At 42.9% G+C, this 60,948-nt stretch overlaps 1 protein-coding gene across 2 annotated transcripts; it reads left to right on the forward strand.

Annotated features, from left to right (window-relative positions):
* Positions 1–20,620: 20,620 nt before the first annotated feature.
* On the forward strand, positions 20,621–60,362 carry LOC133363635 (all-trans-retinol dehydrogenase [NAD(+)] ADH4-like). 2 transcript variants are annotated; one of them, XM_061582908.1, is made up of 9 exons: positions 20,629–20,868; positions 40,680–40,781; positions 41,799–41,940; positions 46,622–46,709; positions 47,501–47,732; positions 50,212–50,472; positions 52,379–52,514; positions 58,530–58,668; positions 59,952–60,362. In XM_061582908.1, exons 1-9 carry the CDS (start codon positions 20,851–20,853, stop codon positions 59,974–59,976), a joined length of 1,143 nt encoding a protein of 380 aa, XP_061438892.1. In that variant the 5' UTR covers positions 20,629–20,850; the 3' UTR covers positions 59,977–60,362. The 2 variants fall into 2 exon arrangements, with proteins under 2 accessions (XP_061438893.1, XP_061438892.1); XM_061582909.1 differs by lacking the exons at positions 58,530–58,668; positions 59,952–60,362 and adding an exon at positions 50,817–50,881 and having other exon boundaries at positions 20,621–20,868; positions 52,379–52,508.
* The last annotated feature ends 586 nt before the right edge of the window (positions 60,363–60,948 follow it).

Consider the following 60,948-nt stretch of genomic DNA (forward strand, 5'->3'; position numbering starts at 1 on the left):
ATCTTTCAAAAAAAAAAAAGCTACATCTTTTTTTTGCTAGTAAAGAAAAATCCTTGAGTCAACAACAGAAAATAAATCATCTCTATACTGGGGTAGCCAATATGGTACCCTGCAGGGAGAAATCTGATGAGGGAGAAATTTGTGTTTGTTTGCATTTTAATGAGAAACTGCCTAATTTGCACTTTTTGAACCAATACATGAATCAAAACACAAGTATCCTTGGAAGTTCACGCTTCTCTGAATTTTGCGATGTAGTTCTCCGACAAACCAATGTGTAAAAATAATGTATTTTCAAGATGGAGAAGGAACTGGTGGATTTCATAGCCCCTGAATAACCCAGGATAAAAATGAACGAACCATTAAAAGTAAAATTTATGTAGGAAAATAAGAACATAGGTAACAACACAGGAATAGGGAACCTCAGGCCCAGGGGCCAAATGCAGCCCTCCAGCCCTCTCTAACTGGCCCTCAGGACTCTCCCCAAACCACAGCCCTCCGAGCCAGGCCAGTAGCAAGCAGCATGGTGGGGAAGCAGTGCTCACCTGACCTCCCAACAGCTAAGTCACTGCTCCTTACCAGGAAGGAGTGGGGGAGAGGGCAAGACAACGAGGGAGAACAGTGTGGTGCAAACACACTGGCAGGAGCACTGGATTGGCTCTACCAGTGAGTTTGCACCACATCGATCTTCTGCTGCCTCAACTCCCCCCCTCTTTCTTGGTAAGCTGCAGTGACTCAGCTGCTGGGAGGTCAGGGGGAGTACCTCCCCACCACCACACTGCCCACTACAGACATGGGGAACAGGTATGCCAATTCATTCATAATATAAGCACAGATTTACAGAGAAGAGGGGGCATAGCTCAGTGGTAGAGGCAAGGACATGCTTCACATACAGAAGGTTCCAGGTTCCATGTGGGTTTGTGGAAGTATCCTCTGTGGTCTCAGAAAAGTTGGTAGAACCACAGGGCAAATAAAGGAGGACAATGATTGGAAGATGGCATCATGTGTATGCCTCATAGAAGAGTGAGTGAATGAAGCATGGCAATCCCACACTAAACACCTAGTGTGGAAGCCCCCTGGGTTTGCTAGGTTGATGGGACAATCATGCTTGAATTTTTGATACATATATGCAGAAATAACTGGTCTGTTAAGACTGGTAGTTGAAAGTATAAAGAAGGTTTATTACTGCAAACAGGTAAAGCCATACATGCTGAAGCTGCAAAGAGGTAAAGCCATACATGCTGAAGCAGCCATGTGGCTTCCATTCAGGGAGCCGTTACTAACTGAGAACAAAGACAGGAAGAGAAGGAAGGAAAGGAGCAAAGCCTGCAAAAACAACATGCACTTGGGAGGAGGAATCAGCAGAGGGAATAATAGATTGCCTTTCTATCTATCACACACATGGTTTAGGTCACTTGTAAAATGTGTTGGTGCTTTATTCCCAACACACATCAGAGTACCAACTGTATAGAGTTTTTGTTTTTTCCCTCCACAATGGTTTTATGGTATGCAATACAGTTGAGGAAGATGGCCAGTCGAACTTCAGGAAAAACAGAATCACTGGCACTGGTGAAGATTCCAGAGGAATAGTCAAAAGGATGTCCTAGCCATTGTACATGAACAATACCTCATAGGTAATACATTTGATTCTTGGTGCACTCTTACCCTTCCTGTCATTTCCGAAACAATAGATGTCAAGTTTCTCCTAAACCCAGAAACCATATCTGCTCTCATTCGGTTCTCTGAGAAAGATCATATCATGCCATGTACTCTATGCACTTTTCTGCTGCTTCAGCTAAATCGGAAAGTTATTACTTCCCAATGCTGTACTTTGTGTACCTTTAAACATTGAATAACTTTAATGGTGACAGGCCAGACTGAAAATGAACTCATTCTTATAGCAATGAGCAATCTTATTATACTGTAATAAGTATAATATGTGCTGTAAGAGGAAGCTGACAAAAAACACATAAGCACACATATGTTCTCAAGGCAAGGATGGTAAGATCTGTCAATTTTGGTTGCTTTCTCATTTTTCCAGTCTGAAATTCAGTTCTCCATATTTCTGTAGCAATTTGAGGATTTTTTAAAATGAACGAACTATGGGAGATATATAATTGCAACAAATAAATAAATGTGTGTGTTCTCTTGTTTAAATATTTTTTTATCAGTAGCTTTACATGGAGGCTTAATATCAGGATCTTTAAAATGAGCATTAAAGTAATAGCATAAAATAATAAGAAACAATTTATCATCTAGGTTCGCTGCCCAAATGACCACTTCTATTTTTAATCTGGTGTCTGTGCACAGTGGTTGTTGGGAAGGAGTGTTCTCTGGCTGGGCAATACTTGGGTGAGAAGGATCCATATGACTGGTCCTGCCAACACGACTACTGTATTCAGATGTTGACCTCAGGAACACGGGCTTTCACCAGGGGGGAATAGTTTCCATGCCACTAGTGGCAAGGATGGTTAAGCTGTAAGGGTAGGGAGGAGACCGGATTTTGTCACAAGGGCCATGGGAGAAAGGGCCTTAGTTCAGTGACAGTGCATCAGCTTTGCATGCAGAAGGTCCCTAATTCAATCCCTGGCATCTCCAGATAGGGCTGGGGGGGGAACCAATCTGAAACCCTGGAGAGCAGCTGTCAGTCACTGTAGGCAATATTGAGCTAGATGAACCAGTCACCTGACTCGGTACAAGGAACTTCCTATGTGCCTCATTGGCGCAGAGGAGACAGACAGTCAAACAGACTGGGAGGCGGCCAAATAGACTGCCATGAGACTTCCTTTGTTACACATGCAGTATATGCCATTCAAACATGGAGGAAAGAAAGATCTTTATTTAAAGAGCGAACAAAATATTTGCAAAATGTTCCTACGGGGTTTCAGTACAAGCGAAAACCAACCCAGAACTGTTTGTTTCTGCAGGCCAAATTGCACATTTGGCAACAACAGTATTTCCAACCTCGTGTTTGCCATTGACGTGCAAAGAGGAAGTGGCAGTAGAGTTGCATTTGCAGGAGAGAAACAGCAGACCAGAGCAGGAGTGCTTAATCCTTCACCTATTACATTTCCTCTGCAAACTCAAGTGAAAGAAAATGATTGGTGGGATGGATTACACAGGAAAAGCAGCAGGAGAAGGTTTAATCACACACACACTCTTTCTCCCCGGCAAGTCTCTCATTCTTTGCTTCCACTCTCATTCTGATTTGGCTTCATAATTGAAATTTGGTTGTATGATGATTGCAGAAGCCAAATCATAGTGAGGGTCGTGCTTCCTACCCTTACTTTTAATTAATAACATTTTTTTAAAAAAATCTCTGATGTATTTTATAATGTTATATTAGAGGTTTTTTAAAATTATAAGTCCCTTTGAGACAAACTTTTTTGTAGTGACAGATATAATTAATAACAATACATTTTCATATTTTATTACATTATATTCTTACATTTATATCCTGCCTTTCTTTCATCATGGAAGCTAAGGAGGAGTACATGTGTTTCCCAGGCAGTCTACCATCCAGGCACTGACCAAATCCAGATCTTCACTTCGGCAAGGTAGTAGTGCTCCATGTGCCTTCAGAGCATATCCTTTGGTCTACCTTGTGAGCAAAAGGGGAAAAAAGAATGTGCCCGATAGGATTAGGGAGCGCAGTCACTGCTAACAGAAAATGGGGAAAACTCATAACTCCTGCTTGCGGGGGGGGGGGCTGAGAAATTATCAAAAGGGAGAGCCCAGTTTGCAACCTGTGACAGGGTGGTGTACTCACAGGGTGGCATTTTGTCTGAGTCTTTTTATATCTATACACACCTCCTACTTTTGGTGAGCAGAACCAGTACTGTTCCTCATTTTCTCTTGCTGATGGGAGGGTATGTTTCTCCATTCATCTAAATATATCAGGATCTTTGGGTGCCTCTTTTGCAGCAACAGCTGTAGGGTCAAGGCAGCTACCATATAACATAGTAAGTAGGGATATAAAGCTAAAGTAAAGCCCCAGTTATGCACACAGAGAGCCAAAGGTGGTTGCAGTTCCTTTCTAGTTCTATGAGGGGGGCAATACTTTGTCCATATCAAACAAGTGTTTATTCCACATAAGTGGAAACATCCAAAAGTGAAATTGGACTGAAAGGATGCAGGATATTGCTAATATCCTCCAGGATAGAGGTTTTATCTTACTTACTACGTGGAACATATATGGTAGTCACATTTAAGCCATCTACCATGCTGCTTTATGCTGCGTTAGCCAGGGCCATTTCAGCACCCACAATTCCTCTGCAAATCTTTGTTTCATTACAGAAAAAAGAGGGAAAGCAAAATACACTCCACAGTTTGCACATAAAGCTATTGCAAAAGCAATGGGATCATTGTATATTTTAATGTTAATAGCAATCTAAACTGGCTTAATCCTCAACAAAGAGCCAATTCAAAGCTGACTTTGCCATGCAGGAACTGCTTCTGTGTGGTCTAACTCACTCTGGCAACTTATCTTTCTATGACCATATGGGCAGGTGGGCTGATGATACTTTTTACACCATCGCTGCCCTTCCCTACGGGCCAAACTAGATGGTATGCAGTGGTGGTTGGTGTCCACTGGAACTGGTAGGGCAGAAGGCAGGGAACCAACAGTATGTGCAGCCATCACCAATGACAGGCAGAGCTATCCCTTGACTGGCTGTAAGTAAGAAGGCAGGCAGGTGGAGGCTGAATGAGGGTAGACTGAGGTTGGTGGGGCAGTGCTCCATTCACCCTAATGCACCAGCCTCCAACTGATGGTACGTTAGCTCTGAATTTATGCTCTTAAGTATAGTCTTTTAAGAAGGCAATGTGGGTGATCCAATCCAGACTGGGACCCTGGAGTGTACAGGGGCCTTAACCCTTTGCTGTGGTTTTGATCCAGATCATCCCTCACACCAGCAATTTGCTAGGGGAAGAAACTCTCACTGGAGCAACTACAAATTGCCAGTGTGGGAACCCTGGTGCAAATCTGGACCAAAACAGGGGCAAAGAGTTAAAGGCCCTCTAGCTTCCATGTTAGGGTCCCAATCCAGAGCGTGGCCCCTGCTCAGGCATTTACAGAGCTAACATATTGTTTAGTTAGGAACATAGAAAACTGCCTTAAACCAAGACAAGGCCATTAGTCCATCTAGCTCGGTACTATCTACACTGACTGTTAGGAGCTCTCCAGGGTTTCAGACAGGATATTTCCAACCCCACCTGGACATGCCAGTGACTGAACCTAAGACCTTCTGGCATGCAAAGCAGTTGCTCGGCCATTGAGCCTTGCCCAAGTTTGACTCTTAAGCAGCACATCTTTCCACCCAAGGTTCTTGTTTATACATATTACCAGAGCCACATAGGACCAGACTGGATAAAATCAGTTCCCATCCCACAAAGATACAATCATTATTGAGCATTAGTCACAGGGGCTACAGTCAGAAGGAAGAGCCCTGTTGTTGTCTTGTCTGATGTTTTGCCCAAATCAGACCAGGGTGTTTCACAGAAGGGCATCTTCACCCCTGGGATTTCTCAGATGGGCATAGGAAAGCCATGTATGATGCCATTTTCATGTAGTGTTGCTGGTTTAGGCTCAGACACAGAAAAACACATGCAGACATCCTTTTTATTGTGCATTCATGATGATCTGTGGTTATACACAATCCCACTTTCAATCCTGTTTGCAACTGCAAACATTATGGGGTGGACATACTGTTTCATTGCCAGTCGGTACATGTCCCATAGCTTCCTGCTAAAATCTGTAATTTTTCATAGCACAAATGTTCCAAGGGAGGGGTGTCCTGCTTTGTTGTGGTATCGTGCAAGAGCGCCCCTGCAGATGACAATGATGCATTAACACCGGAGAAGCATTGCAGAACAACTAATACAGTGAAATGACATGTGGTTGGCCCAGTATAAATCCACCACTAATGGACTATTACTGCATCAATGACATGTTACAGAACACACCAATCACACCATCCCCTCAGTCTGGAGGGGCCCACAGAAAAATAGATTGCTTCCCATAGCAGAGAAGTTGTGGGGGTAGGAGCAAGAATGATTACCTCCACAGAAGCCCCATGCAGGTGTCATACCTCATGTGATTGCAAATGCACAAAGGGGAAAGTGGGGCCACACTCACTGGCCTCATATCTGCCAAAGTGTACCCTGCTGGCCACACCCTCTGTTGGCCACATGTTGTGGAAAAGTGCTGAAGAGGGGAGTCTGCTTGATGTGCGTAGGTTCCCCACACAATTTAGGAAACTGATAGCAGAATGTTAATGTTTATATTGTTAAAAAGCTTTGGAATGTTTTATGGGAAGTGGTTAATTAATGAAACAAATAAATAAAACAAAGACTTTTTATTACCATTAGATTCCTTGGTAGCTTCACCCAATCTACCAAATGTGGATGAGGTCTAGTCAGACTACAAAATACATTCAGTTCTCTGTCCTGCTTTGTGTCCACTCACATAGTCTAATTCAGGCATTCCCAAACTTTCCCCCCACATAAACCACCAGTGGGCCACGAGCATCATCAGATGGTCCACAGAATGTACATATTAAATATTCATATTGATTTTCAATTGTCTCCTTTACTTCTTATATTGTACTTTATTGTATCACAATTTGCATTACAATTTGCAATTTTCAAGCTGTCCATAGGGGGAAAAGTTTGGAACCATTGCTCTGACCCACAAATTTCTCCCAAAAAAGTCTGGTGTTTCATTGTATTATGGTTACCGGCCAACCATGCCTTTTATGCAGAAACTGCTCATTAACAGCCCAGAATGAACAGCTGATAGGAAACAGTTACTTGGAGGCATGAGATTGTATTATCCAGCTAAGTTCTACTCGTGAGTTGACCCACTGAAATAAATGAACCATGAGTAGGACTGACAGTGAATACAATGCATAAGCCTAAATAACGTTTGAGGACTTAAACTGTGGAGAGGGAGAAGACACACTCAATTCAACCCTGCTCTGGCCTTCCCCCATTGAACCAAACATGCTTGCAAGCTCCCAGCAGACCTTCTGAGAAGGTAACAGATGGAGCAGGTCCACTTGGCATGGTGGATGTGGAGATGCTGCAGCTGGAATTTGCATGTCCACACCCCCTCCCCAGTTTAAGCCCTCTCCAAATAAACTCCCATCAGCTGACAATTCTGAGCTATTAAGGAGCAATCTCACTGCAAAAAGAATGGTTGGTCAGCAGCCATAACAATACAATTAAAGAAGAACCGGGTTCTAAATTGCGCAGGGAGCCTACACAAGCAGAAAAGGGTCTCTGCTGCAAAAGTTCAGTCTCAACATATGGAGGACTGTGGAAGCAGCAATGGTGATGGCCTGACTCGCTCCTCACCACACTATGGGGATCACCTGAGGGGAAAAGGCTGAAGAGGGGCTTACCTGGAGATCTCTCTTGAGTGTTTTGAGTGAGATACCCACTGATTTGGAAAAGACGACATACCACCAACACTCCTCATTCAGAGGACAGGGAAGAAAGAGAGTGTGTGTACTATAGAGCAGCAGTTTCTCATTTAGAAAAGACATAGAGGGCTCATCCACACAGCGATTTAGTGTGTGTGTGGTGCTACTTACATCCCTTTGTAATTTGCATGGTTCACATGACATTGCAGGCAAGCAGAAGCTAGAACGCAGTTTTCCCCTTTAAATCCGTATCAACCCACTCCAATTATAACGCAAAAAGGAAAGGAAACTCTGTCTCAGCTTTGCTGTGCTCCTCCGTGTAGGTGCTTTGCTTCAATTTTTTAGTGGGCGGGCTTTCTTATTATTTATTTATTCATTCATTCATTCATTCATTTATATAGGGGGTGGTACTAAAGGGACTACAAATGTAAAATTTAATGTAGAAGGCATAAAATCAGTGTCAGGCTCTACCTTCAGTCCCTCCCAAAGGCTCTCCGTAACAAGATTGTTTTCAGAAGTCTCCGGAAAATCAATAGGGAGGGAGCAGGGCGAACTTCTTGGGGTAGGGTATTCCAAAGCTTGGGGGCCACAGCTGAAAAAACTCTCTCCTGCGTGCCTGTCAGTCTAACATATTATACAGCCATGAGAGTAGCTGTATACTATAGTCAGTAGGGATTTTTAGCGTTCTACCATGTTAAATGAAAACACACACACCTTTCTGGTGCTTTGTATAGTCCCACTTCAAAACAAAAACTTACAAGTCTTATACTGTTGGATTTAGAATCGCTTGCTCTACAACTCTGATAGTTTTCTTGGTGATACACAACCCCCCACGGAGAATCCACAGGTTAAAGTGAAAAACGGGAAAGAAAAAAACAAGAAGCCGTTTGGACTTTTTTCTTGAGAAGTTCTCATAATCTGTTGTCGTTCTTTATTAAAACTCAGAGATGACTGTAAGGTATCTCTAATCAAATCCCTGAGCTTGGCCCAAACATAGACCTTCATCTTCAGTGGGTTTAAAGTAAAAAAACGGCATGGTTTGTTTTTAATTAATAGATTAAAAATGCATTACCATGGGTGATGTCACGCAGGCGCAGTAGAAACCAGGGGTTCTTTCGTTTCACTCCCCCTCCCCCCTCCCCTTCCAGTTACTTGGAGGAAGCAGGGGAAGTCTTCTGCTCCTGTGATTGGTGGGCAACAGACATGTGACTCACACTGGCCTTCTGGTCAGCGTTGCTCTTCCCTCGTGCTCTGTGTAAGGAAGCACAAGGGAGGAAATGGACACCCAGACAGTTAGGAGAGAGAGAGGGGGAAAAATGGACGGTGGAGGGAGAAAGCCACAGGGCAAGGATGATGGAGAAGGCAGCAGCAGAATGGAGGTGAGTGACGGTGATGTGTGTGCGTGTGTTCCCACCCCCGCTGTCTCCCGCAGCCTGCTCTTTCCGCTGGCTCAATCACCCTGCCACCCTCCACCCCATCCTTAAATGGGTTTATAAATGACACAAGCTCAAATACTTTTTGTTTGCCGTGTGTGTGGCTGTTTGACCTGTGCTCATAACATTGTTGCAGTTATTCTGAGATTGTATGAGACTCTTTGTTTGTAACACTTTAATCCTGAATTTAGCTCTTGGTTCTTAAATCTCTCTCTCTCTCACTCACTCACTCACTCACACACACAATCATTAGTATATGCATAGTGCAGCAGTGGGGAGGGGTAGATATAGTGCTGGAGAATGCATATGTTACAGCAGCCCTGCAAAGTAGCCTAGTGTGGCTGTACAGATATTGGGGGAGGCTGAGAGGGAGTTGTGTATGACAACCCTGAGATGTAGTCCAGTGTTGTTCAGTCTCTTGGTTTTGTGTTTTTTCTTTTTCTTTTTTGAAAAGAACTTTTAAATTGACTGTAGCAGCAGCATTTATTTCTTTAATTTATTAAATTTATATCCACCATTCCTCCCAGAAGCAGTCCAGGGCGGCAATGGGTGGAGGGATCATTGCTTTCCCACTCATGGGAGAAAAATAGAGGCTTCTTGTGTTTGGGTTGATGCTGTTTCATCAGGCTCAAAGTTTGAGTAAACCAAGGTGTATTATGGTGGTGGGAGAGGGCACTTTGGAGCAATAGTGTCCACTGCCCAGGTCACCTCCGTATTCCAGAGATTGACCAGGGCTTTGGCAGTATCGCCAGCCATGCTGGGAATATCCCCCAGAGCATTCAGGAAACTATCTGGATCCATGAGTCTCCAGGGGGCAGACCACCTCAATTGGCCCTTCATCCTTGCGAAGGTTACCAGGGGCACAAAGTCTAAACCTTGTCAGGTGGTGATCTGTCCATGACAATGGAGTCACTAAGAACCCCTCCACCCTCAGATCACCTTCTTCCTGTCCCGAACAGAACACAATATCAAGTGTGTGTCCTGCCACATGCATTGGTCCAGATGATATTAGAGACAGCCCCATGGTTGTCATGGTAGCCATGAAGTCCTGAGCTGGACCTGTGAGTCAAACCTCAGCATGTATGTTGAAGTCACACAGGACCATCAATCTGGGGAACTGCAACACCAATGCCAAGACCAGTTCCACCAGCTCAGGGATTCCCTGCAGACAACTGAGACCCCCACCTCCCCGTCCACTGGGTCTAGGCTGCTGGAGTGCCAAAAAACCTGGTGGGCAGAACTGGGAGAGACCTACTCCGCCTTGGTCATTTAGCCAGGTTTCGGTAATACAAGCAAGGTCAGCACATTCATGCAGGATTAAGTCCTGAATTAAAGTGGTTTTATTAGTCACTAAGACAGTAAGATCCAGGGAGTTCCCAGCATAACTACCGGTGTCCCGAGGGCTGAAAGGGGGACTAGAAGGGATGCAAGCAGGAAGATGTCTTATATCTCTTCCCCTGTAACGGCCAGTCTGCCTCCCACCGCTATTACATCTCCTGCCCAATATTACCTCAATGGCAGGCCCCCAACTAGTCCTACCCCGGCACATGTTAAAAGAAGCCTGACACTGGGGGGGAGCCTTGGCTAGGGTTGACTCTTATGAAGGGGAGCTCTCTTCCCCACCCTCTGACAGTTGTCTTCTCCCTTGTTAGCCCCAACTGGCTTCAGTTGGCACCCAAGGCCTTGCAGGGGGTAGCAGTTGACCCCTGAGGAAGCCTGCAGATGGAGTTTTGCAGGAGGCCACAGCAGGAAGGTGTAGGTTCTGCTGGGTTTCTCTCAACTTCCTCTTATGCCCTATCGCCGGCTCCCTCTCTCTCAAAAGCTGCAGCAGCCGCTGCCTACTTTGCCTTTCACTCACTTCCCCCTGTAATCAGTTTCATATGGTTTCATGTCAATTGCACCCCAATGCTCTCCCAGCTTCAGCTTCAGCTGGTAGAGGCATGCAACTGACAAGAAACAATGAAACTGACTACAGAAAAACCTCCTCTTCTCCATTAGCAATATTGATACTCTGGAGGGAGTAAACATGTAATATTGGGGGTGGAGCCACAAGGAAACAGTGATACTAAACCTTTCCAGAGGAATGCCTACTTGTGTGAAAGGAAAACAGCAGATTGGAAGCTACCATTAGGCAAGAAGTGTGGACCTTGAAAAGCTATTGCAATGGTAAAAGTAGCTTCTTTAGTACAAAGTTAGGCTCCCATGTGGATAAGCCCAGAGACATATAGAGCAAGCTTTGAGCTAACTGAAAGCACCTTATGACATCTGAAGCCTTATATGAATGCCTGATGTCTGCCTACCCTTATGTGCTGTTTGCAAATAAAGCAAGCATTACAACAACAACAACAACAGACATTACCAGTGGTCTTGCATTCAAGGAAAATGTGAACCTGGAATGGGGGATAAATCTGCTGCTATTAGCTTTTTAATGTGAACCTACCTAATTCATACTTCCCAAAACAATGCGCAAACTGAAACACAGCTGTTCTTTGAAATTCAAATCCCCCTGAATTTTGCAATGTAGTTCTCTGACCAAAAAAAGGGGGGAAGTGTACAAAAATGCATGTATTGGGAGAAAGTATGCGTTAAAATGGATATATTAATGAAAATAATGATAAAAACGCATTACATTTGGGAGTGTGCATATAAAATACACTGTTCTTGGGTATTTTGTGTATAAAATGCACTATAAAACACATATACTAGTCATGAAAATAGTATGCAAAATGCATTATATTAGGGGAAATTGCAAAAATGTGTGCATTAGGCAAAATTGCTACAAAAATGTATATATTAAGAGAAATGTGCACTAAAATACTGATAAATTTTCATGAGGAGTTTTTTTTAAAAAAACCAAACCAATACAGAAACATAGCAGACTAAACTTGGGGAAATGAGAAACAGCAAGAAACCAACAATCAGTAGATTGCTCCATCCCTAATGCTAACCCATGTAGTATTCTCCTTGGTTGATTATTATTATTACTATTATTACTATTATTATTATTATTTTGCTGCTTGGGGAAGTGAGGAATATGCCACAGTACTATTGTTTAGGTACGGGGTTGGTATATAGTAACTGTAAAGGGATGAAAAATATTTTTCTCCTGATTTTCTTCATTGCCTGTTTTATGAACTTAGCATAGCACAAATGCTGCTGATGAAACAGATGTCAGGCAATTAGCAGGACAATCAGCAGAGACAGAACATGGTAACAACCATGACACTGTTGCTTTTTGCAAATAATTCCATTTGCCACACACATTTAGTGTGAACATGTTTCCCCTCAAAGTGGCCATTAAAGCATATATAAAGCTGTCATAAATAGGGGACATTCCTGCGGGAAATCATCAACAAGCCATTTTTGGCTTTATGACAGACAATAAATGCCAAAATGCTTGTTTTGCAGCTCTCGCTTGTGTCTGCTGGAACCAGTCAGACTGTTGCTGGGTTGCAGATACCTCTTGCAATTAAAGGTTTGGCCACCCCAGATTAGAGAAGAAACTATAGAATCAATACAGTGGCATGGAAACATAAACAATTATTAGCGACAGACAGTTGTTCAGATGTGATTTAGGCCTCCTTCTGAAAAACAAAAAGCTAAGTGAATAGTGAGTCTACAGATAAAAGTGAGTATGTTTTGCGACCTCTGTGATGATATCCCACAATGGTCATCTAGATAACTCCAAGAAGTCCACAAGCAAGTCATGAGCAAGACAGATTAAAAGGACATGTTCACTGAGGAACACACCATGGAAACCAATTGAAGCCAATAATTATATCCCACATAATTGCTTTGATCCCAAAGTCACATATGAAACATAACATATTATAATGGAACAAGAAAAACAAGGTTAGTTTAAACAGATGATAAGCTGGGCAATAAGAGGCTTATCAGGGATAGTACACAGGGAAGAACAAAAAGAATATGCTTCAGTGGTTAGATTTTAAAGGAAATGAATTAGTGGTATTCACAGCAAAGCAAAAGAGTTATGAGCGGAGAGATAACAATATCAAATTGAAGTCTGATTATCGCAACAAGGTGCTACATTGCACTGAATCTCAGCCAAAGTGACAACATATGTGAATGCTGAGTAGTCATGGAAAATTCCTACAAAATTAAGCACATTTTCGGATCTGCTAGAAGCCTGCTTCAATCTCCTTTCTCCAACAATGAGGCCAAACTAGAACCCTTAGTTTGCAGAACATGATGATTAAAATTAACATGTTGTGGTATATATTCTGATGAATCCCCACAAAAATTAAAATGTAGGAAAATCAACATGAGCTCTATCTGTTTGAGCAGATGGCTTATTCAAAAAGTCATGTTGACAAATGATAAGCTAGCCTTTGCAACAAATATTTAATATGCTCAGCAAAGCAGAATATTATTATTTTTGTCCTAGTGTTTAATCCCAGCCTTGCAATATTATTTGCACTTATGTGCACATGTGACTGGACACTTCCAGAAGGCCAGGCCCAGATAGAGAAGCCTTATTGTTCAATTTGCCTTAGTGATATATTTGCAAATGCTGCAGATGTTAGACCTGAGATGTTTAAATTATATCTTAGGCCAGACAGGCTACAAAAGAACCACATCCACAAAAGGTATTAGGAGCAGGTCTATAATTTCACTGTCTACGCTGCTAGTCAGGCCTCGTGAAGCTATTATATTTATTCCCACTAGTTTGGAAAGCTTTAGAGCACTTTAAGAAGGGATTTCAGCCCACTGAATAAAGTGAACACCCCAAGGTGACCAAAAGTTGTCACCACTGTGTTAAAAAAGAGAGTGGAACAAACACTGGTTCTGTTTGGGTCCATGGGTTGATATTTCATACAGAGTGCTAGTACAGCCAAGGTTTAAGCACTTCTTGTTGATAATCAGGCTCTTTCACTTGTGTTTTTTCATCTGGCTGTTGCTGGATCTCAGCTGGGATCTGCTTTTGGTGCTTGGGTGTCGACACAAAGCAAAGTCCGATCAGGGTCTAAGCAGCCAGAGGTGGGGCATATCCCAAACAGGCACAGTCAAGTTTCAGAAGAGGTGAAGCACCAGCCCTCAGTTGTCTTTATTGTCTTCTGTTGCTACTCATAGCAGCAAGTTGGGCAGCAGGTCAGTCAGTAGCTCAGTGCTTTGCATCCAGAAGGTCCCAAGTTGAATCCCTTGGTCCCCCAAGCAGAGCTGGGACAGACTCCTGTCTGAAATCCCAGAGAACCACTGCTGGTCAGTGTAGGCAATAATGAGCTAGAAGGACCACTGCTTCTTCTAAGGAAGCTTCCTGTGGTCGTATGTTTTTCCCAAGAGTCCTGATCTTCAGAAGCCAGGGCTCTAAAGCCCTAGCTTTAATGGTTTACACCCCTTGTCCAAGAGCATCCAGAATTCCTCAGGAATTATGCACCTCTCTACTTCACATTATAGAAAGGGAGGGGGCATAGCTCAGTGGTAGAACACATGTCGTATGGATAGACAACAGCAAGCCTGGATCCCAAATGATGACTGGTTCTCTCAAACAGTCTTAAGGCTCATAATCCCAATCTCAGATCACACACACTAATATTTGTTGGCTGTGTGTATTTATGTTGCTTAATTTCATTTAAAGCAGCACCACAGCAAGCAGAGAGTAACAGCAGATGTTGAAATGAGAATGTGCCAGCATGTGCGCGTGTTTACCTAAGAAAGCAGGCTTTTACCCTGCATCAGGATCACTGAGACTTGAGACTTAGTAAAATAAGAAAAGCTACTTTAGTTATAGAAATACATAGTAGATAGAAAGGCATACCTAGTTCTAACTAACTAGCTAAGTTGGAGGCATAACACCCAGGTGCGGGAGTTAGCCTCATGGCTTGGAGAGAGCAGAGACAAAGAGATGTCTCCTCTCTCCTGGACAGTCGGAGAAGGAAAGAAGTGGAAAGGGCGGAAGGAGGAAGGGCAGGTAAGCTTCCCCAAAGATGCAACAGTCCAGCGACAGAAGGAAGTCAGCCAGAGCACCACAGGTAAAGGCAAACAAGCCCATCCATCTGGAGGACCCCAGCTCTATCTCCCTTCTGGAGCACAAACAAAAGAACAAAACAGGTGTTGCTCTTGCCCCACTTCCAACAATATTAAGATATCCAGACAGTGACTGCAGATAGTTATTTGGAACAGATGCAGCTAAAAGATGCTCACATGCACATCTACCGAATCTTGACATTGGCCTGGTTCACACATAATGCTAAACCATGTTTTTTCACCTAACTATGGCTTGTTAGAAAACAAACCCAGCCCAGCAGACAAACCATGGTTTGTTTTCTGCCAACAAACCATAGCTTATTTCAACTGGTTTGGTGCTATGTCTGAACTCAACAACCTTGCTTAAAACATGGTTTGGTCACCCCATCCCAAATGTTCTCTAAGCTACAAAGGCACAAAGCAAGAACAGCTGACAAACAAACCAAGCTGTGGACATGCAAGCCATAGATTATAGTCTTTGAGACAACTCATGGTTTGTTGAAGAAGCGGTGATTAAAACAAACTATGGCTTAGCATAATGTGCGAACACAAGCATTCTGTGAGCATGATAATCACAAATGACAATGAATTATGAATGAGAAGGTAAGAATATCAAACTATGGCTTGATTACTACAACTAGATGTTGTGTTATCTTGAATCACAGCCAAAGCAATAACACATGAAATTGAGTTATCAATATAATGGCAATAATAATGAATGCTAGACTTTAAAAAAGAGTGCTTTGTCCAAGTTCTTGATTTTCAAACTTTTCTTCCACATTGCCCAGCAATCCTAAGGGAGTTTCCACATTGAACTAGTTGTGTGCATTAGACATTTAAATAATAAATTAGCCCATAATGATAATCATAGCAGCAACAAATTTGAGTCATCCTTATTTCTTTAACGAAGGGATGGGGAACCTGTGGCCCTCCAGATGTTGTTGGACTCCAGCTCCCAACATTCCCAGCAGCACACATGGCCAATGGTAAGGGAGAAAGGAGCTATAGTCCAACAACATCTGGAATACCACAAGTTCCTCATCCCTATTTTAAAATGTGTATTTTGTTACCTAAGTTACAGCACATTCACTTTGAAGTAAGGTCCATTGAATTCAATGGGACTTACTCCTGTGTAAGCATGTATATGATTTTATCTGAACTCATTTGCCTTAAAATGAACTCCACAAGACTAATCATATCATTCTAGCACTTACAAACTTTGTAGACAAGGATTTGGTGCAGTCATTCTTTATCGGCTGCTATTTTGGAAGAAGAAAAAATATTTATTCAAAACAGATGTGTAAGGAGGAATTTCCAGAATAAAAGTTTTACTTTTTTCTGTTTAAAAATAAAATATGGTCCTGCTATTCTTTCTTTTTAAAAAAAAACTACTTCTTTCTTAGTATCCCTGTGCTTCATGATCTCATTAAATTCTAGGCTCTCAAAATTGGGATAGTACTCCTTGAGAGTAAGTATGAGATGGCTGCAGGATGGTCACAAATGATAGGACACTGAGAACAGAGCAAACAGTAGCTAACGGAAGGGGCTGTTCAGATCCAGTCCTTTGAGTCACCGCATAAGTAGTATGACAGTATTGCTAGGCAAGAGAGCAGGGAACATTGGCCAGAGGGGAAATGTTCTGCTAAATTGTTGTTTAATTTTTCTTTATTCAAATTCACATAACCCAGGGCTGGGGAACCTCAGGCCTTGGGGCCAAATGTGACGCTCCAGGTCTCCCTGTCTGGCCCCTGGCATTCTCTCCAGATCACACATCTTCACCAGCCACACCCCGCACTGGCCTTGCTTAATACCTACCTTGAGTGTTTTTCTTGGCTGAACCGTCCTTGAACTCTGATCATGACTCTTGCTTGCCTGAATGGAGGATAGAGATCTATCTAGAAATTAGTCCACAGAATAAAAATAAAATTTGTATTAATTGCTATACCCGCTTTGCCTATAGCCCACCCATCAGTGGCATGTGGCCCCTGGAATAGGGTTGCCATATTCCAGTTCCACAAATCCGGGCAGGTTAATTTGCATATTATGCAAATTATTTGCATATTAATATTTGGATTGTCCAGTTGTTTTGTTTTTGTGCCTAGGAATTACCACCAAAAACTGGGGAAAGATGTGAGAAAACTTTTTTTTAAAAGCAACATTTTTAGCCTTAAATGCCTAGACTCTAGTTTCCAACACTATGGAGTATTTATTGATTGATTAAGAGAATGTATATTCTGTATAATTTGCTGTTAAAAACAGAGCTCAGGACAGCTTACAAATATAATAAAAACAATAAAAATACACAATCAATATAAAAACATAATAAAAACACAAAATAGCAACAAACATAAAGTAAGTCAGGGCAGCAGTACAGTTAACCATATACGATATATTTCAAAGATGTGGTGGGTGGAGAAAAACAAGAAGCCAAAATGTTAGGAAAAGGAGTCTTTCACACAACATGCTCAGTTGTAAATACTGTTGCAGCAAGCTTTACAAGTTCCTCCAGTATTCCACTGGTGCAGGCACTCAGACATTCAAAGTATCTGTATGTTTCTTAGGTTTTATAAAAGCAGAGCTTTGCTTAACTCAAAATTTCTTCTCCCTTTGATCAACCACATCTACACAGGTTCCACCTCCATACTCAAAATGAAACTGGGCCTGGAAGTGTGCAACAACCCCACACATACCTTGCTAATTAGATTACCAATGCCAGGATGTCTGTCTTATCGACTACTCTCCTGCTCCCCCCCCCCGGGGATCATAAAAGACCCAGTCCTGGGCTCAGAAAGAAAATAAATATCTGGTCCTCTTCAAAGTATTGATAAGCCTCTTGTTTTAATTGAAATAATAATTATAAATTCTTGTTCTTATCACTAATGGGAGTTAATTATCTTGCATATGCTGCTGTTGCTTCTATGGCTGTAACGGAGTGAGGTTAAAGATAAGTGAAATGCAAATAGGAAAAAAAAAACACAAAAGGCAGTAACACTTTCCTAAATGTAATACCATACCAACCACAACAAGATTCCTATGAGTAAGGCAGAAAACTAAGCATCTCACAACCAGTCAGGATTCCTAACCAAAAACCAAAAATATGATAAATGAAGAAATATTTATATAAAAGCATAACTATCAAATATATTTATTATTTACACAAACTGTAAAGATATTTATAGCGCAATCCTAGGTTTATTTATTCAGAAGCAAGTCCCAGTGTATTCAGTGGGGCTTACTCAAACAGGGACAGTAAGCAACTTCATTCACACAACCCAAAATTCCAAATCATGCCACTTTACGCTGTTTTGCAACTGTTTATACTTGTTTTTATGGTTATTGGAGTTTAAATGGCTTTATTTCTTGTTGTGAGCTGCCTTGGTTTCCAACCCTACCTCACAGGGGTGTTGGAAAGACTCCATACACGCACACGCACACACTGCAGATGTATAAATACATACAGCCCATATAATAGTTTATTGTCAAACCAGTTGGTCATTGCAGAAAAATCAGTATTCGTTTTAAAAAAATCAGTATTACTTTCCTACAGAATAAAAACTGTAATACCTAAGTAAGCCCTGCCTACTTGCTTTAAAATAGGACTGGAGGGCACAAACACAATTCTTTTTTACATTCACTCCAAAGTCCCATTGATTTTCAGCACATTCATAACCATGTCTACTCAAAAGTAAGTCCTGTTGAATTCAATGGGATTTACTCTGGGCATATGGGATTAGCATTGCTTTTACAAAAAGCAAGTATTGGGAAGGTTTTCAAAACACTGCCCAAGATCTGACTCCTGCACACAAGAGGAAAAAAAACTGAAATGTATATACTTACCCAATTTATGAGATTTTCAGATAAACAGGGGGTGAAACCACCATTTTGTTTTCTAGACACTGCCTAAGGTCAATGAAACTGAAACATAATCCCTGATTGGCTGCAATCCTGAACGGGCGGGGTTAAAGCTACGAAGTGCTATACAGTACTGTTTAAAGAAAGATTTAACAGTCGGGGGGGCGGCTGACGTTTTTATGTATATCTCGAGAACCGGACCACCTAGAAACTTAATTTTTTTTAAAATTAAAGCTGAGAACCCGGGCCACCTAAAGGGCTAGCCGGGCGCTAGGTGGCATGCATAGAATCCGGGTAAAACCCGGCTAACCAGGCAATATGGCAACCCTACCCTGGAAGGTTGCCTAGAAGGGAATGAGGCCCTTGGGTTGAAAAAGGCACACTACAGCATGCAGTGTAAAGATCTCCATTCTGAGACAGTTGGGTCCTAGGAGCTAGGGTTGCCAGGTTCAGGGTCTGAGACTGATCCTGTATCTTTAGGAGAAGAGAAAGTCAGCCAAGTGCAGGTGTTCTTGCAACCATGTAATGGGAAAAACCACAAGGTGGAATTCTCCCTTCCTTCTGCACAACTTTTAAAGATACGGAAGACCACTTGGAATCCCAGAAGACAGAATAAGCTTAGAATCAGGCCAAAGTTCAAAAAGCTCAAGAAACTTAGTCTTAACAGATTTATTTTTAATGCTTTTTAAGATGTTTTGCTTTTGAATATGTTTTTAAAGTTTTTAAACATGTTTTTAAGATGTTTTGTTGTAATATGTTTTTAAATATATATTGTTTTAATATGTTTTTAAATCTTTTCTTTTTAAGATGCTTTGGAGTGCTTTTTGTTTGCATCCCTGGGCACCTTCTGGGAGGAAGGGTGGGATATAAATTTAAGAAATGAATAGTTTCTTTTACTAGATGTGACTGCAGTGACACAAGATGATGTCCATTACACCTAGGGTTGCCAGGGTCAGAGCCAGAGACTGATCCTGTATCTTTAGGAGAAGAGAAAGTCAGCCAAGTGCAGGTGTTCTTGCAACCATGTAATGGGAAAAACCACACGGTGGAATTCTCCCTTCCCCCTGCACAACTTTTAAAGATACAGAAGACCTCTTGGTTGCCAGGCCCAGCCTCCAAGAGGTCTTCTGTATCTTTAAAAGTTGTGCAGGGGGAAGGGAGAATTCTACCTTGTGGTTTTTCCCATTACAAAGTTGCAAGCACACCTGCACTTGGCTGACTTTCTCTTCTCCTAAAGATACAGGATCAGTCTCAGGCCCTGAGCCTGGCAACCCTAATTACACCAACAGCATTATGTCCTCATAACATCTAGTTAGGCCCTTAAAAAATAATCTGCAGAAAGAAGAATGTAGTTTGTTTATTTTTTGAAATTCTGATGCTTAATGAATGTCAACAGATTTGTGAAAGTGGCTATCACATAAAAATGAGAAATTCAGTTCTGAATCCATCTGTTTTTTCCTCACAAGTTCCAAAGGTGGTATTAGATTACATGGCAGGGAAATTCAACCTGGATGTACTGGTGTACTAAATAAATAAATAATAAAACAGGAAGATCAATATGCAATGATCACCTCTTCTGTTATGCACAGAACTACTGGGATGTCATTGATAAATACGTTATCCAAGTCATTCTCAATAAGCTTGCTATTCAGGTGAGTAGTTTTGAGTGAATTACTACTAGAAATAAGTAGTGCTGAGGATCATGCTACAGTAACCTTATTTTTAGCACAGTTCTCCTCCGCTGAACCTCATGCCCCTGCCACTGCTCATTTTACTAAACCCTCTCCTGTTACAAGAGTTGTTCGCACATTATATATATATAAATATATCCCTCTCCTGTTATGAGAGTTGTTATATATATATATATAATCTAGATATAAGGAAGGAAGAAAACTGATTGTATAAATATAAAAAAAATAGATAGAAATGATTGTGGATAGTGTTTTTTGAAAGAAAACTGCAGAGATAGGAGGGAAGAGGGAAGGAGATGGCAAGGGTAGAGAGAGGGAGTGGCAGAAGAGGAATTCTAGTTGATATTTAGGCCAGGGATATTTACTCCTAGGACACAGATACTAGCAGACCAGCTTCCTTTGCAGAGCCATTGACCCCCAGGGATCTCAGCTGAATTCTTCCTGATCTCCCCAGGAAAGAGAAGCAGTATGAGCATTGTGGGCAAAGTAAGATGTGGGTGTGTGCACTTGCTGTTGTGTTGATTTCTCCACTGTCTTCTTTTTCCTTTGATGCTGGGCAAGGTGATTATGGGCTCCTCCTGATAACCTGTGTATTGAGCATTCATCCTGATTTGCTTGAACAAAGCTTACACAGAGGTTAGATTATATCTGGTCTTTATTGAGCATTTGTTCTTATTTGTTTGCAGGGCAGTTATACGTCCATGGATATTCATCTTGCATTCATCCTGGTTTGCTTGTGAGGTGCTTATACATTTATTCATTCATTCTGTGCTTTTCAATGCATTTCCCCATCCCTTTCCAAACTGCAAAAAGTCTGATTCTTTTTTAAAGTGGATTTGTTGCACTGGAGTGACAGAGCCCTTTAATCCACTTTAACTGCGCAAAGCTAAAGTTCTGGTATGAGGTTGAATCCCTCCCATAAAATAGTGACAGTGTGGAGAGAGAGTATGTTATTCTAATGGTGGGTAAAAAGGTAAAGGTTTCCCCGCACTTATAGTGCGAGTCGTTTCCGACTCTTAGGGTGACATCTTGCGACATTTACTAGGCAGACCGTATATATAGGCTGATGCTATTCTAAAGATGGACAGGGTTCTGTATAGGGAACTGCTGCTGAATGGTGCTGAATGGGAATGGGTCACAAAAAAGATGCTACGCAAGAAACCTGTGTTTCCCTTCCTTGTAGGGCAGACTTATTCCAAAAAAGCTTCTACCTGTTTAACAATTTTGAGAAAGCTAGAGGAGCTTTTTGATCACAATAACACAGTCAGATGAGATGTGCTCTGTTTTGACGGCTTAATTTTTATAAACTGTACAGCTGGTGAACCTTGATTATTGAATTGAGGTCCTGTTGGTAAATTATCTGGTTTATTAAAAGGGTAAATTAAGTGTAATTAAAATTCAGCTTCCTAGCAAAGCTCTTAATGCAGGCCTGCAACAGGACTGCTTGTAGGCCAAGGGAAAAGAAAAAAAGGGAGACTGGGTAGTGCTTTAAGTGACAGTCAAATACAACGCATTAATCAAATGAAGAATAACAAAGCTAGTGGACCTGATGGGATTCTTGAAGTCTTTAAAGAAGGTGGGCCTGAACTTACACAACAATTTCATAAGCTCATCGAAAAAATCTGGCTGAAGGAAGAGATCCTGGAAGACTTTAGGGATGCCATTAATTATCACCCTTTTTAAGTAGGGCGATAGAACAGATTGTGGGAATTATCGATGCATCTCTCTTCTTGCTACCGCAGGTAAAATCCTTGCAAGGATCCTTGCAAATTGCCTCCTACTTATCTCAGAAGATGTCCTTCCCAAATCCCAGAATGGGTTCCACCCTTCCAGGGGGACAGTGCACATGGTCTTCACTGCATGACAGCTTCAAGAAAAATGCCAGGAGCAGAATTGGCCTTTATATATGGCATTTATTGATCTGACTAAGGCCTTTGATACTGTGAATTGACCCGCTCTCTGGACCATCCTTCTGAAAACTGGATGCCCTGATAAATTTGTGAATATTTTGCAACTCCCTCATGACAACATGACAGCGACAATTTTGGAAACAACGGCTTGCAGAGCGATCCATTCAGAGTTGGATCAGGCATAAAACAGGGATGCGTCATTGCTCCAACCTTATTTGCTATCTTCATTGCTATAATTCTACACCTTGTTGAGGGGAAATTTCCTACTAGTGTGGAAATCGTATATCGAACAGATGGAAAGCTTTTTAATCTCAGTAGGCTGAAAGCAAAAAGTAAGGTAATGTCAACCTCTGTTGTAGAACTTCAATATGCTGATGATAATGTAGTCGCTGCACATTCAGAGAAAGATCTTCAAATTATCCTAAATGTCTTTGCAGAAGCATATGGAAAGCTTGGGCTTTCACTTAATATCAAAATACCAAAGTGCTTCATCAACAGGTGCGAACTAGTCCCTCTGTAGCACCATCAATCCAGCTTAGTGGTGCGACACTGGAGAATGTTGATCACTTTTCCTATCTTGGCAGCCATCTCTCTGACATCGATGCTGAAATTCAACATCGTCTGAGTTCTGCGAGTGCCACATTCTTCTGAATGAAGCGTAGAGTGTTCAAGGATCAGGATATTCGCAGGGAGATCAAAATGCTTATTTACAAAGCCATTGTACTACCAATCTTACTGTATGCCTGTGAAATATGAACCATTAATAAACACTACTCCCAACTTCTTGAAAGTTGTTGATCACTTTTCCTATCTTGGCAGCCATCTCTCTGACATCAATGCTGAAATTCAACATCGTCTGAGTTCTGCGAGTGCCACATTCTTCTGAATGAAGCGTAGAGTGTTCAAGGATCAGGATATTCGCAGGGAGATCAAAATGCTTATTTACAAAGCCATTGTACTACCAATCTTACTGTATGCCTGTGAAATATGAACCATTAATAAACACTACTCCCAACTTCTTGAAAGATTCCACCAACGCTGCCTCTGGAAAATTCTGCAAATTACTTGGGAAGACAGGCTAACTAATGTTAGCGTTTTGGAAGAAGCAAAGAATACCAGTGTTGAAACAATGATCCTTCAACATCAACTTTGCTGGACTGGCCATGTTGTTTGAATGCCTGATCACCATCTTCCAAAGCAGCTACTTTACTCCCAACATAAGGATGGAAAACGGAATATCGGTGGACAGCAAAAGAGGTTTAAAGATGTTCTTAAAACAAATCTTAAAAAATGTAACATGGGCATCGAGAACTGGGAAGCTTTGTCCCATGAGCGTTCCAATTGGAGGTCGGCTATTATCAAAGGTGTTATGGACTTTGAAGAAGCACGAATACAGGGTGAAAGGGACAAATGAGTTAAGTGGAAGGCATGTCAAGGAAATCCTCATCGCAACTGTCTTCCATCTGGAAACCTATGTCCTCACTGTGGGAGGCTGTGTGGATCTAGAATTGGCCTCCACAGTCACTTACGGACCCACTGTTAAAGACCTTATCTTGGAAGACAATCTTGGCCACGAGTGATTGCCAAGGAATGAATGAATGAATGAAGGGATAGTCAAATACAACACATAAAGGATAACTGTTTCACTTATACTTGTTGTACTTCCCCTGCCCCCCCAAACTAAAAAGCTCCAAATTCTTAAAGCTTAAAAAAACCCCACAAATTCTCAAGGCTCCAGAAAACAAATCCTTAAGGCTTCTTTCCATTGAGAAGATACTCCAGTCCAATGACCATTTCTTATGCCATAGGACAAAGGTTCTGAAACTATGGTCCACAGACCACCAGTGGTGCACAACCTTCATTCAGGTGGTCTGTGGCATGCCTGTTGATTTGTGGCTGAAGACAGGAGATGACAGATCCATTGCATTAAATATACCTGTTAATTATATTTATATTGCTTCTTTTATTTTTTATATTGTGTTTCATTGTATCACAGTTTGAATTCTATGGAATTAAAAATATTAAGACTATGTAGCACAGTGCATTACAATTGTTACAACAGGCAAAAAAATCATTAAGTGGTCCACCAAGACCATCAGTAATTTTCAGGAGGTCCATGGACAAAAAAATTTGGGAAACACTGCCCTAGGACACATATACAGATTACATACAAAGTAAGGCATCTTTCTCTTCACTTCCAATTTTAAACTTGATTATGAACATCTCTCAATGATTTTCAGATAGCAACCATTTCTTATGCAAGCTCCCATGATTGTCCTTACTATAGAGAAGTGAATTAGCCAGCATAGAGATGCTTTTATGGCTACTATTCTACACAGAATAGCATTCTACACAGAGGGGGGGGGGAGGTTACTTTCACATGGCAAAATTGGTTATCAGATGTTTATCCTTTACAAAGGCCTTTACAGAGAACAGTCCTCTATCTGAAGGTCTGTTAGATTACAGTCTCTCTTTAAATGTCCTCTGTTTGAAGGGCTATCCAGTTCAAGTTCATTTTAAAAATAAGGAACCTTTAGAAAAGAGAGCAGGGACCTTGAAGTTGCCTATCAAAAATTAACACCTGGAGAGCAGACTGAACAGGCACACAGGTCACCCTGTTACAGTCTATCACTATGATGAAATGCATTGTAATTCTTTTTAAATTATAGTCATTATTTCTAGATTAGTTTATATAAATTAGCATATGCAAATCCTTTACTTTTAAAGCCTTTTTTTGATTGTGCATTTCCTCTTTCTGGGTGATGTGTAGGTGTCTACCCTGATCACATCTGGAGACTGCTGTGTATTTTGTAATATAGTTAAGAGTGGATTGACATGGCTTTGGCAATTCACACATAGTAGAAATCAGTCCATGTCCATCTGGTCCCTGGGATGTGTCTGACATAATAATAATTGGGAACATGAGCCAGCCAACAAAATTTTAGCAAGTGTAGAAAAGTAGTGTTGCCCCCAGCGCATTCTTCTGAAGTCCAAACTACCTATGTAAGACCTTTCACATGACTTACTAACTTACTTAAACATATGATCATTCCACCCTCAAATGAGACTCGGGGCCAACCTAGGCATGTACTTAAATACAGAGCAGACAGCTACATAATATCTTATTTTTCCATTGCTAAATACTAAGATGGGAGAGTGTGAAGGCAATACATGGAAGGGGATGCTTATCTCTTCAGTTTCCCACCAAGATCAGAACAGAGAGCTGTGATGTTCATGTATTAGTGTATATATGGTAAGTGCTGTTTGTATAGGAGATACATGGTAAGTGGAATGAAAGAGGAGGGGGGAGTGAATGGGCAGTAGAATGCTGGATGATTGGCTGTGTTTAGAATGGCTGAGGGTATAAATGGAAGGATGACAGTTAAATCTGGGTGGACGGTGAACGTGAGTGGGTTGTTTTGGTGGGTTTTTGAGAGGAGATTGGGTGGAGAGTTGGTGGATGTGAGGAGAGTGTGGAGTTCGGATTAATACTAAGACCAGTACCTCAGGAATAGATGAAACTATATGCTTAAGTGCCTTTATAAAGTAATCTTGTTATCTCTGTTATTTAATAAATATATTTGGTTTACCAAAGGCCTGATCCTTGGCTGGGGTTCCACAGACCAGAAGGGAGGGTAAGGTAAATACCAAGGCTGAAGGGTAACAAATGGTGGCAGCGGTGAAGAGAATAACACCACAAGTATTCAGAGCAAACCAGGATTATCTGCATTGATACAAAGGGATTGGGACAGCTTAAGCACGCAGTCACAGAGGTAACCTGATAGAGAGATTCAGGCAGAGTCTCTGGGAATACGGGTTATAGGACGTGACTGGTGGTGCTGCCTAGCAGGGGGATCTGGTGAGGTCTATGCTAGAGCGGAGAGAGAAACCATAAAAAGGACAGTCCAGACTGGTGGAGTCCCTGGTGGTGCCTAGTGACAGGCAGTAACCATGAGCAGGTAGGAATCTGACAGGGAGAGCCAGGGAAGGGCGTCACATGTGGTGGTAGTGGTGGGATCCGAACAAAGGAGACTACGTCACAGGTGTTGGCTGTAGCGGTGGTACGAATACTAGAGAATCCCTAACAGTGGTGTGGCAAACAGAAATAACAAAACAAGATTACTTGTGAGAGTGACTGGCAAAGAGTGTGTGGCAAAGAGTGAGTGAACTCAAACACCATGGCTGAATATATAAAAATGAAAAGAGAGGAGCTGGTGGAGAAGTGCATAACATTCAATTTACCTCACGAGGGTAAAGGGGTAGATGAATTGAGGGTAGCACTTATAGGATTTGCAACTGCCCAGCAAAAACAACCTGTCAGGGAAGAGACCCCAGAAGGATACTTAAGCAATCCCGCTTATATAGAGTATTTGAGAGAGAAGTTAAGATGGGAGGCTGAGGAAAAAGACAAGCAGAGGGAGTTGGAAACTGAGAAGTTGAGGATGGAAACTGAGAGATTGAGGATGGAAGCTGATGGGAAAGATAAACAGCGAGAGTTAGAAACTGAGAAGTTGAGGATGAAAACTGAGAGACTGAGGATGAAAACTGAGAGACTGAGGATGGAAACTGAGAGAATGAGAGTGGATGCTGAGATACAAGGGGAAAGATTAAAATTGGATAGAGAGAAATTTCACTCTGAGGAGACAAGGAAAGACAGAGATGGAGCAAAAATAAAAATTACTCCAAAGGACTTCGCTGTGTATGAGCCTGGTCAAGATCCTCAAATTTATCTCACAACCTTTGAAAAGGCAGCTCAGTTGTGGGGGCTACCTGAAGATAAATACATGCAGTATGTATCAAACCTGATCCAAGGGGAATTGGCAGAGGTATACCAATATTTCCCCTCAGACAGGCCCGTCACCTATGCTGAGTTTAAAGAGGCAGTCTACAAAAGATTCAGAGTGGGACCTGACTATTTTAGAAAGTTATTCCGAAACTGTCAGATCCAAGCAGGGAGGTCTTTTGTTGAACTGGGAGCAAAGCTGATGGATATATTTGGAAAGTGGATGAGTAGTGCCAAAGCTCAGTCAGTGGAAGAGGTGAAAAGCCTCATGATACTGGATCAATTATACCATCAGTTACCACCAGAAATAAGGCTCCTGGTCAAAGACCATTCCCCTACATCGGTGCAGGAGGCCGCAGAGATGGCGGATCACTTTGCCTCCAATAGAACTGGCTGGGTGGGGAAAACATCAAGAGATTTTAAACCCAGACCATATAGTGGCGGCAGAAAGGATGTGGTACCACAGCGAGTGAGTCCTCCAGTAAAATCTGAAGGGCACAGGACACCCCAGAGTGGATCTGTGTACCCTAAAACAGAGGAGAAATTATGCTATAAATGTGGTAGACCGGGGCACCTACATTTTCAATGTGAGGTTGCCAACCCCATTAGTAATCCTGCTCAGGCAAGGGCAGTAAAAATAGAACCAAAAGATCTAACCATTAAAAAGGTTCAGTTCTGCCAGATAAACTGGACAGAAGTAACAGACCTTGATTCAAGTCTGAGAGAGGAAGTGAGTGTACAAGGGGCAAATTATTGGGCATTGCTTGATACTGGTGCCGCTCAGACGTTACTGAGGCCAGATTTAATAAAATCTGAGGAAATATTACCTCAGGAAACGGTGACTATTCAAGGAGTGAGGGGTAGACCAGAAAGCTTGCCTATGGCCCTAGTGAAAATGGAGTGGAGAGGCCAAGAGGGCGAATATAAAGTAGGTATTAATGCCCAACAACAAGAACCAGTGATACTGGGAAGAGATGTTATGGGGGCACAAGGGAAAATATATGTGGTGACCAGACAGCAACTTGGCAGAGAAACAGAAGCCATGTTAAAAGGGCTGAAGGAAACAGGGTGGAATCTGTTTGCTAGCCTCAGGTCACCATAGCAACCACTAGCAGGCCTGCTGAAGGAGACAAACTGTATCAAATGGTCTCTGGGGAAGAGACAGAGCATTTCAGAGAAGAACTGGATAAGGATACCAGTTTGAAGCAAATAAAGGATTAAGCCCTGACCCAACAGATTCCTTTCACTGACAAACTGAGGAATCAAGTTGTGTGTGAGTATGGGATTTTATATAGACTGTGGATGCCTGCTGAGAGAAAGGATGAATGTGAACCAGTGAAGCAATTGATAGTACCTAGCAAATACAGAACCAGATTGCTAGAGGTAGCCCACGATGTCCCATGTGCAGGACATCTGGGAATAAAAAAGACCAAGAGGAGATTGGCTGCGCACTATTATTGGCCAAACATCTCCAAAGATGTAAAACAACATTGTCTATCTTGTGGTATATGCCAAAAGGTGGGGAAAAGTGGAGTAAAGACTAAGGCACCCTTAAAGCCCCTTCCTATAATTGGACAACCCTTTTATAGAGTGGGAATAGATTTGGTGGGCCCTTTTTCCAAACCCACAAGGCATGGCAAGAAATATCTATTGGTGGTGGTGGATTTTGCCACCAGGTACCCAGACGCAGAAGCACTAAGATCTGTAGAAGCCCCTGTAGTGGCAGAGGCTTTATTAAAAATCTTTATGAGGCTGGGTTTCCCTCATGAAGTGCTGACGGATCAAGGCAGTGTATTCATGGGAGAAGTGATGCAATGTATGTGGAAATGTTGTGGTCTAAAACATCTAAAGACCACTACTTACCATCCTGCCACTAATGGGCTAACAGAGAGATTCAATGGCGTTTTGAAGGGCATGATAAGAAGCTATGTTCAAGATCACCCACAAGACTGGGATGAACGTTTGGGATGCTTCTTATTTGCATACAGAGAAGTCCCTCAAGAGTCAACAGGCTTCTCACCCTTTGAACTGATGTTCACTAGAAAAGTGAGGGAACCTTTGGAACTGTTAAAAAATTCATGGGAAGGAACCCTGGGAGAGTACAAAACATCTGTAGTAGATTTTGTATTGGAATTCCGCAATAAATTAACATCAATGATGGAAGTAGTGAAAGAGAATTTGAGTCAAGCACAGGAGAAGCAAAGTTACTGGTATGACAGAACAGCCAAGGAACGTGTGTATGATGTGGGAGATATGATTATGGCGTTCATACCCAGGAAACATGACAAATTACAGGCTAGCTGGGAAGGACCATATACCGTCAGAGAAAGGCTTGACACAGTGACATATGTAATCACCACAGACCAATTAAACAAAAGCAAAGTGGTTCATGTAAATATGTTAAAGCCTTACCATACCAGGGATGCAAAAGTGTTGCAAGTTACCTTATTCCCTGAGGGAAGTGGGCCTGAACTTCCAGATTTGGTACAGGAAAGCAAAGACAAAGGAGGGGTAGATCAAGTGGAATGGTCAGAGGAAGTGCAGGAGGAAGTAAGAGAAGAGATTCTGAGAGTGTTGAAAAACTATGGGGATCTCTTTAGCAATAAACCTGGCCGAACCAGTATAGCCAAACATTCCATTGATACTGGAGATCATGCCCCAATCAGATCTATGCCGTACCGTGTGAATGGGAAAGTTTTGAGTGAGATCAAAAAAGAGGTCGAAGATATGCTGGAACTAGGAGTGATCAGGGAATCTATCAGTCCCTGGGCCTCAAGTATTGTCCTGGTTCCGAAAAAAGATGGAACGACAAGATTTTGCATTGATTATCGGCTAATCAATAAAATTACGGTCCCAGATGCGTATCCTATGCCCAGGCTAGACGCAATGTTAGAGTTATTGGGGGCAGCAACCATTATCTCTACGTTAGACCTCTCTAAAGGATTTTGGCAGATGGAACTAGACGAGCAATCCAGAGCCAAAACTGCCTTCAGTACACCAGATGGGTTATATGAGTTTGTGACCTTACCCATGGGACTAAGGAACTCACCAAGTTCATTTCAGAGGCTAATCAATACTGTGTTGCGAGGCATGGCAGATTTTGCAGTGGCCTATATCGATGACGTGGCCATTTTTAGCAAGTCGGTGCCTGAGCATGTCCAACACCTGACAACAGTATTAGAGGCATTAAGAAAGGCAGGCCTCACAATAAAAGCGAAGAAATGCCAGTTTGGGTTGAAGGAGGTGGTCAATTTAGGACATAAGGTGGGGAGTGGGAAAATCACCCCCTTATGGAGCAAGGTGGAGGCAATACAAGCGTGGCCTATCCCCTTAACCAAAAAGCAAGTTAGGGCATTTCTAGGTGTGGCTGGTTTTTATAGAAAGTTTGTGAAAAATTTTGGGGAAATCGCAACCCCCTTGCATGAATTGACAAAGAAAAAGTGTTCTGAGCGTGTGGTATGGACGGATGAATGTCAGAAGGCTTTTGATCTGCTGAAGCAAGCCTTGTGCCAAGGACCCATATTAATAGCACCAGACTATGAGCAACCATTCATCGTGGCTACAGATGCATCAGACCTCGCGCTGGGAGTCGTCTTGCTGCAGGAGAGAGAAGGCGCCAGACATCCAGTGGCGTATCTGAGTCGCAAGCTGACGCCGAGGGAGAAAAACTATTCGTCGGTCCAAAAGGAGTGCCTAGCGGTCATGTGGGGACTGAATAAGTTGCGCCCATACGTGTGGGGACGAAGATTCAAGGTAACAATGGATCATTGGGCCTTGTTATGGTTACAGACTATGAAAAAACATAATACTATGCTGCAGAGGTGGTCCTGGGCCCTACAAGACTATCAAGTGGACTTCCAGTTCATCAAAGGCAAGGACAATGTGGACTTCCGGGAAGGGTGACTTCGCTTGTGCCTGCTTTTGGGACGGGCTCCCGCCTCAAAAGAAGCTTATTCAGATATAAATCAGTCAGAACATTTTTTTTTTTTGACTGATGAAATTTCTCCCGGGCAGGGAGAAACGTAGAGATCAACCTCAAAGCCTGTTTTTGTTGGGAGGACTGGATTTCATTAATTTATGAGATAAGGTCCAGCCAACAATGCCGGACGGACTTTCTAACAAGCTCTATCTGCTTAAGCGATACGTTTATCTTTTCTTCAAAGAGAGAACAGACTAACAGGCAAGCACCCTTCTTTCTATTATTTTTTTTACTTGGTTTAAATTGTTGCAGCAAAAGGAGATTTGTCAGATTGATCGGCTTTGGACAACTTCTGGGTGAGATATAGCTCTTCTCTGTTATTCACGAAATTAACAGCTTATCTCTGTTTCTGTCGCAAAAAGCTGTCCTGGAAGTGCATTCTAAAGATAATAAACAGAAAAGGGATTTCTATTCCTGATTTCTATTCCGAGGAATATTATATTGTCTGGGACTATTCTCTTTTTGGTCTATTTTATTTTGACGAATCTGCTTCTTCACGACGCCACTAACTGTTTTGATGCTGGGAACTAAATTTGTTTTGCATTCTTGCACAAGAGAGATAAGGCAGGTTGCTCTGTTTATACTGTGATGTCATCAAGCCTGGAATATTAACCCAATTGTTGCTGAAATAAGAAGTGGTTCTTCTTTATTTTTGTTTTGCTTTGTTTTCATGGTTTTAAAAATGGCAATCAAGAAAGTGGCTGAGAATCTGGAAGTAATTATGTTTCAGAAAATAATGGATGAGATTGAGATAACGAAACAAACCCTGCGACAGGGTAGTAAGGAGCTGAAAATTGAACTGAGCAAAATGACGCAGGAGCTTAAAGAAATAGGGGACCCTGTGAGAGAGGAGAATGAGATCAGAGATGAGAAAATAAAAAATAAAGGGAAGATACAAGCCCTGGAGATTGGAACAAATGTGGAATTGGAAAAAGATCTGGAGTTTATGGATTTTAGAAATAAAATCTACTGTTTGGAATTTAACGTTATCTCTGAAGAAATTAATGAAGATATTAGAGATAAAGTTATCAATGGCTTGGATAATCTTCTGGACTGGAATGATGTGATGGAGCTTGATATAGAGAAAATCTATGGAATTAACTGCAGCCATGTGACAATGGAAAAACTCTTAAGAGATGAGCCAGTGCATTTTGTAAAAAAGAAGAACACAGATATGACTTTACAACAGTATTTCAGCAACTTATTCAGAATGGATGGCAAGAAAATATTTGGGATAGAGGAAATTCCCATCAGACTCTTATTATATGACTATGGCTACAACAGTAAGATTATTATGGAATACTGATAATGGAAGATTGGACACTGAAATTACTGGACTTAACAGGACTATTGAAGATGGAAGATGGAACTAATAGGGATAATGGAATAATGGCTATTGAAATTATTGGACCTAACAGATTTTGATGAGATGGATTAATCGAAATGTTTATTTGGACTATGGTTATGACAATAAGATTATTATAATTATTAACGAGATGGATTAATTGACATGTTTATTTGGAGAAAAATTGATAGATATATTTCTTAAAGAATTGAAACCTCTCTTTGACTTTTTGTGGAAAGAATAAAGTAATGTTTATGAGATTTGATGATTAATTAAGATAACTACTGGAGGAAAGTGATTTTATAATATGATTTAAGAGACAGGATTGTTATATATTGTAGACCTATAACTGATTTGATATGTGATAAATGGGAAGTCAACATTTTATTTTATTTTATTTTTTTGTTTAATCATTTTTGTTTTGTTTTGTTTTTTGTCTTTGAATGTTTTATGATTTTGTTTTCTATGTTTTATGAAAATTTGAAGAAAAATTATTGTAAAAAAAAAAAAAAAGGCAAGGACAATGTATTGGCCGATGGACTGTCAAGGCAGGTGGCTGGGACTGCAGTGACATGACCAGACGGAGGAACAAAGAAAGACATTTTCCCCAGAGAGACTTGTTTTATTTGTTAACGCGGCGTATGAATCCTGGAACAGGAATAATACTCTGCCGTTATTTTAAGGGGGGGGAAATGTGATGTTCATGTATTAGTGTATATATGGTAAGTGCTGTTTGTATAGGAGATACATGGTAAGTGGAATGAAAGAGGAGGGGGGAGTGAATGGGCAGTAGAATGCTGGATGATTGGCTGAGTGTTTAGAATGGCTGAGGGTATAAATGGAAGGATGACAGTTAAATCTGGGTGGATGGTGAACGTGAGTGGGTTGTTTTGGTGGGTTTTTGAGAGGAGATTGGGTGGAGAGTTGGTGGATGTGAGGAGAGTGTGGAGTTCGGATTAATACTAAGACCAGTACCTCAGGAATAGATGAAACCATATGCTTAAGTGCCTTTATAAAGTAATCTTGTTATCTCTGTTATTTAATAAATATATTTGGTTTACCAAAGGCCTGATCCTTGGCTGGGGTTCCACAGACCAGAAGGGAGGGTAAGGTAAATACCAAGGCTGAAGGGTAACAAATGGTGGCAGCGGTGAAGAGAATAACACCACAAGTATTCAGAGCAAACCAGGATTATCTGCATTGATACAAAGGGATTGGGACAGTTTAAGCACGCAGTCACAGAGGTAACCTGATAGAGAGATTCAGGCAGAGTCTCTGGGAATACGGGTTATAGGACGTGACTGGTGGTGCTGCCTAGCAGGGGGATCTGGTGAGGTCTATGCTAGAGCGGGGAGAGAAACCATAAAAAAGGACAGTCCAGACTGGTGGAGTCCCTGGTGGTGCCTAGTGACAGGCAGTAACCACGAGCAGGTAGGAATCTGACAGGGAGAGCCAGGGAAGGGCGTCACAAGAGCAAGTGTGGTATAGTGGTTAAGGTGTTGGACTACAACCTGGGAGACCAGGGTTCAAATCCCCACATAGCCATGAAGCTCACTCGGTGACCTTGGGCCAGTCACTGCCTCTCAGCCTCATGAAAACCCTATTCATAGGATCGCCATAAGTCAGAATCGACTTGAAGGTTCCTAATTGGTGCCATGGGTTGGGTTGGGTTGGGTTAGGTTGGGGCGCTGCCTTCTACGTATTTAAGCACATACCTAGTTTGGTTCTCAAAATGGCTGAAAGTAAAAAACATTCAATTGCATACCTATAAGACTACATTTCCTCAAACATCAGACACTTTGGGGGTGTTCACATGTTACTCTGTGCCCAAGTGCAAGTCCCCTGTACCTGGGTTCAGCTGCTCTTAAGGAAGAGTCTACATGTGGTGATTTTAAAGTCACCTCGTGTAGCTGTCCCCTGATGATCCACAATGTGCACATTCCAACCAAAGTTAAGCCCTTTTAAGTCTTATTGATCTCAGTAGATGGGTTAAGCATGTGCTTAAACTCTCCCATTGATGGGATATAAAAGTGCTGGATCATGAACTAACATTTAAACAAACTGTCTGAAGGGTATTCAAAAGCCTCTTAGAACAGAAAACCTTCCCTTTGAAAAAAAACAAAACTGTAATGCAGAGGTGATGACTTGTATGCTATGCTCCCAAGATGTAGGGACTTCCACACATTTAGGAACCACCACATAGAAGGCCCTTCTCTGGCCCACTTTCTTGGGCTGACAGGCTATGTTACATATGGAATCTCATAAGGAAGAAGGTCAGGTGGCTTGGTCCCCCTGACCATATCCGATATACTAATAACAAGCTCATTCTTCAAGTGCTTGTCCTTATGCAGCCAAAGTGGCACTGTCTGCACAAAACAGGGAAGGGTTTGGGGGGCCCTTTTTGTTTTTAATCTACAGGGAGAAAGAAACGGGATTCCAGTATCTAAACATCTCTTTTCCCCACCACCCCCAAAGATGATAAATCAGCTTGAGGATAGCAATTTTGAGCTGAAAAGAGGGAGGGCTTTGAGAGTATCCTAAAGTTTTCAGAAGTACAAATGAAACAACTAAAAAAGGAACGGAGGACCCCAAAAAACATTTCACTGAGGGCTGAGCACAGAAAGCTGTCTGATTGTGTGTGTGAGGGGTGGGGGACAGATAACCAGAGAGGAAAGAAAAGGGGTGGCCAGCAGGAACTCTACACTATTATTATTATTGTTGTTTTCAAAGTTGTATACAGCCTTTCTACATTATTGTTCTCCAGGCTGATACTAGTGGCAATAGCTAACACGTACAAATAATCATCAGAGATTGAAAAACAGAACTTCCACATCATGGATCATTTGTTTTCCATGTTAATATGTTGTGCAAAATATTTCCTCAGGAGGCCCCCATGACCGTAGCAGAGACAGATTTTCGGCCATATGAAATAAAGCTAAAGTTTAAGGGTTTTTTTAAGTAAAACTTCCCCTGCCAGCTGTCTCCAAATGGTTATTTTGTGACAGCCTTTGGAAAACATTCATGAAGCAAACGCAATGTTGGGCAAGTCTGAAGCATATTAGGAAGGGTCTCTGTCATCTAACAAATTCCTTCTCAAGCCATTTATTTCCCTCTTAATCTAACCACATTTTTAACACAAAACAAGTCTGGAGAAGGCTCTGTGGGGGCAGAATAAAGGTGTCTAGAAAGAGGCAGCTTTACTCTTTTCTCTCTGGTCTTTTACAGTTCGAAATAACCTATGCTGCTTTTTAATCCACAGGGAGAAAGATATGAGATCCAATCTAACCACCTCTTTTCCTGCCCTTCCCAAAGATGAAAAACAACACGGGGGGGGGGCTTTTGAGCTGAAAAACTATAGATGAAGGGTAAAGAACTAAACAGCTTCTCCACACCTGGTTTTTTTCCCCTCACACTGCGTACACACCATACATTTAAAGCTCATCCCCCCACCCAAGAACCCTGGGAACTGCAGTTTATCACTTACAGACCTACAGCTCCCAGCAACCTCACACTCTACATGTCACAGGATTCTTTGGGGAGAAAATGTGCATTAAATGTATGGCATGTATACAGCTTCAGCCTGCCTCAGGCTGCTTTTGGGTTGTATGTGATGCTGCGTAAATAAAGTAAATGGAGGGGAGAGTGCTCTTGTTCTTGCTGGTTTCCTATAGGCATCTGGTTGGCCACTGTGAGAACAGGATGCTGGACTAGATGGGCCATTGGCCTGATACAGCAAGCTCTTCTTATGTTCTTTTGAGTGCCACTCACACAATGGGATTTCCCCTCCCCATGTGCCCCAAAACTCTGCTCCAAAGGGTCCCCCCAACCCTCTGCAGCAGATTCTGACAGTGTGCAAGGGTTGCGGGGAGAGAACAGGAAAGGGAAGTTCCATGGTGGAAGCAGGAGTCTGCTGAGCAACAACAGGCTGAATAAAACATTTTGGTTGGTTTTTGTTAAAAAAAATGTTGAGGGTGATATTTGTTTTAAAAGATTTTATAACTGCTCACATTATATCAGAGCAGTGTACAGAAAACTAAAAATAACTACAAAATATGTAAGTAAGAGTTTAAATAACAGTACAATGCTAGAAAGTGGCAATAATTAAGAAATTCATTCAGAAAAGGCTTGGGTAAATTAATAAAAAGGCCTTGAGCATGCATCTAAAAGAGCAGATGGTTGGAGCATGCCTGGCTTCCAGTGGTAATGAATTTCACATTAAAGGGGCCACAATGCTGAAAGTGATTCTACCAGTAGACACAAGACAAATAGGGTGAGCTCTCAGCACCACCAGGCTGCAATCCTAATCCCACTTACCTGGGAGTAAAACTGACTGAATTCAATAGGATTTACTTCTGAGTAGTCATGGTTAGGATTACAGCCCAAGTCATATTCAGGGTAGACCCAATGAAAGCAAGATATTTATGTCACTTAAGCCCATTGATTTCAGCGGGTCTACTCTAAGTAGGACTAATATTTGATATCTCCCAAAGTAGAGAACCATAGCATTCTGCATAACATTTAGTTCAAGCTTCAGGAATCCATCCTAGTCAGTGGCCAAACTCCCATCAGTTTAATTAGATTAGGAATTCACTCTAACATACTGTTAGGCACACTCCAATTTCAAGCAGTGAATGGTTTCAGGGGATCTATTTTTGTTTTATTTAAGGAATTTGGGCCAGTCACTGCCTCTCAGCCTCATGAAAGCCCTATTCATAGGGTCGCCATTAGGGTTGCCAGGTCTCCAGTTTTCGGCCGGAGACTCAGGGAAAAAGGGGCCGTCTCCGGCCTCCGGCAATACTTGTTTTAAAAAGGTGGATCTCCGGTTTTCATTGGCCCCCTCAGCCATGCATGCGTGATTGACCACGCATACGTTGGGCTGCGGCTGGCCGACTTCCACTCTTTATCATTCAGGCTGCTCAGGCAGGCAGGACTTGAGCAGCCGCCACAGTGAGGGAGAGGGACCTCTCCAGCAGCAGCAGCCCTTGCCCGCTCCCTCCACCACCCACCCACAGAACATACAGGTGAGGCGCATGCGTGAGGGTGATGATCTGATGGCCCATGGCTGGGTGGAGGCGAGCGGTGGCAGCGGAGGCTAGGCTGGGCCAGCCTGGCTCTCTTAGCCCCGGCCCGGACTCGGAGCCAGTTACCCTGGGGCTCAGGCTGCTGCAGTCTCTGGTTGGGGGTGGGGGGGCCATCGCGGCCGCTGCCATGGGTGGAGGCGAGTGGTGGCAGTGGAGCCCAGGCTGGGCCGGCTCCCTCTTAGCCCCGGCCCGGTCCAGATTCGGAACCAGAGCCAGTTCCCCTGGGGCTCAGGCAGGCTGCAGTCTCTGGTTGGGGGGGCATCACACGGCTGCTGCCGCGCCCAGCGTCTCAAGACGAGGCCCACGCCAGTGGGTGAAGCCGGCGGCCATCCTTTCCCAAGCCTCCTGCTGAGCCTGTAGGCCGCGTCGGCCCGTCTCGGCAGCGGTTGCTAGGAGACGGGTCCGACGCGGCTTGTCATCCTCAGCAGGAGCCGTGGAGGGCAGGCCGGGCCGGCTCCTTTTCAGCCCCGGAGCCGGTTCCCCTGCTCCGGAAAGGACGGCCGCCGGCTTCACCCCTCCTGCTGTGGGTGCCGCTGGGCAGTAGCGGCCGCGATGCCCCCCCCCAGCGGCGCCAAGCAGGAGGGGCGAAGCGGCCGGCCGGCTGGAGCAGGAGAACCGGCTGGACTAAGGAGGAGCTGGCCCGGCCTGCCCTCCACGGCTCCTGCTGAGGCTGACAAGCCGCGTCGGACCCGTCTCCTAGCAACCGCTGCCGAGACGGGCCGACGCGGCCTACAGGCTCAGCAGAAGGCTTGGGAAAGGAGGACGGCCGCCGGCTTCACCCGCTGGCGTGGGCCTCGTCTTGAGACGCTGGGCGCAGCAACGGCCGTGTGATGCCCCCCCCAACCAGAGACTGCAGCCTGCCTGAGCCCCAGGGGAACTGGCTCTGGTTCCGAATCCAGACCGGGCCGGGGCTAAGAGGGAGCCGGCCCAGCCTGGGCTCCACTGCCACCACTCGCCTCCACCCACGGCAGCGGCCGCGATGGGCCCCCCGCCCCCAACCAGAGACTGCAGCAGCCTGAGCCCCAGGGTAACTGGCTCCGAGTCCGGGCCGGGGCTAAGAGAGCCAGCCTGGCCCAGCCTAGCCTCCACTGCCACCGCTCGCCTCCACCCACCCATGGGCCATCAGATCATCACCCTCACACACGCACCTCACCTGTATGTTCTGTGGGTGCCTTTTTTTGTCGTTTTATTTTTACTATTTAAGTTTGGAAATGATGCCAAATTTTTGTATCTCTTTAATCAATGTGTTATATTTGGTGATATATATTGCATTATATATTGATGTGTATATCAATATATACTGATATGTATTACACTTACACAAACACATTAAAAGGGTGAGAATTCTAGCCTTTTGCATACTACATAGCCTCTTCATAGAGCTCCCAAGCAATGATATCTTGATGTTGTGATGTACAGAAATGGAGAATATACCCTGGATTCCTGATTTTATTTTACTGGGGTGAGGTGGGGGTGATTTGCAGCACTGAATTTTTCTGAACAGAACACTTACAGATTTTCTGACAGTTGGCTGACTCCTGATACTAAACAATTGCACCAGCTTATCTGCCAATAGGTCAGTGGTGCCTTTAACCGCATCAATCCATCTCTTGTTTGGCCTTCCTCTTTTTGTACTCCCTTCTGTTTTTCCCAGCATTATTGTCTTTTCTAGTGAATCGTGTCTTCTCATTATGTGTCCAAAGTGTGATAACCTCAGTTTCATCATTTTAGCTTCTAGTGATAGTTCTGGTTTAATTTGTTCGGACACCCAATTATTTGTCTGTTTTGCCTAGAATGTCCTCCCTTGTCCTTAACATGGCTGCAACCGTATCTACTCAGAAGTAAGTCCTATTGAGTTCTATGGGGCTTAGTTCCTTAATAAGCATGTTTATAATTGCTGCCTTCAGGAGCATCCATCTGTGCTCCCATCTAACATCTCTGCAACACTAGGCTCCTTTCTTCCAATAATGGCCTGGCCTGAGGGCACGTAAACCCTTCTTGCCAGAAGCAAGGAAGCTAGATTAAATGTTCCCTAAAGGTGTTGAACTGTGACATGGGAGACCAGGGTTCAAATCCCCACACAGCCATGAAGCTCACTGGGTGACCTTGGGCCAGTCACTGCCTCTCAGACTCAGAGGAAGGCAATAGTAAACCACCTCTGTCTGAATACTGCTTACCATGAAGACCCTATCTGGGACTAACTTGAAGGCTGTCCATTTCCATTTTGCATCACCCTAAGCTTGTGAGAAAGAATGACCTTGTCACTTCAGATGGACCTAGGAACACCCTATTTTAGGTAAGATTTCTATTTTAATCTCCAGAGAATTTTTTTTGAATGGCATGCTCCAAGCAACTGTGGTTGATACAATGTATCATGCTTAATGATATCACTAGGGCCCACCCCATGATGTCACTAGGGCCTGCCCCATGACGTCACTAGGGCCTGCCCCGTGACATCACTAGGGCCCGCCCTGTGACGTCACTAGGGCCTGCCCCGTGACATCACTAGGGCCCGCCCCATGACATCACTAGGGCCCGCCCCCATTTTCTCAGGTTTTTGGATGGCTCCGACCTGGCAACTCTAGTCGCCATAATGAGTAGAAGAGATTTGCACTAAAATGCTGGGGAATTTTCATGAGGATTTTTTTTTAAAAAAAAATCAAATTGCTGAAGAAATGTGAACTGAATTTAAGATTGGAAAAAATGAGAACTGAGAGAACTGAAATTGATAGATCCTTCCATCCCTATCCTGGGGTTGGTTTCCTTTAAATGAGGTAACAAGAGACTTATGACGCTTCTGCAATTTTAAGGTTTTATTTACACATATTACAACATATCCTGCTCCCCCATCAGCATTCCAGAGAAACCCCCAATGTGCTAGCACCAGGTACTCACAAAGAACAAGTCAGGCCTCTGTTTCTTTCAAACCCAGTTTCAGCAGTGCCAATCTCTTAGTCTCTTTTACACACATAGACACCTTGATGATGTCACCTCCAGCTGGGAGAAAAGAACGTGCTGCCTTCCACAAGGATATCTAACCGCTATGACAAGAAGTCATCTGCACTTGGCTATCTTTTTAGTTATGTAAAGGCCCATCCTCCCAGCAAAAAGAAATCTGCCAGGCAAAGCTTGTATAAGTGACCTCTTTAGCCATCTCTTTACAGATTCCATTCTTACAATACAGCATGTTCTTTTCCAGGTTATTAAATGCAAGGCTGCCATTGTCTGGAAAGCAGGGAAACCCTTTTCTCTTGAGGAAGTTGAAGTTTCCCCTCCCAAAGAACATGAAATCCGAGTTAAGGTGAGCACTCAAAAATCTGAGAAGCATATTTATCTTATTTGTTTGTATCTTGCTTACCCCACAGTTTGCAGGAAAAGTATGGTATTGAAATAACATTATCTTTATCCTACAACAAACAATAGCAAAACAAAGGCCATGGAAGCCATTTTGGAAAGGCCCTACACCAACACACACACAGGCTTTTCTCCCCCTAATAGGTCCAAAGGATGCATATTTGAAAAGGCAGCTATGAATATGGACGTCTGCGAAGGATATGTTGCTTAGGGGAGTAATCTAGAGCAGGTAATCAGTAAAAGGGGGGTTGATTTAAGCACCTTCATCACCACCACCACTCACTGCCTCTCTGATCCCAACTGTCCCATCAGAACTTGCTTTTCCTGTTTTGAAAAGGCAGGTGGAATAAATTGGGCCACATCCACACCATCCATTTATTCCACTATTATTCTACTTTAAACTATTGTGGCTTCCCCAAAGAATTCTGGGAAGTGTAGTTTGTGAAGGGTGCTAAGAGGAGAGCCCTATTCCCCTCACAGAGCTATTCTGTAATTCTCTGGGAAGAGGGACTGACTGTCAAACCACTCTGAAAATGGGTATGAATGTGGTCTTTGTGTGCACCTAACATCTAATTAGGTTCCTGATCCTTGGTGTTACCAGGCTCTAGGGTTGCCAGGTTCATGGCGTAAGACTGATCCTGTATCTTTAGGAGAAGAGAAAGTCAGCCAAGTGCAGGTGTTCTTGCAACTCTGTAATGGGAAAAACTACAAGGTGGAATTCTCCCTCCACAACTTTTAAAGATACAGAAGACCTCTTGGAGGCTGGGCCTTGCAACCAAGAGCTCTTCTGTATCTTTAAAAGTTGTGCAGGGGGAAGGGAAAATTCCACCTTGTGGTTTTTCTCATTACAGTGTTGCAAGAACACCTGCACTTGGCTGACTTTCTCTTCTCCTAAAGATACAGGATCAGTCTCAGGCCATGGACCTGGCAACCCTATTACCAGTCTATGTTTTATGTCTTTCAGATTGTTGCCACCAGCGTGTGCCGCACTGACGATCATGCCATGCGTCCAAGTTTTAAAGAGGGCCTTTTCCCTGTCATACTAGGACATGAGGGAGCTGGGATTGTGGAGAGCATTGGTCCAGGTGTGACTAAATTTCAACCAGGTACTGATACATTATAAATTGTTTTCAGTGGCATTGGTCCATTTCTCTTTTTTTAAAGATGCTTAGCTGCCAGAGAGAAAGAGGGGTGTGGAAGAGATGGATCAATGAAACAGGAAATCCCCAGTTCAAATCTTGCATACTCTACAAGCTCACTGGGTGACCTTTCGCAAGCCACTCTCTCTCAGTCTCAGTTTCTCCATCTGCATTGTCAAGTACTTTACAGGGTACCCTGTATCTTACAGGATTTTTATAAGGAGTGCAACTACATAACACATGTAAAGTGCTTTGATAATTTTAAACTGCTATTCAAAAATGAGTGCTATTATTATTGGATCAGTGCCATGCATGATACTTGGGATTGCCTTTGAAAAAGATGTGGAAACTTCAGCTACCCCAAAATAGGGCAGCAAGATTGTTAACTGGGGCTGCACGGGTTTCTAGTCTGTGTCCAGCCAGCTCAAGTGCTAGTATCCACTTTTCAAGCAAGGAGGGGGAACCTCATCCTGGGGGACGATGACAAAAAAGCAACCTTCCAGACCCTCCATCTGGCTCTCAGGACCCTCCTCAGGTCACACTCCTTCCCCAGGCCATACCTGGGGATAGAAGCAGCTGTCAGTTTCAGTTCTCTTTGCTTCTCATTTTTCCAATCTTAAGTTCAGTTCTGCAGCAATTTGCAAAACAAAAACAAAAAAACCCCCAAATTAAAAAGCCTTGTGAAAATTCTTCAGTATTTTAGTATTTCTTCTAATAAACACATTCTGTATGCAGTTTTGATTAATGAGCACATTTATGCAAGCAAAATCTGTTAATATAATGCATTTTGTATGTTATTTTCACTGATATATTAATTTTTATGCATACTTTCCCTTAATATATATTAGTGTCAACAAAGAAGCCCATTTAAGATAAATAGAGGGGTGGGCAAGAGTCAAGATTGGTGGAGACAGCATGTGATCCATGCTGTGCAGCAGCCACATGAAAAACGTGCCATGAAGTCACCCTCATCCAGTACTTTCTGATGGGCAGTGAGCCTCAGGCTGGCCACACAGCAACACACACACACTTAGCACATGGTACCCCCCCTTCATGCCAGTGGAGGAAGTGGATCTGTGAAGACTTTGCTTCAATGTAAACTATCTGATCTAACTCTCCACTTAAGTTGGGCAAAGCCTCTCTACAAAGAAACCTCTTCAGCCATTTTAAGTCGCTACTGAAGTGCTGCTCCAGCCAGAACAAGGAAATTGCAAGGCTCCAAGTCCTGGGTGACTTTACAATATGGTTGCTCGTTTTGCAAACCTCCATCTTGTTTTTTCAGATGAATAGAATCTGAATCATCATTACTTTGAATGAAGAATTTAAAATAAGCATCCCCTGATGAAGGCTATATAAGATTAGCCGAAACGCGTTGGGTTTTTTTTATACAATTTTAATTTACACAAATGGAATAAAACTGTGACTTTTTACTTACACTTTTTCGTCATTCTGGGTTACCCCCCTCCATTCAACTTTTTCAGATGATAAGCCTGGGATGTGAAAAGTTCGGCACGTGACATTTATGTTTGCATCAATTATTTTTTAAACTGCAGAATAAGACTTGCATGCCCTGCATATATTAGTAAACATTGGTTGGTTGGAAAACTGCATCACAAAATTCAGATAAATTTGAATTTTTAAGAATGGCTATTTTTCAGTTTTCCCCAGGTAGCATGCCATCGCATGGGTTATAGTGCCATCTAGCGTCCAAAGGCAAGAATGCACAGAAGTCAAGACCCTAGCTGCTCTTTCCGGTCCCACTTCAGTTAATTCTTGCCTTCGTCCAAGGCTGTTCTTCTTGTCTTAGTGTAGTGAGTTTTTGTCAGTGTGTTAGCTTTCTGTGGGGAGTGTGTGGTGCAAGGACTGGTGTGAGAGTATGACCTTTTACAGTTGTGTGGGGGTCCCTTTCTTCCTCCTGCCACTGGGTCCTGCTGATCCCAGCTCCAGCAGCGATCTCCCAGACCTCTCCGCTTCCATCACGGGGCTCGCAGCTGTGGCCCAGTAGCTTCACTATTTGCCCTCCCTACCTCCTTAACATGGGTTTTTACCTTGCGGGGCTTGTGGCTGTGGCTCTGGAGGTCTTTCTGACTCCCCCCCCCAAGGCTTACAGTTCTTACTGGAGCTTGTGGCTGTGGCTCCAGTAGGCCTCTGGGGAGACAGCTAGATTCACTGCACCCCTCCTCTTATGTGTGTGTTGGACTTCAGGTACCGCACCCCACTACTGTGTGCATGTATAGCAGGCCTTATCTCAAATCACTGCACCCCTCTACTGTGTGCATATGCCTCTACTGTGTGCAGGTGCCTCAGTGTTAGATTCACCAGGTACTGCACCCCTCTACTGTGTGCATGTATACCATGTTAGCTCCACAGCTAATTGTGGATTCCCTTGATATGCTATCTGAGGTGGAGCACTATTGTGTTGCGTTTCCGCCTCAACACCTCACCTCTAAGGTTGTTGCCAAAATTAAGCACTCCTCTATTCAGTTGGCTGCCAGCTGGGCACAGTAGGTTTCCCTTCCAAGGTAGTAGATTTCCCCTCCAAGTTAGCTGGAAGCATCCTCTACTATGCCCGCTATTGCTATGGAGCAGGATAGATTGGATGTTTCTGTTACTGGTCAAGAAAGACTGGCAGCCCTATTCTACTTTCCAGTGCACCCCTCCATTGCTCACCAGCCTCCTGCGCCTGCACTGCTCATTGGCCAGTCATTGGTGTTGTCCTTCACTGCCATTGAGCCCATCACAAAGACTATGGCTCTGTCTACAAAGGCTAGGGCTCAGTCTTCTGGCATTGCCGGGTTGGGGTCTGTTTGTCCCCCATCCCCAAGCCATACCCCTCAGTGGCCATGCTTTGCACCTCCCTCAAGTGCTTTGGCCTGGCTTGGAATTTGACCTTGAACTGTGATAATACTTTTTACTTGCCTGGATGGAGGTAGGGGCATATGTGCGTGTAGAAATCTCTGACTTCTCTGTGGCTTGAGTGTAGCCTACTGTAGTGTACAAAGGTAAGACTCATATTTGTTGCTCCACCCACATTGGCATGTGGCTTCTGGGAGGTTCTCCATGAAGGAATGCAGACCTCAGGCTGAAAAATATTCCCCACATCTGCTTTAAATCCCTAAACAGCATTCTTCCTTTTCTTCCTCTGTGTTGCTATGAAGAGGAGATTGGAAGCTTTCACATGTTTTGAATTAACGACATCTTAGCATTGCAGCCAAAACAAACTGTTTGTTTTGTCAAGAACATGCCAGTTCTCACCAGGACTCAATTCCTAAACCCAGGGCAACTGATCTGAGCCAGATACAACCCGTGCCTCTCTTACCAGGGCTGAGTAAACCAACAACAACCCTGCAACTTAGGTAGACTGCAACCATCACCCATTAAACCTGGTCACCCACTCTGGGCCAAGGGGAAACCCAAAGTGCCAGAAATAGACCTGCCAAGGATTCCAGAAGACAAGAGCCAAAGATACACTCCTTGTCTTGGAGCCTTAAGGCAAAATATCCAAATATACGGTAGTCTGGCTAATTGGCCAAGGTGCTGGATTCAGAGCCAAGTTCCCCCTGAAATGAACACACACTGGTAAATAAGAGGTTGCTTTATTAGAATAAAATATAAGTGTAAAAAGTAAAGCAGCAAAATAGTTCCTTAAACCAAACACCCCAAGGGCTAGGTAAAATACAGAGAGAGTCCAAATCACAAATGAAAATAACAAAGTTGTCTAGCCTAACCTACACTCACATAAGATTGGTAAACCAACAAAGTAACATCAAGGTTCCACATCTCCCCAGAGATACATGGCCTGGATAGCAGATGGAACCCCCACATCAGGTAGTACCAAAGAACACTGGGGAACAAAAACCTAAGGTCTTGGTTCTATTCTTATGGGAGAAAGCCCAGCTACAGCCAGGAATTAATTCACCAATCAGGGGCCTTTCTGATGATGACATCTTCTGGAGCTTTCACACCTAACGGTCACACACTCTCTAGCCTTCCCAGGCCTGTGGCCTTGAAGTACCAGTCTTGGGCTGATAAGCTCACTGCTTAACTGACTGAGTTCATCTGTGAGAACTGACAATCTCATGGCCTCTCAGAGACGCTAATCCAGGCAAGATGTTTTCCCCGCTATTCCTTGCCACAAAACCATTTTGGTTAACAACCTTAGAAACCAGGCGTTCTTGACATATTTAAAGGAAGCAAGGTTCATAACCCGCAGGTGGAAGCTAACCTGCTTCAGACAAACCATAGTTAAGATTGACCACAGTTAAGATTGACCACAGTTTGTCAAGTTCAGACACATGACAAGCTGCAGTTAATAAAGAATGGAAGCAAAAACATCTGAATACCAATTTTCAGTCAAGCTGGGCAAGAAAGGGAGAGTTCATCAACTAAAGCTTGCCTAGGCTTACTCCTGTCACAATATGGTTTCAGCTGCATCTTCCAGCTTTTATGCTGATGCCTCTCAAATCTGTTTGCTATCCACTTGCTTCTGTTTAATTCTATGTCTCTGATATTGCTTCTCGTGTATCCTCAGTGTTAGATATTAAATATAGCACAAAGGCCTTAAAAGGTACAAGGCAGACTAGAAATTCCTAAAAGAAATAAATATAATACTAGGGTGTATTGTTGTCGTTGTTGTTGTTTTGTCTAGGTGACAAGGTTATTCCGCTGTACCTTCCTCAGTGTGGACAATGCAAGTTCTGCTTGAGTCCCAAAACTAACCTCTGTGAACAGATCAGGTACAAATTTCAAATACATTTATTTGAGGCACAATTACTGTAGCTTTCACATGGTTTGCCCAGATGTGTAAGCTGGAGGCAGCTGAGGCCAATTTAAGAAACCAAACAAGAAATATGGATATATCAAAGTACGTAGTATAGAGGCTGCAAAGGCCCCAGTTCAAGTCTCACCTCAGCTACAAATGCAGCAAGGATCCTTAGGCAAGACTATGGGTGGGATCAGTCATGGTGCAAAAACATAGTTTAGCCAAACCATGGTTTTGTACTACATCTCAGTCTGAGCCTGCCCAGAAACCATGGTTTGTCTGGAGCCAACACACCAGGATCTGAAAGCACAGTTTGAAGCTGGTTTGTGCTAACTATTGTTTCCCATTACATCTGAGTCCACAAACAATTAGCCCACTTTGCACATCACAGTAGACCATAATTAATGGTTTACTGTGAACATGCTGATCTCGGTCATTTTGCTCCTCTTCCATTTGTGCACAGAAAATACAAATCATGATCCCTAGCTAGTGTTATGCCCATACTGGGTGTCATGGTTTGTTTCATTGCAAGCAAACCACAACTTGTAACCACGGTTTGTTTTGGGATTACAGATCATTGTAATGTGGCCTTCAGGATAAAAAGGTTCTGCACCCGTGATGTAGCAGTTAGCTTGTCAGGTTGTTGCTGAGGGAATCTGGATCCAGATCTCCCTTACAGTGCTATTTTATGCACATTTAGTCAGAAGTTAAGTTCCACTAGGCAAATTTGGATGATATACCTTGGCTCTGTTTGTTGTTGCATAGCAAAGCAAAGACACCGATTTCTGACCAAGACCTGATGCTCGATGGCACAAGCAGGTTCACTTGCAAAGGGCAGCAGATATACCACTTCATGGGAACCAGCACCTTCTCAGAATACACAGTTGTGGTAGAAAGCTCCCTTGCCAAAATTGATCCTGCTGCTCCTCTAGAGAAAGTCTGTTTGATTGGATGTGGTTTTTCCACTGGTTATGGGGCTGCCATTAATACTGCCAAGGTGAGTTTATGATCAACCAGGTCTTACTCATTTGAAATTATTAACGGGTGGTGGTGGAGAGGGGGCATCAAAACTTTGCTGTTTATAAAAACTGGACTCCTTAGAAAATGAAGATTTGGAAGAACCCCAAAGGCTATCTATGCCAACCCCCGCTAAGCAGGATGTGCTCTTACCACTAGTTTTTAACTTAGGCCTTGTTCTCTCTGCAGTAGTACACCTGTGGGGGCAGTTTTACTTCAGACTACAGCTGATAGCACACTTGACTGAATGTCTGAGGGGAGGGAAATAGCATATAAGGAAGAAGGCCAGGTTAGAATGTTTCTTCCTCTAAACCAGGTTTGGGGAACTTTAGCACTCCAGATGTCACTAGACTACAACTCCCTTCATTCCTGGCCATTGGCCATGCTTGCTAGGCCTGATGGGAGCAGTAGTGTAGCGGCAAATTCAGAAGTGCAGGGTCCCTTCATGATAGTCACAGCCACACCTCTCTCCCTCTTTTTGCTGCTGGGTTGAGAATGAGATCTTTGTTAATGCTGTCTCCTACAACAACAAATTTCTCTAGGAGCCAATCAGCATGACATGGAGAGTGTTAGCTACTGAAAAGAGTCTTCTTAGTGGCTGACTCACTTCCTTTCACTCTGATTGGCTCCAATCAGCAGGAAAGGACAAGAAAGCATGTTAGAAGACTCTTCCCAACTAACACCTCTTTCATGCTGGTTAGCTTGTAGGATGCTAGAAACATAGGGACATTGCTGGGACCCTGCTCCCAAAAAAGTAAGGAGCCTAAGACCCCCTGAGACCCTGGACAACTACACCCCTGGATGAGAGTTGTAGTTCAGCAACATCTGGAGGGCCAGATGTTCCCCACTGCTGCTCTTCATATACAGCTTTCTATATGGAGGAATTTTATTTAATTTTGTTATACCTGATGCACAGGGTTCTCTTACACCTTAATAGCTGTGTAGAAGAGAAGGGGTTTCAGCAAGTGTGGTTTGCATGACAAGCCACACCTGATGAAATCACACCTTCTGCCCAACCTTTAAAGGTGCAGGAGCCCTGTTCTCTTTTGAATCTGGTCACCTAAGGAGCAGCCCTACCATTTGATAAAGTGAGGCAGCCACCTCAGACAGCTGATTTTGAACAGCAAATGTTTAGTCATGTACTGTATTATTATTGTATTTTTATGGCAAAGGAACAGGTGCACAAATCCGTGCTTGAGGAATTTTCTTTCTTGGATGTCAAAATAATTTGGCTGGCCTCGGATACTTTGCACCTTTTGCTTTGATGACCATGCACCCTGACCATTTCCTGCTCCACACCAGACAACAAAATGTCTTAGGTGGCTTCACACAATTGAGACCCCAGTGCATATTTACTTCTATACTATCCCCTTATTTAAAGGATTGTTTCATGATGGGGCAGTCCTGAAAAATAGATGCTTGCAGATCCTAGGATATGGTCTCAAGGCACATGACGCCACTACGTTGCTGAAACTAAACAGGTCTGAGGCTGGAAGGTGGGAACTACCTATATGTTGTCTTGGGTTCCATGATGGAAGAAAGGTGGTATATAAGAAAATAAAAATAAAATAACATTTTTTCAGAAGCCCACAGTACAAGCCTATCTGTGTTTACCTGTAAGTCCTAGTCTGTTCAATGGGGCTTACTTCCAAGTAGATGTATATACGATTGCTATCATAAATTACCCTTTCCCTTCCAATTATCCTTATACCAAAATATCATTCATATTTGATATTTTCATTATTTAACGTTAATTGCTTTACACAAATTCTCTTACAAAATAATTATTCTTCTTAATTACGAATAGAAGGAGAGACACTTTTAAAAAATGGCTACAATATAGGGTTGCCAGGTTCAGGGCCTGAGACTGATCCTGTATCCTTAGGAGAAGAGAAAATCAGCCAAGTGCAGGTGTTCTTGCAACTCTGTAATGGGAAAAACCACAAGGTGGAATTCTCCCTTCCCCCTGCACAACTTTTAAAGATACAGAAGACCTCTTGGAGGCCGTTCCTGGCAACCAAGAGGTCTTCTGCATCTTTAAAAGTTGTGCAGGGGGAAGAGAGAATTCCACATTGTGGTTTTTCCCATTACAGTGTTGCAAGAACACCTGCACTTGGCTGACTTTCTCTTCTCCTAAGGATACAGGATCAGTCTCAGGCCCCGAACCTGGCAACCCTACTACAATATGCCACACAGTTACATCCACACAATTCTCACTAAAGCCAGTAGAATTTGTGGGTCCAAACTGAGCCCCAGATTACAAGATTGTGATCTGCATGATGTGTGTGGCTTGTGGCAAATGTTAGTATCCAAGTCTAATGAGCTTGCAAAAGAAAAGGAGAAAGGCTTTATTAACTCTGTGGTTTACTCTGCTCACTGTCATATGTATATATAGCTCTTAAAAAAAAAATCCAGATATTCAAAATCGTTTTGTCAGAACTTCTCCCCTGTTTTTCTAGGTTGAGCCTGGATCTACATGTGCCGTCTTTGGTTTGGGAGGGGTCGGCCTTTCTGCTATCATAGGTTGCAAAGCAGCTGGAGCATCTCGTATCTTTGGGATTGACATTAACAAAAACAAATTTGCACTAGCGCAAGAGCTGGGAGCCACCACATGCCTCAGCCCTCAGGATTTTAAGAAACCCATCCAAGAGGTTATAGCCGAAATGACCAACGGAGGAGTAGATTTTGCCATTGAGTGCAGTGGAAACATTAAAGTTATGGTATGTATTTTATTGTCTTCATTTAAATACAGTAATGGAGTGCTAAATATGGGCAATTAGGGTTTTGCCCCTCAGGGGAGAAAGGGTAAAAATTAAGTTCTAAGAAAAGAAGAGCAAAATTAGACAACTATAATAAGGAAGTTGTTCCTTTTTATCTTTTCCTGAAACTCCCCTATCTTCTCAAAGTCCACCTGGTTCTGGGACCCTTTAAATTGAATGTAGCCAATGCTTACCTTTTGAAGATAAATCATCAGTGTGAATGCCCATCTTTAAAAGCCAATCAGTTACCTTACTGTATGTATTAACTTGTGAATTCCTTGTTTTAATCCCATTCTTCTTCCAAGGAACTCAGGTATGGTTATTCCTGCCATTCCTGCCCCCCATTTCATCCTCAGAAGAACTCTATAAGGTAGGTTAGGCAGAGACATAACGACAGGCTTGAGGCCACCTACTCAGCTTTGTGGCTGAGGGGGAATTAAACTCAGGTATCCTGAGTCCTAGTCCAATACAACCACTACACCACATATTTGAACCTATTTGCAGTTTCCCATTAGGGAACTCACTGATTGCATACATTGCAATAGAAACCCAATTGCTTAACAAAGTAAGTGTCTCCAGTTTGCCACATATTTTTTTATTGTCTGATGTGATTTTATTTTATTTTTATTTATTGCATTTGTATACTGCCCCATAGCCGAAACTCTCTGGGAGGTTTACAACAATTAAAAACATTAAAAACAAATATACAAATTTAAAAACACATTTTTAAAAAGCAATTGAAAAACACATGCTAAAATGCCTGGGATAAAAGTCTTGTGCTGGCGCCGAAAAGATAGCAGTATTGGCACCAGGCGCACCTCGTCAGAGACATCATTCCATAATTTGGGGGCCACCACTAAGAAGGCCCTCTCCCTTGTTGCCAGCCTCCCAGCTTCCCTCAGAGTAGGCACCCGGAGGAGGGCCTTTGATGTTGAGCATAGTGTACGAGTGGGTTTGTGTTGGGAGAGGTGTTCCATCACGTATTGTGGTCCTAAGCCGTGTAAGGCTTTATAGGTTTTGAAGCTTCCTTTATGAATATAGTTAGTGTAGGTAGATAACAGAATGGTTATGTCACAGGCCAGCATTAGAACTTGGTAGAAACTGCTCAGAAATAAGGAGAAAAAGCTGGAATGGAGTAAATATGGGCTATATTGGGATGCAAAAGAGCCATCTTTCCACCTGTCTAATATCATCAGTGTTAGGCCAGAGAGACAAAACAGGATGTGGTTAGTGTACTGTCCAACATACTGTCCTACAACCTCCCTAACCAAGCTGGCAGAAATAATCTCGGATGTGGTTTTAGGGAACCCTTTCACAGTGGTATTGGGGAACTTCAATATCCATGCTAAGGCACCCTCAAATGGGCCAGCTTGGGACTTTACGGCCTCCATGATAACCATCACCCAACACATTTGGCTGGAAACACCCGCAACCTCTAAATCTATAAGCTATAAATTTACTGAATTCCTGATGTGCAGACAAGCAGGAAAAGGAAGCTGTTTTCAGAACTTGCAATGGGGTTTATCTGTTGCCTGGAGGTCAACAAATCCTTTGTCAATCACAACCCTGACTTCATGTATTGGCTAAAAACCTGAAAGGGTGGGGATTAGAACATCTCGTACTGACATTTCAGGGGGGCGGCTGTTCACATTTTGGTGTATATCTGTTGAACCAGACCACCTAGGATCTTAATTTTTAAAAAATGAAAGCTAAGAGTCCAGAGGTTGGGGTGATTCACCCAGAGAGGACCCCCCAAAACTAGTCTCCAGGTGAAAATCAGAGACCTGGCAACCGAAGTTGAACCCATACAGCCTGATGCTAGGGCTAGGCAGAGTTGACTGGGTTGTTCATTTGCTTTGTCTTTCAGAAAGCAGCTGTCAGCTGCACCACTGTAGGCTGGGGCACCTGTGCAATTGTTGGAGTGGCTATAGGTGAAGAAGGATTCATTGTTTCTCCAATGGAGCTGATAATGGGTCGGAAAATCAATGCCACCTTTTTTGGAGGTTCGTTTTTTCCATAAAGATATATGCATGCCAAAAATGGCATTAAAGTAATATCTAGGATGAAAACAACATGTGTGTGCTTATTTCTAAATTTGCACAATTTTTCTTTTCAGCACTGCCATGTTCAAGAAGGGCAGCACTGTATGATCTGCTAATTTTTTACAGGAGCAGAGGGGACTGAACACAGCTGTTTTTTGTAGCTTGCCTTAGACACATTTAAGAGCTGTTTTGTCCCTCTGTTTTGAATCCTGAATCCAGCCCCGCTTCCACTCAGACAGCTGATGATTGTCACTGTCAGAGCTAATACTAACAGCATTGACCTTCTTGATTAGCTTGTATGTGCGTGCAGCTGCCTGCTACGGAGATAGCGCAGCTGCCATGCAGCCACAGCTAGCCTATGACTAGGGATGGGAGAGAAATTAAGTTTCATTTGCATTTTAATGCAAACCTGCCTAATTTGCACTTCCCAAAACAATACAAGAACTGAAATTCAGCTATCCTCTGAAAGTCACACTTCTCTGAATTTTGCGATGTAGTTCTTCAGCTGAAAAATGTGTACAAAAATGTGTATATTAGTAGGAGATGTGCAATGTAAACCACTACTTTATGTAAACAGTAGAGATTGTAATACTGCTTAATTACAAATTCTGTTAAATACATAAATAACATTTTCAAACATATTAGTGAAAGTAACATACATAAATGCAATATATTAGAGATTGCTGGCAAAATTGTGTGTATTAGGCAAAATTGCATACAAAAATGTGTATATTAGGAGAAATGCATACTAAAATGCAGATGAATTTTCTTGAGGACTTTTTTTAAAAAAAGAAACCACAAACTGATGCGGAAATGTGGTAAACTAAACTTAAGATCTACATAAATTGCCGATCAATTTTCAACCTGAGAAGAGGCAACCAGAGTTTAAGTCCCCAGTCAGCTCTAAGTTCAGCCTCTTTCCCCCTTTTCTTCCCACATAGCAGGGATGGAAACTGGATCCTGTTTGCCTGGTTCAGCCTCTCCTACACTAAACATGTCCCCTTTAAACATGCCCACTTTTCACTGGATGTCAGGATTTGACCCTAGCCTTCCATCTGTTCTGAACACACAGATGCAAAGAGCTTATCTCTGTGAACAAAAGCAGCAGGGACTGATGTAGTCCCCACTGATGGGGAAGCAGCCTTGCACCATTTTGTGGTCCTGCCCCTTTTTCTGCTCTTGTAGATGTGGCAGCCATTATGTCACACCCTCACAGCAGTTATTTTGTGCTATGCCACATCCCCAGCATCCATTTTATAACTGGCACCCATGACACTTTCTCAAAATTCCAAATTTGCTCATTTGCCCCAAAAAGTTGGTGACCCCTGATTTAAGAAGCTGAAATCAGAAGAGCTGATAATTAGTGGCAATCTCAGAATGTTTGAACTTTCTTCTCACTGGCTATTCTCTTCAGAAAAGAATGATATAAAAGTATATAAACTCTCACTGAATCGAAAAGCAATTAGACTTCTATTAAATAGAAAATTCATGGGAAATGGGGCTGCCCAAATTTTAACTGCTGTCACAGTGTACTAGAAAATGCTTTCGTTCCAGTGTATCTTTTCCATTCACTCATTTATTTTGTGGGCTTTATTTTATAGTAATTGCTTAGTCTGTCATAATGTTTATTTATTGTCAGTTGTTCTTATGTTTCCAAAATCTGGGTGAAAGTTCTTCTTGAGCAACGTCAAAAAACATAATAGCTGATTTGTTTTTATTGAAATGTCTCCCATTTGGAAGACTTTGGGAATCCAAATATCTGTTAGATGTTAAATGGAGCAAACTGTTCCATTTTTGAGAAACAAATGAAATCCTGTTTTGACATCTTCTGGAATATCACTTGTGTGAATTAGGAAATATATACAGGCGGGCCCCGCTTATACGGCAGGTTCCGTTCCGGACTGCTGCCATAGAGTGGAAATCGCCGTAAAGTGAAACCCATTGAAAATAATGGGGGGCGTTGCGCAAAAATGATGCAAAAATGTCGCAAAATGTCGCAAAAGAGCAAAAACGGCCTTAAAACGGGGAATTTCCCCTCATTGAAAGCCACCGCATCAGCGGAACACCGGAAAACGGAATGCCGGTAAGCGGGGCCCTACTGTATCTGGGGAGAAGATTTTGGAGAAATATAAAACATTTGCATAAGCAAACATAAAAAAATGTGCTCAGGAGATGAGTTCAGCATTTCTACATTAGGAACTGACAGTAAATATAATGAAAAGCAGCAGTGAAGAGTGTTGTGGCTCAAATAATGCACCCTTATTACTGTGGACTCTCTAGGACTCGCATTGTATAATGCAGGGGTGTGGAACCCAGGGCTCTCCAGATGAAGTTGGACTCCAACTGCCATCAGCCCTGGCCAGCATGGCTAATTGTCAGGGGCGTTGGGAGTTGTAGTTCAACAATATCTACAGGGCCACAGGTTCTCAGCCCTCATACAATGTATTACATCTTCAACATACCTAAGGGCAGAACTGGAGATTAGAAGGAAAACATGTGGTTCTCAGTTTGCATCATAATTCCAATGAAGGGGCAGATTTTCTGGGAAGCATCTACAGCTAGGGAGTGCTTTATCCCTCCCACCCCAGCCAGTTATCCCCGGCAAGTGCCCTCAGGGCCATTTTTTAATCCATCGTCCTGTTGACTGGGCTCCAATCGGCAGATGCACCAAGGGTTAAGCAGTCTAGAACAGGCAGATGACATGCGAAGCTGCCTTGTACTGAGTTTAGTCCATTGGTCCATCTAGCTCAGTATTCTCAGCTCTGATTGGCAGGGGCTCTTGAAGGTCTCTGGGCAGGAGTCATTCCCCATTCTACTGCCTGAAATATCTGAAGAGGCAGATACAAGGCATGTGCTGTACCAGTCAGTCATTATCCTCCCCCTTCCTGCTCATTGATTTATCCATACAAATATTCCCAGGCAGCCTCCCAACCCCATTTGCACCTGCTTGGCAAATGCAGGCTTGAGAACACACATTTGATATAAGCTATGTTTAGCCATTCAAACTCTCCCTACAACAATTTTGGGGAGCTTCCAGAAGACCTGTTTATTGAGCATTCATTCCAATTTGTTTGCAGGGAGGTTAGATGATGATGCATCAATGCAAGCTTTATCCCACATTTCTCAGTGCATTTTCCCAATAGTATCCTTACCTTATCACAAGAAAGTCCATTTTGGAGGGGAAACAGGTTTCTGGGGAAGACCTCCAGATCAACTATAATTGTACAATCTGAATTTGCTGCTATGTGATTGAATCCCACCCAAAATAGTGTAGAAACACCCAGAATTGCACAAAGGAGACTAACAACCAGGGGTCTAGTCATCTGAGATGCAGGGTCATAGACCCATTACTTTTTTGGGAGCAGGGTCCCAGCCAGGTCTCTATGTATGAACCAATTAGCATGAAAAGGGAGCATGTTAGCCACTGAGAAAAGTTCTTGTGCTTTTCTGCTGATTGGAGCACAATCAGAGTAAAGGAGGTAAGCCAGCCACTGAAAAGACTCTTCTCAGTAGCTAACACACAGCTTCCCCTTCCATGCTCCTGGGGTATCTGTTGTAGCGGGGTATGGACTCCCGAGACAACAAGGAGAGCAAGGGAAAGTGGGGAAAGGGATGTGGCTGTGACAGGGCTGTGGCATGACTATCATGAAAGGACCCTGCATGTCTGAATTTGCCAATACACTACTGCTAACAACAAGCGCATACTGGCTGCATCCCCAGCCCTGTCACCCTCCATGCATTGGAGGGATGAATGTCTGCAGCAGGGATGGGGGAGAAATTCAATTCAGATTGCATTTAAAGCCAAATTTGCACATTTAGGAACAGTGAGAACTGAAACACAGCCATCCTTCATAATTCACACATCAGAATTTGCTATCTAGTATTCCAACGTTTACAATGCATAGATTAGGGGAAAGTGTGCATAAAAATGAATACATTAGTAGAAATAATGTGAAAATGCATTAAATTAAAAGAAACTAATTTGCAACAAATTGTACATTAGTCAAAAACACATACAAAAATCTGTTTTTAAGAGAATTTCCCGCTAAAATTCTAGACCTCTGTCTAATTTAATTTAAATTTTTGTATGATGGGGGTAGGTTTGGATTGAGTATACTTATTGTTGTTTTGTATTATATGTTATATTTTACTCTATGTTATATTTTAGTCTATGTACGCCGCCTAGAGTGGCCGTTAATTCGGCCAGATAGGCGGCCTAGAAATAAAATTTTATTATTATTATTATTTTAAAATGCTGGAGAATTTTCATGAGGATTTTTTTAAAAAATGCAAATTGCTGCAGAATTGTGGAGAACTGAGTTTAAGAGATAGAAAAATGAGAAACAGAGAACCAACAGATCCTTCCATCCCTAGTTTTCAGGGAGTCTCCACGAGTAGAGAAGCTTCCCTGCTGCGTATGTTAATCTTCCCAACACGTGGAAGGCAATGAAGTCGGTGACAGGGAATGGAAGCGATAGCAGCTTAGGAACATACAAAACTGTTTTATACCAAGTCAGACCATTAGTCCATTTAGCCTATTGGTCCATACAGCTCAGTATTGTCTACACCAGGGATGGGGGGAACCTTTTCCAGCCCAAGGGCTGAACCTTCCAGAGGCTGCATGCCACACATAGTCAGAGGCAAAAATGGGTGGAACAACAGATGTGGCTCTTGTCTTTGCATAATAGACTACTTTCCAGCCACAGACAACCTAGAGGTTTACACACTCATGCATCTCTCCATCCAGGCAAGCAAGATGCATCATCATAGTTCAGGGCGACATTCCAACCAGGCAAAAACATTTGAGGAGGGTGTAAAACAAGGTTGGTGTGGGAGAGGTGGCCGAGGGAGAGAGCTGAATTCAAGTTTAAACTACCATGGGTGGTATCCAACTAATGCGTCCTGTCCAGAGCTTGGAAAAGTTACTTTTTTGAACTACAACTCCCATCAGCCCAATCCAGTGGCCATGCTGGCTGGGGCTGATGGGAGTTGTAGTTTTTTTTAAAAAAGTAACTTTTCCAAGCTCTGGTCCTGTCAGCGCAAGGATTTCCACTTTGCAATAAAACTCCCCTTCCTTCCCCCGTGAGGATCCCACACCCTCCCCAGACTTGCTCCAGAGGGTTAGGGGAACCCCTACAACAGATTTAGGGTGTGTAGTACGGAGGACAGGGTGAGTTGACGGGACTGTTACTTAGTGCTAAGTTCTATACAACCCCACACTATTTGGCATCTTCTGAGGGATTAACTCAATATTACAGTGGATATGTTGCTGCCACCAGTCCCCATCTCCCCTATGCATCTCCCCAATAACAAAAACTCCCCAAAAACACAAGACATGTCATCATCTTATTTGTATTTCATCACTCATACTCTTAGGCTTCTAGTGCCTTTTACTAAATGTTACTGCAATGACACAGGATGAAGATGTGTGCTATATCAACAGCATTATGTCCTCATGCTGGGCTGGCACCAGCCTGGCCCAGGCCCACAGCACCGTAGCCCAACACGCACAGGTGATGCGGGGCTAAAAGCCAGTGTGCGCACCCCATCTGCCCACATGTGAATGATGTGTGTGCATAGCACGCATGCCTGTGACCAACCAAAAGGGCAGCAGAGATGGCAACCCCTTAGGAAAGCCCCCGTCGCCATGTTGGGTGATGGCAGGCATGCACACATAGTTGCAGGACCCAACTCTGCTGTGGATCACGGAATGGGAGCGCTACCCTCACACCCTAAGGAGGTGCCCTTTAAGGGCCCCTCTGGGCCACAGGGGTCTTCAGCCAGGGCCCGACTTTGCTGGCCTCTGGTGCCAGCCCTGTCCTCACACCACCTAGTTAGGCCCTTAAAAAACAGAATCTTCAGAAAGAAGAATGTTATTTATTGAAATTCTGATGCTTAATGAATGTCAGCAAATTTATGAACGTGGTTATCATATAGGAATTAGGAACTCAGTTTTGAATCTCTTTTTCCTCACAGGCTGGAAGAGCATAGATTCTGTACCAAAGCTGGTGTTAGATTATATGGCAGGGAAATTCAACCTTGATGCACTAGTGTCCTACACTTTGCCTTTTGATAAAATCAATGAAGCATTTGATCTTATGCGTCAAGGGAAAAGGTAGGATGTTACAACAAACTTCAGCCTCTCAGGACAAATTCACACACAACACACATGCCATTCCCTCTGTTTCCACACACACGCACAAGAGGGAGGAATCAACAGACTCGGGAAGACTTCAGGGTTTGCAGATGTACAACCAGGGGTATAGTCATTCGGGGACTCAGGGTGTGTGTGTCTTAGACCCTTTTTGCACATTACAAGGCATGTCAAGAAACAAAGGACTTAAGTATTTTGGTTTGGAAGTTTAGATTGGAAATACATCATTCAGTGGGGGGGAAGTAGCTAAAATTATGGTGACAAGAATGTTTTTCCCCTTTATTTTTTAAATTAGTGTTACAGCAACATTTTGTTAATATTTGGTTATTTAAAAAAGTTATATTTGGAAAAGCATATTGGCACTAATTAAAAGATTAAAACCAATTAACAAGGTTAAAAATGGTGCCCATTGCAAAGGTTAGAATGAACGTGTGCTGAGTTGTGATAAGCTCACCAGTCTGATGCAACACTGCCCATTTCAAAATCAGGCCTCGTAAAGATGGTAGGGTAGGGCTAAGGGCATTTATACCTGTAGAGATTGTGCTACTCTTCTATCCTTCTAAAAAAAAAGTTTAACTTTCCAAAGTATCAAAGAGATTGGAAAAAGCACTGGGAAAACACAGAAGCAGTAGAGGCTTCCACTTCAGCCAATGGGGCACTGCCCCACCAACTGCAGCCTACCCTCAGCCAGCCCCCAACTGCCTGCCTTCTTACAACCAGTCCAGGCTTAGTCTCAGGGTTAGGCTCTGGCTCTTTTCTCCTGTTTTTCTCCCTGCTTTCTGCTCTACCAGTCCCAGTAGGCACCAGCCACCACAGCAAAAGACGACCATAAATGGATTTTGATGTTGTGTGGACCACCTATAAAACAAGACATGGATATTAGGAACATAGGAATCTGCCTTATACTGAGTCAGACCATTGGCCCCTTTAGCTCAGTATTGTCTACACTAACTGGCAGTGGCTTTCTAGGGTTTCAGACGGTGAATCTTTGCCAGCCATATCTAGAGAAACTAGGGATTAAACCTGGGGTGTTCTGCATCCAAAGCAAATGCTCTAACACTGAGCTACGTCCCTTCCCTGCATAACACCTGGTATGGAAGCAGCCTCAGTATGTCACCAGAAATAGGCCAGGAACAGATGCTCAGCACAATCCCAATGGCTATGCAAGAGTGCAGCATGCACTCCCTTTTGCTGAAGAACACATCTTTTCCTCTCTTGATTTTACCTGCTTGTTTGTTTTGCAGCAACCGAACTGTCTTGGTGTATTAAGAATCTAGTTCAAACTGTGGAGGACAAGAAGCCCAGCAAAGTGAGATCCAAATCTTCCTCAGACTTCTGACTCATTTAACTCCTTGTACATTATTTGCACAAGCATTTCTTTATGGTACCTCTAACTCATTAAGCAATAGCTATAAACTTTTAAGGCAACTTTAGCTCCTGTGCAGTCACATCACTGTTAATCCTGGCACCAGTCCATGGGTTAGTCTCTAGATATAAATGTTGTGTCGATGCATCACATTTCTATATGTGGATCAGCAGATGTAGAGTCACTTTTGTGCAAAAGCCCTTTTCTGCTAAAGCAATTATGTGTAAAATTATTTATAGATGATATTTAATATGATGTCACAATAAAGCATATGCGATAAGTTTCCTGGCATCAGGGCAATGGGTTTTCATTTCATAATATTGCTTCCAGTGTCCTGTCAGTATCACAAAACCCGTTTCTAGCATTACTACAAGACATTTACAAAATGCTGTTGACTTGTTTGCAATGAACAGCTGAGCAGAATTAAGCCACTGTCGTAAATGTTTATAAAGGAATTAGATTTGAAATGTAAAGCCATTTTCCGGAGGTTGCTGGACTACAGCGCCCATCATTCTTGACTATAGGCCATGCTGGCTGAAGCTGATGGAGGTTGGAGTTTCAGCATCTGGAGGGTCACACATTAGCTACACCTGCCCAAGGGTTTGTGAAAAGTTGCAACTCCAGACAGAAAACTTTCTATTCCTCACAGAACTTGGACAAAAAGTATTTTGACACTGTTGTTCCCTAATTAGTGGGTGCTTTATATCGTTGTTGTTGTTGTTGATCACAAGCATAACAAATTATAGCTCAGGAGTGGGGAGCCTGTGGTCTTCCACATCTTGTTGGGTTCTCCCATCAGTCCCTGACAGCATGGCTAGTGGTTAGGGATGAATGAGAGTAGTAGCCCAACAATTAGAGGGCCTTATATCCTTGAC

Source organism: Rhineura floridana, chromosome 9 (genome assembly GCF_030035675.1).
Source record: "Rhineura floridana isolate rRhiFlo1 chromosome 9, rRhiFlo1.hap2, whole genome shotgun sequence".
NCBI lineage: Eukaryota > Metazoa > Chordata > Lepidosauria > Squamata > Rhineuridae > Rhineura > Rhineura floridana.

Excerpts from the sequence above, each read along its gene's own strand:
- LOC133363635 (XM_061582908.1), top strand. Across the intron at positions 46,710-47,500 it reads AACCTCTGTGAACAGATCAG|CAAAGCAAAGACACCGATTT; the intron begins GTACAAATTTCA and ends GTTGTTGCATAG. Across the intron at positions 58,669-59,951 it reads CTTATGCGTCAAGGGAAAAG|CAACCGAACTGTCTTGGTGT; the intron begins GTAGGATGTTAC and ends TTTGTTTTGCAG.